This window comes from Triticum urartu, chromosome 5 (genome assembly GCF_003073215.2).
Source record: "Triticum urartu cultivar G1812 chromosome 5, Tu2.1, whole genome shotgun sequence".
In the NCBI taxonomy this organism is placed as follows: domain Eukaryota; kingdom Viridiplantae; phylum Streptophyta; class Magnoliopsida; order Poales; family Poaceae; genus Triticum; species Triticum urartu.
Genome location: NC_053026.1, coordinates 99,249,121 through 99,321,209, shown reverse-complemented (window position 1 = coordinate 99,321,209; position 72,089 = coordinate 99,249,121). Strand labels below are relative to the sequence as shown.

The 72,089-nt window shown below is 45.1% G+C and overlaps 1 protein-coding gene and 1 long non-coding RNA gene across 3 annotated transcripts in view; both read right to left on the bottom strand.

Moving 5' to 3' along the window:
- Nucleotides 1–41,829: 41,829 nt before the first annotated feature.
- Nucleotides 41,830–44,316, bottom strand: LOC125555729. The gene is made up of 4 exons (XM_048718590.1): nt 44,198–44,316; nt 42,682–43,121; nt 42,496–42,559; nt 41,830–42,384 (listed from the first exon to the last, which is right to left on the bottom strand). The coding sequence occupies exons 1-4, from the start codon at nt 44,204–44,206 to the stop codon at nt 41,938–41,940; spliced, it is 960 nt and encodes a 319-aa protein (XP_048574547.1). The 5' UTR covers nt 44,207–44,316; the 3' UTR covers nt 41,830–41,937.
- Nucleotides 44,317–70,204: 25,888 nt separating this feature from the next.
- The window catches only part of LOC125508064, a 4,237-nt gene continuing 2,352 nt past the window's right edge, over nt 70,205–72,089 (bottom strand). For both annotated transcript variants that reach the window (XR_007283210.1, XR_007283209.1), the window contains one exon: nt 70,205–70,556. This is a non-coding gene — a long non-coding RNA (uncharacterized LOC125508064). The remainder of the gene's footprint in view (nt 70,557–72,089) is intronic.

Below are 72,089 nucleotides of genomic sequence, written 5' to 3'. Positions count from 1 at the left end.
AACTGGCACTGGGCTCTGGGTTAATAGGTTAGTCCCAACAATGATATAAAAGTGTATAATAAAGCCCATAAACATTCAAAATAGTTGATAATATAGCATGGAGCAACCAAAAATTATAGATACATTGGAGACGTATCAAGGGAGCGTAAATAAAAGCTAGGGGCTGTTTAGATAAAGAAGCAACAAAGTAAATATAGCTAGTGTGGAAAATTTGTGGTAGGAGTTTGCGAAATTTTCCATAAGCAATTGACTACTTTACTAGACCGATAGCAAGTTTCATGTGGGAGAGGCCACTGCTAGCATGTCATCCCTGACTTGGAATTCTATGCACTTATGATTGGAACTATTAGCAAGCGTCTGCAACTACTAACGTTCATTAAGGTAAAACCCAACCATAGCATTAAGATATATTGGTCCCCTTCAATCCCGTATGCATCAATTTCTATGCTAGGATGAAGCTTCTGTCACTCTTGCCCTCCAATACATAATCCTATCAACATACAACTAACCCTATGGTGTGATCCACGTGCGCTCTCATATGATGGGCACCAAAGGACAACAACATAACCACAAGAAAATTAAATCAATCATAGCAATTCATCAACCACTGATAGGACAACGAAAATCTACTCAGACATCATAGGATGGCAACACATCGTTGGATAATAATATGAAGCATAAAGCACCATGTTCAAGTAGAGGGTACAAAGGGTTGCGGGAGAGTGGACCACTGTAGATACAGGGGGGAAGGTGATGGAGATGTTGGTGAAGATGGCGGGGGTGTTGGTGAAGATCGCGATGATGATGGTGGTGGCCACGGCAACATTCCGGCGCCTCCGGAAGAGAAGGGGAGAGGGGGCCCCTTCTTCTTCTTCCTTGACCTCCTCCCTAGATGGGAGAAGGGTTTCCCCTCTGGTCCTTGGCCTCCATGGCATGGGAGTGGTGAGAGCCCCTCCATGATTGGATCTGCCTCTCTGTCTCTCTCTGTTTGTGCGTTCTCTTCGCCTGCCCTTTCACCGTTTCGTATATATATGGACATCCGTAACTCCGATTGGACTGAAACCTTCGCCGAGATTTTTTCTGAAAATTAGCTTTCTTGCGGCAAAAGAATAGCAGCAACTGCCTTATGAGGGGCCCGGGAGGGTTAGGGGCACGCCCCCCTGCCTCGTGGCCACCTCAGGCACCATCTCGCGTTGATTCTTCTTCCCAAATTCTCCAAATATTCCAAAAATATTCTTCGTCCGTTTTTATCCTGTTTGGATTCCGTTTGATATGGGGTTTCTGCGAAACATAAAACATGCAACAAACAGGAACTGGCACTGGGCACTGGATCAACATATTAGTCCCAAAAATAGTATAAAAAGTTGCCAAAAGTATATGGAAGTTGTATAATATTGGCATGGAACAATCAAAAATTATAGATACGACGGAGACGTATCAGCATCCCCAAGCTTAATTCCTGCTCGTCCTCGAGTAGGTAAATGATAAAAAAGATAATTTTTTATGTGGAATGCTACCTAGCATAATCTTGATCATGTAATCTAATCATGGCATGAATATTAAGACATGAGTGATTCAAAGCAATAGTCTATCATTAGACATAAAAACAATAATACTTCAAGCCTACTAATAAAGCAATCATGTCTTTTCAAAATAACATGGCCAAAGAAAGATATCCCTACAAAATCATATAGTCTGGCTATGCTCCATCTTCACCACACAAAATATTCAAATCATGCACAACACCGATGACAAGCCAAGCAATTATTTTATACTTTTGACGTTCTCAAACCTTTTCAACTTTCACGCAATACATGAGCATGAGCCATGGACATAGCACTATAGGTGGAATAGAATGGTGGTTGTGGAGAAGACAAAAAGTAGAAGATAGTCTCACATCAACTAGGCATATCAACAGGCTATGGAGATGCACATCAGTAGGGATTGCCATGCAACGGATGCACTAAGAGCTATAAGTTTATGAAATCTCAGACGGAAAACTAAGTGGGTGTGCATCCAACTTGCTTGCTCATGAAGACCTCGGGCGTTTGAGGAAGCCCATCATCAGAATATACAAGCCAAGTTCTATAATGAAAATTCCCACTAGCATATGAAAGTGATAACTCAAGAGACTCTCTATATGAAGAACATGGTGCTACTCTGAAGCACAAGTGTGGTAAAAGGATAGTAACATTGCCCCTTCTCTCTTTTTCTCTCATTTTTTTTATTTTTTTGGTGGGCTTCTTTGGCCTCTCTTTTTTATTTGTCTGGGCTTCTTTGGCCTCTTTTATTTTTTGTAAAGTCCGGAGTCTTATCCTGACTTATGGGGGAATCATAGTCTCCATCATCCTTTCCTCACTGGGTCAATGTTGTAATAATGATGATCATCACAATTTTATTTACTTACAACTCAATATTACAACTCAATACTAGAACAAGGACATGACTCTATATGAATGCCTCTGGCAGTGTACCCGGATGTGAAATGATCTAGCATAGCAAAAATATCAAAAAACGGACAAGCCATGAAAATATCATGCTAGCTATCTTACGATCATGCAAAGTAATATGACAATGATGCTCAAGTCATGTATATGATGATGATGGAAGTTGCATGGCAATATATCTCGGAATGGCTATGGAAATGCCATGATAGGTAGGTATGGTGGCGATTTGTAGGAAGATTTATGGTGGGTTTATGGTACCGGCGAAAGTTGCGCGGTACTATAGAGGCTAGCAATGGTGGAAGGGTGAGAGTGCATATAATCCATGGACTCAACATTAGTCATAAAGAACTCACATACTTATTGCAAAAATCTATTAGTCATCGAAAAGAAGTACTACGCGCATGCTCCTAGGGGGATAGATTGGTAGGAAAAGACCATCGCTCGTCCCCGACCGCCACTCATAAGGAAGACAATCAATAAATAAATCATGTTCCGACTTCATCACATAACGGTTCACCATACATGCATGCTACGGGAATCACAAACCTCAACACAAGTATTTCTACTAATCCACCACTACCCACTAGCATGATTCTAATATCACCATATTTATATCGCAAAACTATTGCAAGGAATCAAACATATCATATTCAGAGATCTACAAGTTTTATGTAGGATTTTATGACTAACCATGTGAATGACTAGTTCCTGTCATCTCTCTAAATAGATATAAGTCAAGCAAGAGAGCTTAATTCTTTCTGCAAAAGATATGCCCACGCTCTAACAATTATAAGTGAAGCAAAAGAGCATTCTACAAATGGCGGTTTTTTATATGAAGAGAAACAGGCAATCCAAACTTCAAATGATATAAGTGAAGCACATGAAGCATTCTATAAAGCCATACTCAAAAGATTTAAGTGAAGTGCAAAGAGCATTCTATAAATCAACCAAGGACTATCTCATACCAGCATGGTGCATAAAATAAAAATGAAAACTAAATGCAAAAGATGCTCCAAGATTTGCACATATCGCATGAACGAAACGAATCCAAAAACATACTGATACTTGTTGAAGAAAGATGGGATGCCTTCCGGGGCATCCCCAAGCTTAGACGCTTGAGTCTCCTTGAATATTTACTTGGGGTGCCTTTGGAATCCCCAAGCTTGAGATCTTGCCTCTCCTTCTTATCCTCACATCGAGGCATCCTCGATGTTTGAACACTTCATCCACACAAAACTCAACAGAAAACTCGGTAAGATCTGTTAGTATAATAAAGCAAATCACTACTCTAAGTAATGTTGCAAACCAATTCATATTTTGTTTTTGAATTGTAGCTACTGCAATATAACTTTTTTATGGCCTAATCCACTGATAGAAATTGATAGTTTCATCAAAACAAGCAAACTATGCAACAAAAACAGAATCTGTCTAAAACAGAACAGTCTGTAATAATCTCAACATTAACCATACCTCTGGTACACCAAAAATTCTACCAAACTTAGGATAATTAAACAATTTGTATAGAAATACAGTGCAAAAAGTTTCAGAACCTTTTTACGTTCCAGTAAAAAATGTAAAATCACGCACTACAGCCAAAGTTTATGTTCTGCACCGCACAAACCAACAAGCAAAGTAAACATCCTAAAGGCAAACCTTAGCACATTATTTTTATAATACAATGGAATTGCACAAGGGGGTAATTATTTTTGTTGAAAAGTTTCTGTAATCAAGGGTCACAAAGTTTCCATGGGCATGAACAAAGTTCAAGGCTAGCTCCCATTTTAACAATGCTCGTCTTTCTCACTTTCGCTTTTCTTTTTGAAAAAGTTTTAGGTTCCCCTATTTATTTATTTTGTTTTAAACTTTACAAAAGCACTCAACAGAAATAAATGACTCTCTAAAACTTCCGGGTTGTCTCCCTGGCAGCGCTTTCTTTAAAGCCATTAAGCTAGGCATATAGTGCTCAAGTAATGGATCCACCCGGATCCCAAGGTATATCAAAGCCAATTTGAATTAGCAATGATTTGGGATTTAGTAGTGAGCACAAAGCAGCATATATCATGCAACAAAAAATTCTAACTCTCTTCCTATGCGTCGGCATGTCATACAAGAACAACTTATGCACACATAGTAAAGGCCAATGCATAGTATAAACAGTTTCTTGCAATTTTATCGTGTTGGAAACATAGAGAGGTGGAGATATAGTTCCTCTCTCATAATAATTACAAGTAGGAGCAGCAAGCACATGCATATTATATCTATCAAAATCATCATGTGTAACGGTAAAAGGCAACCCATCAATATAATCCTTAATAAGTGCAAACTTCTCCGATATAGTGTAGTTGGGAGAATTCAAAAAGATAATAGGACTATCATGTGTGGGTGCAATAGCAACAATTTCATGTTTAACATAAGGAACTATAGCAAGTTCATCTCCATAAGCATAATTCATATTGGCATATTGGCCACAAGCATAGCAAGCGTCATGAAAAAGGGATATTTCAAGCGAATCAACGGGATCATGACAATGATCATAGCAATCATCCTTCAGTAAGCACGAAGGGAAATTAAACAATGTATGAGTTGAAGAGTTACTCTCATTAGAAGGTGGGCACGGGTAGCTAATCCGCTCTTCCTCCTTTTGTTCTTCGCTCTCCTCATCATCTTTTTCATCCAATGAGCTCACAGTTTCATCAATTTCTTCTTCCATAGGCTCCTGCAAAATATTAGTCTCTTCTTGGACAGCGGAGGAGCCCTCAATATATGGTTTAACATAGGCATTGGAAGCATAATTATCATAACAATATTCAAGTATGGCAAAATTTTCAGATTTGTAAAGAGTAGCATCATGCGTTTCAATCAAAGAAGCAATTTCATAAGCACCCTTAAAAGCAACAAATTCTTCAATTTGTTGAACATCATAGTAATTATAAACACCCTTAGCATATGGAGATACGATTCCATTATCAATAAACTCACATTGGTAGGGAAGGTGTTTCTTAGGGATTTCAGAACAACAAGTAATATCATATATTTCACATAAATTCCAAGCATAGCATTGCAAACGATGAATTTGATCCAGTAAATGTTTCCCTATTCAGATATACGGTGTCGCACATAACAAGCATGCTCATCTAAGGATTTTCTCTCAACTAAGCTAGTTGGGGTTTCAGCACGAGCACATAGGGATCGAAGATGATCCAAGTAAAAAGCTTCAGGAGTGTGATAGATTTTGAGTGGTTCTTCAACCACTGGTTCAGTAGGTACAACTAATTTTTTTGGTATTTTGCATTTCCTACCCATAACTAAAGATAGAAAACAAGACCACAAAATAAAAACTACTTAGTGATAAAGCAAACAAGCACACACGAGAATATTCACCCATGCTATTGCTCCCCGGCAACGGCGCCGGGAAGAGGTCTTGATAACCCACAAGTGTAGGGGATCGCAACATTTTTCGATAAGTAAGAGTGTCAAACCCAACGAGGAGCTAAAGGTAGAACAAATATTCCCTCAAGTTCTATCGACCACCGATACAACTCTACGCACGCTTGACGTTCGCTTTACCTAGAACAAGTATGAAACTAGAAGTACTTTGTAGGTGTTGTTGGATAGGTTTGCAAGATAATAAAGAGAGCGTAAATAAAAGCTAGGGGCTGTTTAGATAAAGAAGCAATAAAGTACATATAGCGAGTGTGGAAAAGTGGTGGTAGGAGTTTGCGAAATTGTCCCTAAGCAATTGACTAATTTACTAGACCGATAGCAAGTTTCATGTGGGAGAGGCCACTGCTAGCATGTCATCCTTGACATGGAATTCTATGCACTTATGATTGGAACTATTAGCAAGCATCTGCAACTACTAACGTTCATGTCACGTCCGGATAATTATGCTACAGTAAACCTCTATTAATGATGCCACGTCATCGCGGTTACTGTTCCTAATCTCGCGTTAGTTCGAAACCGATTCAAATTCAAAATCAAGTCAAACGTAAAAGGTTTCAAACATTAAAACTAAAATGTTTGGGTTGTGCCGAATAATGCATAGGTATTTATGGTGGAGAAATCACACTTTTATAAAATGTTTAAAACTCTAAGATGAACAAAATAGAAACAAAACATTCTTTAAACGCTTTGAAAATATTAAAAACAAATGAAAACTACTTTATTTAAAGTTCCCAATTTAATGCGGTTGAGGTATAACTAGAACTACCAATTTATGATCTAATGCACTAATTAATAAAACTAAATAAACTTAAGAGATAAGTGAAAACAGAAAAGAAATAAATAAAAAGAAAATTAACACAAAAGTAAAAGAGGAGAAAGACCCCCCAAATGGACCTCGGCCCAGCAAGCCATCGGACCTCCAGGCCGGCCCAGGCCACCCCTACTTACACCCTACCCGGTCCACACGGAAACCCTAGCCCAACCCACTCACCCATTCCACCCTCCACATGATCCTCACTCCCCCTCCTCCCGCCTGATCTGGATTGGGAGCGCCCTAGCGCTCACCGCTCGATCCTGCCGCCGCCGAAGCCCCCGTCGCCATCCACCGCTGCATGAGGTCTCCGCCGACGCCGCCATCGCCCCGCGTGCCTCGGCCACATCCTCGTCCCCTGCCGAGGACGTCGTTCCTGCGCCGCGCCCTCGACCCCATCGCCCCACTGCACTCGTCGCCGACGATCCAGACGCCGACCCTTCCTCGTCCTTCTCCCCGTGCCCCGCTGCCCGTGCCCTACTTCCCCAGTGAGCCCCGCCTCTCTTTCCCCTGCTCACCGCGCACTTGCGCCGCTCGCTCGTCGTCGCTAGCGCCTCTGGCCGCGCCCGGCTACGCCCGCTATGGCTCCCGTCCCGCTCCGGCCGCCCCGCCTCCGCCGCTCCTGCCGCACGCACCCGCTGCCTACCTCCCACTCGCCCCTGCTGCGGGTGCCACATCGTCGTCCTGCGCGCCCGCCTCCGTCCGCCGCGTTCTGCCCGTGCGCACGCGCGCTCGTCTTCCGCCCTGGCCCGCCGTTGCTTCGTCGCGTCCGCCATTCCCCCCTTCCCGCCTGTTGCTGCCCCGCACCTCGGCCATGTCCGGCATGCACGCCCGCCCCGCCGCCAAGTCCAGCTCAGCTGCACCTCCACCTGCCGACGCTGCTCGCCCCTAGCGCATGCCTCACCGCCCGCGTCCGCGTCCACCTGGCCGGCGCCGCGGCCACCGGCCTGCCCTGCTCCGGCGCCCGGTCCGGTACGCCCGCGCCCTGCGCCCGTTTCCCGTTCGCCCGCCCCGGTTGGGCTGGGTCCCTAACCAGTGGGGCCAGCCCCGGATTAGAACGAAGCGGATTATAAAAAATAAAAAATAAAAATATGTTAGAATAAATAAGTTAATTAATTAATTAATTAACAAGTTAATGAAGTTAATCAATCATGTTTAACTAATCTAATTAAAATAAATTAGCCTAATCACTTAGTTAGCCTAATTAACCCGGTTTAGTTAACCTAAGTCTATGATGAGTGGGACCCACGTGTCAGTTTGACCGGTCAACGGTCAGAGTTGACCGCTGACATCATGCTAACATCATGCTGACGTCATAATTGTATTTTCTAAATTAATTAATTCTGTTAATCCTAAAAATGATTAAATCCTTTTAAAATTAATGTAAAATAAACCGTAGCTTGGATGGAAAAACTTTGTACATGAAAGTTGCTCAGAACGACGAGACGAATCCGGATACGCAGCCCGTTCGTCCGCCATGCATCCCTAGCACAGCGAACATGCAACTTTTCCCCTCTGAGTCATCTGTCCGAAAACGCGAAACACCGGGGATATTTTCCCGGATGTCCCCCCCCCCTTCACCGGTACCACCTCATACCGCGTTAGGGCACACCTAGCATCATGCTTTGTCATGTCATGCATCACTATGCTTTTGTTTGCTTAATATTTATTGTTTCTTCCCCCTCTTCTCTTGCTAGACACCGAGACTGACGCCGCTGCTACCCAGTACGACTACGGTGTTGACGACCCCTCTCTCTTGCCAGAGCAACCAGGCAAGCCCCCCCCCCTTGATCACCAGATATCACCCACTCTTCTCTCTACTGCTTGCATTAGAGTAGTGTAGCATGTTACTGCTTTCCGTTAATCCTATTCTGATGCATAGCATGTCATTGTTGCTACAACTGTTGATACCTTACCTGCAATCCTAAATGCTTAGTATAGGATGCTAGATTATCATCAGTGGCCCTACATTCTTGTTAGTCTGCCATGCTATACTATCGGGTCGTGGTCACGTCAGGTGTTGATCACGGGTATATACTATACATACATACTATCCATGTTGTGACTAAAGTTGGGTCGGCTCATTGAGTACCCGCAAGTGATTCCGATGTTGGGGGTTGAAGGGGCAGGTGGTTCCACCCAGGTAGTGGTGGGCCTAGGTTCCCGAAGGCCCCTGACTGTTACTTTGAGGCGGAGCGACAGGGCAGGCGGAGACCACCTAGGAGAGAGGTGGGCCTGGCCCTGGTCGGCATTTGTGGTTACTTCAAAATAACATGCTTAACGAGATCTGGGTATTTGATCTGAGTTTGGATACTGGCCTATACGCACTAACCAACTACGCGGGGACAGTTATGGGCACTCGACGTCGTGGTATCAGCCAAAGCCTTCGTGACGTCAGCGACTGAGCGGCGAGCGCCGGGTTGGACGGGTACGCCTGCTCTTGTATAAGGGATGCTCGGTCTGCTCGCCGGCCGCGTACGCAATGTGTAGGTGTGCAATGGGCGATGGGCCCAGACCCCTGCGCCATAGGATTTAGACCGGCGTGCTGACCTCTCTGTTGTGCCTAGGTAGGGCTGCGACGTGTTGACCTTCCGAGGCCGGGCATGACCCCGGAAAGTGTGTCCGGACAAAGGGGATCGAGCGTGTTGAGAAATGTGGTGCACCCCTGGAGGAAAGTTAATCTATTCGAATAGTCGTGATCTTCGGTAACAGGACGACTTGGAGTTGTACCTTGACCTTATGACAACTAGAACCGGATACTTAATAAAACACACCATTCCAAGTGCCAGATACGACCGGTGATCGCTCTCTCATAGGGCGACGAGGGGAGGATCATCGGTTAGGATTATGCTATGTGATGTTACTTCGTGAACTTACCATCTACTCTCTTCTTCTGCTGCAAGATGGAGGTTACCAGAAGCGTTGTCTTCGATAGGACTAGCTATCCCCCTCTTATTCTGGCATTCTACAGTTCAGTCCACATATGATACCCCTTTTCCATTTGATACCAATGCATACATATGTAGTGTAGCTCCTTGCTTGCGAGTACTTTGGATGAGTACTCACGGTTGCTTTGATCCCCATTTTCCCCTTTTCTATACCCGATTGCTGCGACCAGACGATGGAGTCCAGGAGCCAGACGCCACACTACTACTACTCGGGAGGTGCCTACTACTACGTGCAGGCCGCTGATGACGACCAGGAGTAGTTTAGGAGGATCCCAGGAAGGAGGCCTGCGCCTCTTTCGATCTGTATCCCAGTTTGTGCTAGCCTTCTTAAGTCAAACTTGTTTAACTTATGTCTATACTCAGATATTGTTGCTTCCGCTGATTCGTCTATGATCAAGCTCTTGTATTCGAGCCCTCGAGGCCCTGGCTTGTAATATGATGCTTGTATGACTTATTTTATTTGTAGAGTTGTGTTGTGATATCTTCACGTGAGTCCCTGATCTTGATCGTACACGTTTGCGTGTATGATTAGTGTATGATTGAATCGGGGGCGTCACAGTTCATTAAGGTAAAACCCAACCATAGCATTAAGATATATTGGTCCCCCTTCAATCCCGTATGCATGAATTTCTATGCTAGGTTGAAGCTTCTGTCACTCTTGCCCTCCAATACATAGTCCTATCAACATACAACTAACACTATGGTGTGATCCACGCATGCGCTCATATGATGGGCACCAAAGGACAGCAACATAACCACAAGCAAATTAAATCAATCATAGCAATTCATCAACCACCAATAGGACAACGAAAATCTACTCAGACATCATAGGATGGCAACACATCATTGGATAATAATATGAAGCATAAAGCACCATGTTCAAGTAGAGGGTACAGCGGGTTGCGGGATAGTGGACCACTGTAGATAGAGGGGGGAAGGTGATGGAGATGTTGGTGAAGATGGCGGAGGTGTGGGTGAAGATCGTGATGATGATGATGGTGGCCACGGCAGCGTTTCGGCGCCACCAAAAGAGAAGGGGAGAGGGGGGCCCTTCTTCTTCTTCTTCCTTGACCTCCTCCCTAGATGGGAGAAGGGTTTCCCCTCTGGTCCTTGGCCTCCATGGCATGGGAGGGGCGAGAGCCCCTCCAAGATTGGATCTGTCTCTCTGTCTCTCTCTGCTTCTGCGTTCTCTTCGTCTGCCCTTTCACCGTTTCGTATATATATCGAGATCCGTAACTCCGATTGGACTGAAACCTTTGCCGAGATTTTTTTTCTGAAAATTAGTTTCTTTCGGCAAAAGAATAGCAACAACCGCCTTACGAGGGGCCCACGAGGGTCAGGGACGCGCCTAGGGGGGCAGGCGCGCCCCCTGCCTCGTGGCCACCTCGGGCACCGTCTCGCGTTGATTCTTCTTCACATATTCTCCAATTATTCCACAAATATTCTCCGTCTGTTTTTATCTCGTTTGGATTCCGTTTGATATGGGGTTTCTGCGAAACATAAAACATGCAACAAACAAGAACTGGCACTAGGCACTGGATCAATATGTTAGTCCCAAAAATAGTATAAAACGTTGCCAAAAGTATATGAAAGTTGTATAATATTGGCATGGAACAATCAAAAAATTTAGATACGATGGAGACGTATCAGAGACCTCATATCTCTCAACCCGGGCATTTGCTTGAAATATTTACTTCAACTCTTGGAACATCTCATACGCTCCATGACGTTTAGGACATCTTTGAAGTCCCGATTCTAAGCCGTAAAGCATGGCACACTGAACTATCGAGTAGTCATCATATCGAGCTTGCCAGACGTTCAAAACATCAGCATCTGCTCCTGCAACAGGCCTTTCACCTAGCAGTGCATCAAGGACATAATTTCTCTGTGCAGCAATGAGGATAATCCTCAAGTTACGGACCCAGTCCGAGTAGGTGCTACTGTCTGTGTCAAAACCGGCGGATCTCGGGTAGGGGGTCCCGAACTGTGCGTCTAAGGCGGATGGTAACAGGAGGCAGGGGACACGATGTTTACCCAGGTTCGGGCCCTCTTGATGGAGGTAATACCCTACGTCCTGCTTGATTGTTCTTGATGATATGAGTATTACAAGAGTTGATCTACCACAAGATCATAGAGGCTAAACCCTAGAAGCTAGCCTATGGTTTGATTGTATGTTGTCCTACGGACTAAACCCTCCAGTTTATATAGACAGCGGAGGGGGCTAGGGCTACACAAGGTCGGTTACAAGGGAGGAGATCTACATATCTGTATTGCCTAGCTTGCCTTCCACGCCAAGGAGAGTCCCATCCGGACACGGGACGAAGTCTTCAATATTGTATCTTCATAGTCCAACAGTCCGGCCAAAGGATATAGTCCGGCTGTCCGGAGACCCCCTAATCCAGGACTCCCTGAGTAGCCCCTGAACCCGGCTTCAATGACGATGAGTCCGGCGCGCAGTATTTTCTTCGGCATTGCAAGGCGGGTTCCTCCTCCGAATACTTCATGGAAGATTTTGAACACAAGGATAGTGTCCGGCTCTGCAAAACAAGTTCCACACACCACCGTAGAGAAAATAATATTTCTACAAATCTAATCCGCTGACACGTTTTGACAGCACGACATCATGTCATGGCCCGGTCATCATTTGAACCGTTTTTCTCAACCAGCACCGCACGTATCACGAGGCGGTTTTCTTGACACGTCTTGTCAAAGCAGAGATCGTGTCCCCCTTATTACGGGATTCTCATCAATACGGACGTGGATAACCCAAACGTGCCATCAATTATGGCGTTTGGGGAATAAGCGATTTTACCAGGCAAGTGGGGAGGCGCATCGCCTCTTCCGCCCCTATAAAGGGACAAGGATTCACCCTTTTTTACCCACGCCTTATTCCTGCTTGCTTACCCATTCTCGCACACTCGAGCTCTAGCGCCCAAGTTCGTGTCTTTCTTCTCAAACCGCTCCAAGCATGTCCGGAGCGGGAGGCAAGTGGATGGTCTCCTCTGTCATGGAGGAGAACATCACAAAGTTACGGGAAGCCGGATATCTGGCAGCGGATATCGCGCACCGGCTGCCAGATGCAGGGCAGCTCATCCCTACGCCTGAACCCCATGAGAGGGTATTTTTTTCTTACCCACTTCGTCCGCAGACTGGGATTTCCCCTCCACCCGTTTGTCCGCAGGCTCATGTTCTAATACGGGCTGGATTTTCATGATCTGGCCCCCAATTTCATCCTCAACATCTCGGCGTTTATCGTCGTGTGCGAGGCCTTCCTCCGCATCAGGCCCCACTTCGGCCTGTGGCTGAAGACCTTCAATGTTAAACCGAAGGTGGTGGTCGGCCAACAAGCAGAGTGCGGAGGCACCATGGTGGGAAAAATGCCAAACATCACCTGGCTTGCAGGCTCCTATGTGGATACCATAAAGGGATGGCAATCGGGGTGGTTCTATATCACCGAGCCGCGCGACACCAACTGGGTGGCGGCCCCCAAATTTTGATCCGGAATCCCCACGCGGCTCACTTCCTAGAAAGAGAAGGGCATGTCCTGGGGTTCTTCGATAGAGCTGACCGGACTCCAGACCTGCATCCGGAACATGATGAGCAAGAAAATCAAGCTCGTCAACGTGGTCCAGGTCATGCCCTTCTGCTGGATTCTCCCGTGTCAACGATGGGCATTCAATTTGTGGAAGTTCAACCCGGCCCAACACCAGACGCTGCGAGAGCTCTACGACACGACACACAAGGATGTCTGGAGGGTGCTGTTCAAGGGCGTCGAGGTACCTCCTTCCCTCACCAAGGACCGCGGACTCAGCGCAAAGCGCCATGCCAATCCGGTAAGTTTTTATATCTCACAAGGTATTTATTTGCCCCAGTTAAATGATGTGCAGGATCTAAGCTCCCATGCCATTAACAGGACTGGATAAAGACAGCGGAGCAGCTCGATTGCCCAGCCCCCTGCCTGAAGATCCCGCAGATGCTCTCCTAACGGAGATGCTGGCTCCGGTAGCTTACGAGGTGCCGGCGAAGAAGACCAAGAAGAAGGCCACGGGGACCCGAAAGGGTCTCCGACGCAAGGTTGTCACATCCCTAGTTCTGGTATGACCTAGGCTAGCCTTCATGTTTGCATCATGTTTAAATTCCATTTAAATTTGAAATGGGGATTTGTGAAACCCTCAGAATCATTTCTGGAAATGAACCAAGTAAAAAAAATTGCTCCAAAAGGGTCCAAGAAAATGCTCATGTTGCTCTCTGAAAATATTGGACACACATAAAAATCAAACCAATATTTTTAAGAGCTCATAAGTATTTATTTTGGGCATTTGGAATTAATCCAGTAATTATTTGCTTTGGATATATATTTGCTATATATATATAATATATGTCCAAAAATTCTGAATTTTGGTGAGGGGCTTTGGATTAATCCCCTAGGTCCCTGCAAAATTTGACAGAATTAAATAAAATGATTTAGTATTATTACTAAGTCAAAACAAATGATAGAAAATAGAAAACAGAAACAAAATAGAAAAAAGGGAGAAACTTACCTGTGCACCTCACCTGGGCCTTACCTGGAAGAAGTGGCCCGGCCCACCAGGGGCTCCCCGGTCTTCTTCCTCCTTTGACAGAAGGACAGCGCGCGCGTGGCTGTCGCGCGCAAGCACACGCCGGCCACCTCCTGCTTCCCTGCTCGCCGCTGGAGGCACCTGAGAGCGACACGCACCCCCCCTGAAAACCTCTCACTCTCTCCCCGAATCGATCCCCTTTCCTCTATCTCTCCCCCTCGCTCTTTCTCCCGCGCCCAAGCGCTGCCGCCGCTGCAGCTCATTGCCGTCGTAGCTACCGCCTCCCCCTCGCCCTCTCTCTGTGTCTGCAAGCTCCGCTACGACCTTCTCTTCGTCCCCGATGAGCCATGCACCGCCGGATGCCCTGCTGCCTCGCCATCGACCCGTCTTCTCCGCGCACGGCCGCCGGATCGCCATCGCCGTTACGCCGCCGTCTGGTCCTCCCCGAGCTTGCTAGGCCTCCCTACCGACTCCATGTGAGCCCCTGCTTCGTTTACCCCTAACTCCATGCCTGATTTCGAGCTCTAGCTGCCTCCTCCACCGGAGCCGAGACGCACCGCCGCATGAGCTCGACGCCGGCGACACTTCGGTGATCACTTGGTCCCGGGCATGCGTCCAATATTTTCTCCGCACCGCGTAGAAGCCCTAGGTGCTAACCCTGCATCGCCACGGCCGTTGTAGCCTCGACCTCGAGCTCACCCGAGCTTCGGCCACCGCCAAGCTTGCTGCTGCTGCCACCACAGGCCACCGTAGCCCCCCATGCCTACTCCTTTAGGTGCGCGCGAGCTCCAGCTAGCCGTAGAGGCCAACCGCGTCGCAAACCACCGCCTGTAGCGCAAGCCCGAGCAACTCCGGCGAGCCTCCGCCGCGAGATGTGGTCGCCGGTGCTTAATCCGGTGACGCTAACGTGGCAAGATTAGTTTAGGACTAATCGCCCCCCATTAGTGACACTGACAGTGGGCCCTGGCGCCTTAATCTTTTAGTTAAATTAGAAAATAACCCCCCGTTTAACCTGTGACACTGACGTGTGGACCCCACACGTCAGGTTTGACCTGGTCAGTGCCATTGACCTGCTGACGCAGGCATGACGCAGTGCTGATGCGGTAATGGTTTTCTGGATTTAAAATAAATCAGGAAAATCCAGAAAATGTTATAAACTTCAAAAATTCATAGAAATTCAACCGTAGCTCAGATTGAAATAATTTATATATGAAAAATGATCAGAAAAATTCAATCTATCCATCTGTACCATTTTCATGCATGACAAACCAACCTATACATGCTGTATATATGAAAACATATAAATGGCATACTTAAGAGCTTAATTTGGAGTTGCATTTGAACCCTTGGTTCAAATGGACTTCAACCAAATAAATGCTAGATGCATTAACTCAAACAACATCACATACTCATGCCATGTTCATGCATCATATTGTTGCATATGCTTGTGTTTGATTTTTGACACCGTTCCTTCTCGATAGGTCTTGCTCCAGAGACCGATCCAGAGTACCTGTCAGTGGAGCAGTGCCCCTGTTGATCTACCAAGCAAGCAAAACCCCTTGTCCATTCTGATACAATCCTACTCTCTCACTCCTCCTCTCATTTATTGCATAAGGACAACAACGATTCAACTGCTACTTTATGCTGCGGTAGTTGAACCCATTCCTCTGCATGACCTGTCATTGCCACAGTAAATAGTTAAAACCCACTAGCATGTGTAGGAGTTGATTGAGACATGTTGTGTTCCTACCATGCTTTGCCTGCTATTGCTTAGAGTATGTCAGGTCTGATTCATTGGAAATGAATTGGAGTACAGTGTTATGTTCTGATGTTGAGAGTTAAGTGTGTGAACACGATTTGGTAAAGGTAGCGATGAGAGGCCATGTAGGAGTACATGGTGGGTTGTCTCACTGGAACCGTCCCTAAGAACTGAGTTCTGTGTATGTTTTCCAAGGACTAGCTACTACCACACATTGGGTTCCGGTAACTCGACCCCTCTCGACTTATTAGCCAACTTGATCTCTGTCCAGGAGTTGCCAATAGTTTCTGGTGTTTATAGGTAGTGCTATTTTTCTACCGAGTGGCACCCGGCAGGGTGGACTTGGGGCAGACTAGGCACACGTGGCCCGGTGTACCGAGTGGCACCCGGATGGTGGGCTCGGGAACCCTGTACACATCGTTTGGGGCCGTGAGCGAAACCCCGGCCGGATCTCCTTGCGGATGGAACCCGAATAGGTGATAAACCTGGACTAGAGTCTTGTGTGGTTAGTCAGGTTGTGGCCGACACCCTCGCCAGGCTTCTGCTTGAAGGTTGCCGAGATACATGACGTGTATATGGTGATAAGTGGTGAGAGCGTGTGTGAAGAAGTACACCCCTGCGGGGTTTTCATGATCTATTCGAATAGTCGTGTCCTCGGTTATGGACTTCTTGGATGCTTACGTGGTACATAAACAACTTAAAGTGGATACTCTAAAATGCTCAAGACAAGTGTGAGTGCTATGGATGGCCTTCTCGTAAGGAGACGGGGATGAATCCATAGTAGTGTATTGATGTGGTGATTAGTGGACTCGTGTGTGTTGCCTCATCTCAAAGAAGTTTCTCGTTGTCGTAGAACAGGATAGCCACTGAGTCAAAGCTGGCTTGCTGCAACTAAACCCCACATTACCTTCTTGATACAAATGCATGTATGATAGAATCTGATGCAAGTCTTGCTGAGTACCTTTGTACTCATGTTTGCTTTATTTATGTTTTGCAGGTGAGACATCTGTCTCACTAGTAGTACCGCTTGGACTTCGATGAGTAGCTTGTTACCTCAGCTACGATCTTGTACCCTTGGGAGGGACTTGTAGACATTCAGGCTTCTCAGCCTTTTTCTTTTGTAGTTGTCTGTACTCAGACATGTAATGCTTCCGTTGCTTGTATGCTCTGAATGATGGGTCATGTGACCCCTGTTTGTATTTAATGCTATGTGGCTCTTCTGGGCCTTTATCTATATGAGTTTGAGTTATGTTGTGTTGCCATGTTGTACAACACATACTTGCATGTTATGCGTACGTGTGACGTGTATTGCTATGTGTGGGATCCGACAACCTAGTTGTTTATCCTTGGTAGCCTCTCTTATGGGGAAATGTAGTCTAGTGCTTCCACTGAACCATGGTAGTCTGCTATAGCCCGGTTCACCAGAGTCCTGCTAGCCCAGCACTACTGCTCCGGAACACTTAGACTGGCCGGCATGTGATTCACTTCGTTCATGTGTCTGTCCCTTCGGGGTAATGTCACGCGGTGACATCCGGAGTCCTTCCTAGCCTACTACAGCCCGGTTCATCGGAGTCCTGTTAGCCCAGTGCTACAGCCCGGATTCGCACGCTGCTGACCGACATGCTCGATGTTGATTCATGTATGCCTGTCCCCATAAGTTAGTGCCACTTTGGGTTCACGACTAGTCATGTCGGCCCGGGTTCTCTATCATATGGATGCTAGCGATACTATCATATACGTGAGCCAAAAGGCGCAAACGGTCCCGGGCCGTGGTAAGGCGACACCCGTGGGAATACCGTGCGTGAGACCGCAAAGTGATATGAGGTGTTACATGCTAGATCGGTGTGACTTAGAATCGGGGTCCTGACAAAGGTTGTATCGGACTCATCGTCCGATGACTCCGACGCACCCTCCTCCCACGAAAAGGAGGAGGAGGAGGAAAGTTCTCTCCCCCCAGCAGGGGGAGACAAGAAAAGGAAGGCCGACCCAACCGGGGAGGCCGAAGGGTCCAAGAAGGGACGGACCCTCCCTCCGGACTGCTCCACGATGGCCGCCTACAGCGGCGACGAGTGGCTACCCAGGGTCAAGCCCCTGGCGAAGTCGTAAGTATCCGGACTCCATAGTAATTCATGGTATGTTTTATTGCACTACTTCTCCTCATGCCGAACATGATTGTGCAGTCCGTCTTGAGCTCATCTCGACGTATCTTCGTCGAGCGGCTCATTGGACTCGTCGGATATGAACAGCGGTTCTCTTTTGACCGCCTCCACCCCTCGCCCTATGGACAATGTTGAGGTGTTGTCTCGAAAGGCACCGAGACGAGGGGAGGTGGTCTTGGGGGCACCTCAAGGCGACCTCCCGGACCCTGGGTGCAAAGGGAGCGAAACTCCCACGGGCTCCGAGTTTGGCCCTCAGCCGAACACTGCGCCGAAACCTTCGATGGTCCCGGACTCCGGCACGCAATCCCCCATGTATGTGTTCGATATTTTGATAGTATGTATGTTGTGATTCTCTTAGTGGTGTCATGTGAACGTAGACTACATGACACTTCACAAAATTTGGGCCTAAGGGAATGCATTGTGGAGTAGTAATTAGATGACGGGTTGCGAGAGTGACAGAAGCTTAAACCCTAGTTATGCGCTATTCCATAAGGGACCGATTGGATCCAAAATTTTAATGCTATGGTTAGAATTTATTCTTAATACTTTTCTCGTAGTTGCGGATACTTGCGAGGGGGTTAATCATAAGTAGGAGGTTTGTTCAAGTAAGAACAACACCTAAGCACCGGTCCACCCACATATCAAATTATCAAAGTAGCGAACACAAATCGAATCAACATGATGAAAGTGACTAGATGAAATTCCCGTGTACCCTCAAGAATGCTTTGCTTATTATAAGAGACCGTTTGCCTGTCCTTTGCCTCAAAAGGATTGGGCTACCTTGCTTCACTTTTGCTACTACTATCATTACTTGCTCGTTACAAAATATCTTGCTATCAAACTACTCTGTTACTTACAATTTTAGCACTTGCAGACATTATCTTGTTGAAAACCACTTGTCATTTCCTTCTGCTCCTCATTGGGTTCAACACTCTTACTTATCAAAAAGATCTACAATTGATCTCCTATACTTGTGGGTCATCAATGTCTTGACCATATCACATCACAACATGCCCTGCAAAAACAAGTTAGACGTCCTCTACTTTGTTGTTGCAAGTTTTATGTGGCTGCTACGGCCTTCTAGCAAGAACCATTCTTACCTACGCATCAAACCACAACGATGTTTCATCAAGTTTTTTGTTTTAACCTTCTTCAAGGACCGGCTGCAGTCAAATTCGATTCAACTAAAGTAGGAGAAACAGACACCCGCCAGCCACCTTTATGCAAAACTAGTTGCATGTCTGTCGGTGGAACCGCTCTCTTGTGCGTGGACATGTAAGGTTGGTCCAGGCCACCTCATCCCACAATACCGCCGAATCAAAATAAGACGTTGGTGGTAAGCAGTATGACTATCACTGCCCACAACTCTTTGTATTCTACTCGTGCATATCATCTACGCATAGACCTGGCTCATGATGCCACTATTGGGAAACGTAGCATGGAAAACAAAAAAATTATATGCGCACGCAATGATCTATCCATGGAGATGCATGGCAACGAGGGTGAGAGTGTGTCTACGTACCCTTGTAGATCGTAAGAAGAAGCGTTTCTCAACGTGGTTGATGTAGTCGAACTTCTTCATGCTTCAACCGATCAAGTACCGAACGCACGGCACCTCCATGTTCTACACACGTTCAGCTCGATGACGTCCCTTGCCTTCTTGATCCAGCAAGACGTTGAGGTAGTAGATGAGTTCCGTCAGCACGACGGCGTGCTGACAGTGATGGTGAAGTGATCCTCGCAGGGCTTCGCCTAAGCACTACGAAAATATGACCGAGGGTGTAAAAGGTGGAGGGGCGCCGCACACGGCTAGGAAATCGTCTGGTGTGTGCTAGGGCCCCCCCACATATATATAGGTGGGAGGGAGGGGAGATGCAAGGAGGCTTCCCAAGTAGGACCGAGTCCTACTTGGGTTCCTCCTAGGCCGGTGCCCCCCTTCCTTATTTACCGGAGGGGGAAGGAAAGAGGAGGGAGTAGGGAAGGAAGGGGAGGTTGAATCCCCCCTTTCCTTCTCCCTTGGTTTGGCCCATATGGGGGGTGCACCAGCCCCATGTGGCTCGTGCATTTCGCCTCTTGGTCCATAAGGCCCATATCTTTTGTCGGGGGTGCCCGGAACCCCTTCGGGTGACCCGATATGTACCCGATACCCCCCAGAACACTTCTGGTGTCCGAATACCATCGTCCTATATATCAATCTTTACCTCTCGACCATTTTGAGACTCCTCGTCATGTCCATGATCTCATTTGGGACTCCGAAAAACATTCGGTCAACAAATCACATAACTCATATAATATAATATCATCATCAAACGTTAAGCGTGCGGACCCTACGGGTTCGAGAACTATGTAGACATGAATAAGACACCTCTCCGGACAGTAATGAATAACGGAACCTGGATGCCCATATTGGCTCATACATATTCTACGAAGATCTTTATCGGTCGAACCGTTATGACAACATACATTATTCCCTTTGTCTATCGGTATGTTACTTGCCCGAGATTCGATCGCCGGTATCTTCATACCTACTTCAATCTTGTTACTGGCAAGTCTCTTTATTCGTTCCATAATACATCACCTCGTGACTAACTCCTTAGTCATTTGCTTGAAAGCTTATGATGTGCATTACCGAGAGTGCCCAGAGATACCTCTTCGATACTCGGAGTGACAAATCCTAATCTCGATCTATGCCAACTCAACAAACACCTTCGGATATACCTGTAGAGCATCTTTATAATCACCTAGTTACGTTGCGAAATTTGACAGCACACAAGGCATTCCTCTGCTATCTAGGAGTTGCATAATCTCATAGTCAAATGAACATGTATTTGACATGAAGAAAGCAATAGCAATAAAACTAAAGGATCATAATGCCAAGCTAACGGATGGGTCTTGTCCATCACATCATTCTCTTAATGATGTGATCCCATTATCAAATGACAACTCATGTCTATGGTTAGGAAACCTTAACCATCTTTGATCAACGAGCTAGTCAAGTAGATAGGCTCACTAGGGACATGATGTATGTTTATATATTCACACATGTATTTAGGTTTCCGATCAATACAATTCTAGCATGAATAATAAACCTTTATCATGAATAAGGAAATATAAAATAACAACTTTATTATTGCCTCTAGGGCATCTTTCCTTCAGATTGAACCCATCACAAAGCACCTCTCTCATTGCAAGAAAAATCAATCTAGTTGGCCAAACCAAATCAATAGATCGGATAGAAATACAAAGCTGTCTTAATCATGCATAAAAGAGTTCAGAGAACACTCAAATAATATTCATAGATAATCTAATCATAAACCCACAATTCATCGGTTCTCAACAAACACACCGCAAAAGAAGATTACATCGAATAGATCTCCAAAACATCGAGGAGAACATTGTATTGAAGATCAAAGAGAGAGAAGAAGCCATCTAGCTACTAGCTATGGACCCGTAGGTCTATGGTAAACTACTCACACATCATCGGAAAGGCAGCAAGATTGATGTAGGGGCCCTCTGTGATCTAATCCCCCTCCGGAAGAGTGCCAGAAAAGGCCCCTAGATGGGATCTCACAAGAACAGAAGCTTGCGGTGGCGAAAAAATATTTTTGGTGTGCCCTCTGGTGTAGGGGGGTAATTGGGTATTTATAGAGCTGAGATTAGGGTTAGGAGAGTCTCGAAGGGCCCACAAGCCCTGAGCCCCCCTAGGGTGCGTCCAGCAAGCTTGTGGCCCTCTCGTGACTCTTCTGGTCTCCTCCCGAAGCTTTGTGAGTGTCTTCTGGTCCAAGAAAAATCCTCAAAAAAAATTGTAATGGTGTTCATATCCTACTCATGCTAGTGCCCAATGTTACTTATGCATAATGCATGTTCATGACCGTTGTTGCTCTCTAGTTGGCTGCTTCTCAATCTAATTGCTAGCCTTCGCCTGTACTAAGTGGGAATTATGCCTGTGCATCAAAAACCTTGAACCCAAAGTTATTCCAGATGAGTCCACCATACCTACCTATATGCGGTATTACCCTGCTGTCCGAAGTAAATTTGCATGTGCCACCTCTAAAAACTTCTAATAAATATCTTTTTTGTGTGCCTGGATCATTCATGGAACGATGGGAGGTGGTCGGTATCTTCCATGCTAAGCAGGTTATTCTCAGGTCGAGTGCGCCATCGCACGAGAAAAGGGCGGCAATAGGGATGCCCAGTCCCAAACTGCAAACAGAAAAAGCTTACAAATAATCAAACAAAAACTCCCAATGGAGTAAAAACCTTTACTTTTATCGCTTGGGAACCACCACTAGCGTGCTTAGCATGGAAGATATTGATAACAGATGGTCGTGAAGTAAATGAGAAGGGTTCATGTCTCAAAATATCATTTACCTCTATTTTAAAAACTTGAGCTCTGGCACCTCTGCAAATCACTGCTTCCCTCTGCAAAGGGACTATCTATTTACTTTTATGTTGTGTCATCACCTTCTAAAACAAGCACTAGAACCTGAGAGCACTGCTGTGATGACTTATGCATTGTGTGTAGCTAATGTTGGGTGCATCATGACTAGATCTTTTCTACCATGAATTACAATGTTTAGTCGCTGCTTGAACTTTGGAGGTGCTCTGCATTTATGTTTTGCGGTCTCAGAAAGGGCAAGCGAGATACCACTATTGTCATATTATATCATGGTTGTTTTGACAACATGTTGCCATTTGAGATACCTTATTATTGCTCGCTAGTTGATTATGTCATTGGTATGAGTTAATATAATATTTAAGAGTTATTGTCGGCATGGTTAGTTATAATGTTGGCTGAAAACCTGGGTCTTGTTTAAGCTTATTTATGCAAACAAGAGCAAAAGAGTTTGTAAAAGTTTTCTTTTTCACTTTCAGTTTATCGACTAAATTGCTTGGGGACAAGCAAGGGTTTAAGCTTGGGGGAGTTGATACGTCTTCATCATATCTACTTTTCCTAACGCTTTTCCTCTTATTTTGGACTCTAATTTGCATGATTTGAATGAAACTAACCCCAGACTGACGTTGTTTTCAGCAGAACTACCATGGTGTTGTTTTTGTGCAGAAATAAAAGTTCCCAGAATGGAACGAAACTTTGCGAGGAATTTTTATACAATAAACAAGAATTTTTGGAGCCAAGACCTACCGGAGAGGGGCACCTTGGTGGCACAACCCACCAGGGCGCGCCCCCCTCTCCTGGCCCGCCCGGGTGGGTTGTCCCCACCTGGTGGCCCCGCAGACCCTGAAACCGACGCAATAAAATCCTATTTTTCCAAAAAAAAATAAGGGAGAAAGAATTATCGCGATCCATGTAGCGACCAGACCTCAAACGGTCCAATCTCTATGCTCAGGTGTCATCCCTGGATCAGTAATGCTGACACCACATAGTACTTGAAGGATTTATAACAGAGTAGCAATCACACACTTATTACATCGAGTGTCTCAAAAGAGAACTTATTACAATAAAAATGGCTTAAGGCCATCTAATAACGATAACAACGGAAGGCTTGAAAGATAAGTGAGTCCATCAACTCCAACGACATCACTGAGTATAGAACCACGACCTAAAAGCACCTTACTCGTCGTCTGAAAATTCTGCAACATGAACGTTGCAGCCCGAAAATGGGCCAGCACATGGAATATGCTGGCAATGTAACACATAGAGAGCAATGAAAGAAATAGGCTATACTATATGCATATTTGGCTGGTGGAAAGCTCTATGGTTACAGTTTTGCATAAAGCCAATTTTTCCCTATTGCAAAGGAATAAATTTTATTTAACTATCATGGTAGTTGTTAAACATTGAGAATGGTTGACAGCATTCTCAATCCCAATTAAGCATCATCATTAAAACCCAACAATATTAATTTAGAGTAACATGATGAGAATCACATGATAATCCAAGTACTAGATACTCAAGATGTCCATAACCGGGGACACGGCTAACCATGATTAGTTTATACACTCTGCAGAGGTTTGCGCACTTTTCGCCACAAGACTCGATCTCCTCCATTAGGATTCTCGCACTACATGGTGTTTGAGAAACGGCTGACCGAGACATAGTCATTCAGAAGCGCTAGCACCTTACGAACGGGTAGGCCGTACCACCTACATCCCCTACATCTTCTAGTCTACCACTGTAAGAGTTCGCACAACTTAGTCAACTATGCTAGAGCCCATAGTAGCTTGTGGTTGTGCACAGAAGTTTCTAGTATGAAAAATCTCATGATCCCTTTGAGCCGGGGTGGCGGTCCAAAAGAAAAACAGGCAATCGCTGGAATACCCAGGTGCCTCAATCCACCCAGATGTGTATTTAAGTTGCCACCTTAAATAAACCATTAAATTATCCATCTCACATCTGTCATGGATTTCACTCACCCAATCCACGTCTACTAGCATAGCATGGCATAAAAGCAAACGTAGAAGTAACTCCCAAAGGTTTGATAATAAACAGGTAATAGGTGCTACCTCAACTACTTCCCAAACCCATAATTTAATTAGATCCTAATCATGCAATGTGTGAGGATTGATCTAATGCAATAAAAACTGGGTAATAGGAAGTATGATCAAAGTGTTACTTGCCTTGCTGATGATCCGTGAAACCTAGCGATTCAAATTAGCAAGCGGCGCAATACAGGTACTCTATCGCAAACCAACAAGCATACAATAAGCACTCATCTAATGCACAGGTAAAACTCAAATAAGAGATCTAACTAGATAGTTCAACTTAAGAACTCCGGTTGGCAAAAAGAATCAAATCGAACGAAGCAACGAAAGACAAACGACAAAAGAAACAACTCTGTTTACTAATCTGAATCTAGGTCAAATTTTAATGAGGTAAAAACTTGTTTGAGTTGGTTAAACGAGAAGAGGGTTTCGAGATGAAACTCCAGGCGCTTGAATCGCCTGATTCCGATAAACGAGCGAAAAGTTAAACTAAAACGAACATCGGATCAGGAATCGGGATCCGAAAAATCACGGATTTAATCCGAGAAAAAGAAAAACGACGAACATGTTAACGAACGAACGTTCGTTAACTGGAACTAAACGATGAACGCGTTCGGTAAAATGAACGAACGAGCGAACGCTCGCTAAATAAATAAACCGGAGGAAAACCGATCTATTTAAAAAAATGAAAACTAGGGTTTTCTAAAAAAACCGAAACGGTTTTTCTCAGAAAATCGGCGGCAGCGACTACCTCGGCTCGGGCTCCGGCGAAGCTCCGGCAGGGCTCCGGGCGGCGGCAGGTGGTGCCGGGCGGCGGCGGGGCGGCACGGGCGGCGGGGCGGCGCGGGCGGCGGTTGCGGTGTGCGGCGGCGGCGGGTGGCGTGGGGAGGCGGCGACGGTGTGGGGCTCCAGGGGGGCTTCGACGGGTTATAAAGTGGGGGCAACTTGGGGAAGGGGGCGGCCTCAGGAGGCGTGTCCTTCCCGGACACGGCGGCGGCGGCGATCGGGACTCCGGTCCCGATCCGGTCTTGCGGGAGGCGGCGGCCAGGCCGACTCGGCTGGCCCTTCGGCCCAGTCGGGCGCGCGGGGATCTTTTTAAAAAAAAATATCACTGCGACTAAAAAAATTCTAAAGAAATAAAAATCGAAAAATGCCAAAACAAATTTTCACCGTCTAAATAAAATATTTAGAACAGGATGAACATTTTCTTGGCCCTAAATGCAATTTTTGAAAACGTGCAATTTTTCCTAAATTCAAATAAAATAGCAAATAAAATCAAAATAAAATCTTATTTGATTTTTTTATTAAATCCTCAATATTTCTTTATTTCGGGAAAGACATTTTATTCCCTCTCTCAAAAATTTTATGATAGAAATAATTGAAGATAAAATAAATAAAATCAAATGATCCTATTTTCAACATTTGAGAAAACTCAAATATGAAAATAACGAAATCCCCAACTCTCTCTGAGGGTCCTTGAGTTGCGTGAAATTTCTAGGATCAACCAAAATGCGATAAAATATGATATGCAATGATGATCTATTGTATAACATTCCAAATTGAAAATTTTGGGATGTTACAATCCACGAGACGGAGCCGCCGTCACCTCTTGTTCTTCATCGGGAGGCCAGATCTAGAGTCCGTCTGGGGCTCCGAAGAGGGGGATCTTCGTTCTTCATCACAACCAACCCTTCTCCATCGCCAATTCCATGATGCTCCCCACCGGGAGTGAGTAATTTCTTCGTAGGCTCGCTGGTCGGTGAGGAGTTGGATGAGATTCATCATGTAATCGAGTTAGTTTTGTTAGGTCTTGATCCCTAGTATCCACTATGTTCTAAGATTGATGTTGCTATGACTTTGGCATGCTTAATGCTTGTGACTTGGGCCTAGGTACCCTAATTTCATATCTGAACCATTTATGTTATCACCATTATACCCATGTTCTAATCCGATCTTGCAAGTTATAGTCACCTACTACGTGTTATGATCTGGCAACCGCGGAGTGACAATAGTCGAGACCACTCCCGGTGATGACCGTAGTTTGAGGAGTTCATGTATTCACCGTGTGTTAATGCTTTGTTCTGGTTCTCTATTAAAAGGAGGCCTTGATATCCCTTAGTTTCCAATAGGACCCCGCTGCCACGGGAGGGTAGGATAAAAGATGTCATGCAAGTTGTTTCCATAAGCATGAATGACTATTTACGGAATACATGCCTACATTATATTGATGAACTGGAGCTAGTGTCGTATCACCCTAGGTTATAAATGTCTCATGATGAATATCATCCAATAAGTCACCGATCCAATGCCTACGAATTTATCTTATATTGTTCTTGCTAAGTTACTACTACTATCGTTACTGTTGCACTTGTTACAAAACTACTGCTATCACTGTTACCGTTACCATTGCTCCTGCTACTATTATCAAAACTATCATATTACTTTGCTACTGATCACTTTGTTGCAGATAATTAATCTCCAGGTGTGGTTGAATTGACAACTCCATTGATAATACCTTCAAATGTTCTTTGGCTCCCCTTGTGTCGAATCTATAAATTCTGGTTGAATACTCTACCCTCGAAAATGGTTGCGATCCCCTATACTAGTGGGTTATCAATGGACAAGACCCATTCATTAGCTTAGCACATTGATCGTTAAGTTTTATTGCTATTGATTTCTTCATGTCATATACATATTCCTTTGACTATGAGATTATGCAACTCCCGGATACCGGAGGAATACCTTGTGTGCTATCAAACGTCACAACTGGGTGATTATAAAGATGCTCTATAGGTATCTCCAAAGGTGTTTGTTGGGTTGGCATAGATCGAGATTAGGATTTGTCACTTCGAGTATCGGAGAGGTACCTCTAGGCACTCTTGGTAATACACATCATAAGAAGCCTTGCAAGCAATGTGACTAATGAGTTAGTTGCAGGATGATGTATTACGAAACAAGTAAAGAGACTTTCCGGTAACGAGATTGAACTAGGTATGAAGATACCGACAATCGAATCTCGGGCAAGTAACATACCGATGACAAAGGGAATAACGTATGTTGTCATTACGGTACGACTGATAAAAATCTTTGCAGAATATGTGGGAACCAATATGAGCATCCAGGTTCCGCTGTTGGTTATTGACCGGAGAGGTTTCTCGGTCATGTCTACATAGTTCTCGAACCCGTAGAGTCCGCACGCTTAACGTTCGATGACGATTTTGTATTATATGAGTTATGTGATTTGGTGACTGAATGTTGTTTGGAGTTCCAGATGAGATCACGGACATGACGAGGAGTCTCGAAATGGTCAAGAGGTAAAGATTTGTATATAGGACGATGATATTCGGATATCGAAAGTGTTTCAGGGTGTACCGGGTACATATCGGCGTACCGGAGGGTTACCGGAACCCCCCGGGGGATTAATGGGCCTTATGAACCATAGGAGGGGAGCAAACCAGCCCGCAAGGGATGGCGCCCCCACCCCCCACCTAAGGAAGGAGGCCGAATAGGAGAAGGAGGAGGGGGTTCGCCCCCCCCCCCTTTCCTTCCTCCCCCCTCTCTTCCCTTTCCCCCCTTCCGATAATAAGGAAAGGGGGGCGAATTGGACTAGGGGCCCAAGTAGGATTCCTCCTACTTGGGCGCCCCATGGAAGCTCCCCTCCCCCTCCGACCTATATATACGTGGGGAGGGGCCGCTTAGGACACACACCAACAATTGTTAGCCATGTGCGGCGTCCCCCTCCACAGTTTACGCCTCCGGTCATATCTTTGTAGTGCTTAGGCGAAGCCCTGCGCGGATCACTTCACCTTCACCGCCACCACGCTGTCATGCTGAGGGAACTCTCCCTCGACACTTTGCTAGATCAAGAGTTCGAGGGACGTCATCGAGCTGAATTTGTGCAGAACTCGGAGGTGTCGTACATTCGGTGCTTGATCGGTCGGAACAAGAAGAAGTTCGATTACATCAATCGCGTTATCAAACGCTTCCTCTTTCAGTCTACGAGGGTACGTGGACACACTCTTCCCCTCTCGTTGTTATGCATCTCCTAGATAGATCTTGCGTGAGCGTAGAATTTTTTTCGAAATTGCATGCTATGTTTCCCAACATGAAGAGCTTCTTAAAAAACTGGAAGTTGTACCCCGGATTCTAGATTTTCTGCGGAGCGGCATTATCGTCCTACGCTATGCATCAAATAACATGTCTTTCTCTATAGGAAGTGAGATGTAGATTTTCCTATCCCTATACTATTCCTATCCTATGAACCAAAGGGGGCCTTAGAATCACGATTAGTACTACCTCCGTTTGAAAAAACTTGTCCCTCAAATGAATGTATCTAGCATCAAGTTAGTGCTAAATATATCCATTTGATGAACAAGTTTGGGACAAGCTTTTTCGGACGAAGGGAGTACGTAACAAAAAATTTCTCTGTTGTGTACAAAGCATATTTGTTTTGTGAAATTGTTTAAACAAATGCTTATTCATCGCATCAAAAAAAATGCTTATTCATCCGTGTTTTGTGTATGAAGCATTAGCCAGTAACGTAGGAAGCATGTTTATATTGGTTCTGCAAAACTTGCATCGTTTGGTTGTTGTGTGACAGAAATATTGGAGATCTGTTACAAGCCAGTGAGTACAGGATGAGATCTGTTACAATTTACTCCACGGAGAATCCATCACGACATCTTATCACGAAATTAAACTAAACTCAAACAAGTTGAGCCGAATTCCCTCAAAATGAAAAACAAATTAAACAGAATTAACAGCATTTTTAGCAAGCTAATCTCTTTCCATCGGACAGGCTCCCTCGCGCTGAGCTCCCTCCGTTCACGCGCCTGTCGTGCAGCTGCTCTTCCAGCTCGGCACCGCTCCGTTCAGCCGCTGCCCCGGCTCGCGGCCCGGTTGCTCGACGTCCCCGGGGATTACAGGCACAGCAGAGCTTGGGGAGTTTCATTCCAGTGGGCATGAAAAACACAATAGAGAGATGCGCAGCCGGAATGTGCACGGCCCTACTATCATAATAACCAGTGCTAACACAAGAGAGAATAGGAGGACGAGGAATAAACCAACGAAAAGCCACTTAAAGAGGCGGTCCTCTTTGGTGTCCCTCGACACGATAACCCCGGCTACAGGCGACGGCAGCACCACCGCTGTCCCGGCTGGAGGCGCCGGCACCACCACGGCGGCTCTTGCTGGAGGCGCCGACGACTCGACCATAGTCGCTGGTGGAGGTGGGGGGATGCCGGCCCCGGCTGGAGGCGGCGGCGGTGGCACCTCAAGATTTGCTGCAGGTGGAGGTGGAGCCTCGAGACCAGCTTCTGGTGGAGGCGGCGGCAGCTCGCCGGTAGTTGTTGGTGGAGGAGGGGGCTCTAGGCGTGCCGCTGGTGGTGAAGACGGTTGCTCACATGTCGCAGATGCTTGCGAGGAAGACAGCAGCAGAAGTAGCAGAAAAATTGCTGCCAGTCTGCAGTAGGTCAAGGAAGAGGCCAACTTCCTGGAGATATCCCCTGCCCAAAGGAGAAGGCCGCTGTCGTCCTCCATGACGGTGCAGGGGACGTTGTTGTCTTTACTCATCTCGTTCGTCCAACCCGTCTCTTCACTTGAACTCTGCACAAACCAAGTAGCAATTCCGATCAAAAGAAATCCAACTATTTGCAGCTGTAACTAACAAACTTCATGCTTTGACAGTTGACAACAGAGAAGCCCTGCAAGACTTCCCCCGGAAAATGAGACAAAACAATGTGCAGAAGGACTGTGCAGAGCCATAATGCTACAAAATCTGTCTCATTTGCAACCCATCGAAAACATCATGGTGGAGATGGAAACAAGACAAAAGAAAAGCCAATGAAGCATAACTCGAACTCAACAGATCCGTCGATCGCCTTGGCTAAAGAGCCTTGTAATTATTAAGCACTTGAAAAGGAAGTAAAAAAGGCTACCTGAACAGCCTTGTAATTCATCTTAGCTGCATCGATGTGCACTGGTGTGAGATCTAGTTTGTTCCCCTGGAAAACTCTGGCACCATTCTTCAGCAGGAGCCACTCAGTCCTGCACAAAGACACAAGACAACTAAGGACATTTGGAAATAGCGAGAACAACCATCTTACTGTTTAGCTGTTAATGGAGCAGAATTTTGAAGAAGAGCACCTTGGCTCTTGTGTGCTTGAGCTACTACTGAGGCAGCAGTGAAGTGCTGTGTTCCCTTCAATGTCACAACGGCGGTACACACCACCGTGTGACTGCCAGTTGGCATGGCCAAGTGTAGGTGTGTGTGGGTTCCACCTGTAAGCGTGTGTAAGGCCGTGGCGTGCGGGAGTACAAATACCTTGAGAGAGGGATGTAGCGGTAGGCTGATGAAAGTAATATGAAATTCCTCACCTCATCTTTCCCCTCGCTCATCCCCTTCTCCAAGTCTCCTCTCCCCCTGCCAGATCCCCCTCGCAGCCTACTCGGATCGCCTGCGATCTAGATCGGGGCGTTACAATTGGTAATCAGAGCCTCAATCCTGGCCAAATTGTTTTTTCTCTGCTGCCTCCTGATTCAGATTGGTAACACCCACCGCCTCGGGTGTGACTTGCTCCGGCGAGCTCACGCAAAATCCCCGGCGGGGTTCGATCTAGCAGGGGTGCGAGACGGCACCATCCAAGCCCTCCATCCAGACCCGGCAGCTGCTGGCGGCCATGGACGACAACACCACCAGCCTCAAGGCCATGATAGAGACGATCCTCACGCGCCTCGACGAACAGAAGGTCGACAGCGACAAGCGGCTCAAGGCCCAGATCGCCTTCAACACGCAGGTCTCTCAGGATCTGCGCTCCCTCGCCAAGCAGGTCGACCTCACGCAGGCGGATGTCGACGAAACCCGCAAGGCGCTGGAGCGATCCCCTTCACCTCAGGATTCGGGATCTCCGACGGTGATCCATCCACAACAGCCTCCACCACGACCTCAGGACCCTGCTCCGCCGCAACAACACGGGCCGCCGCCATCCCCACGCCTCTCGGACCAGCGTCCGCCTCTGTTGGAAACGGCGCCGCAAACCGGCGTCCACTTTCAGCACCAGCCGTACAGCCCGACCAACGAGGCGCACCACCACCAGCATCACCATCAGGACACCTACATCAAGCCGCCGAAGCACGACTTCCCGCGGTTCGACGGCAGCTCGCCGTACCTCTGGCTCGACCGCTGTCGGGCATACTTCGACCTCTACCACGTGCCACCGACAAGCTGGGTGACTACGGCGACACTCTACATCGAAGGGCAAGCGGCACACTAGCTTCAGGCATTTCGTCAAACGCATGGTGGCCTAGCGTGGGATGCATTTTGCGCCGCGATTAAAGAGTAGTTCGGCGTCGATGAGTTCGAGATGGAGATGCACAAACTTCTGCAACTCCGTCAGACGGGCACCGTCAGCGAGTACCGCAAGGAGTTCGATACACACATGTATCACCTCTTGGCGCTCGATCCCTCACTTAGCAACAAATTCTTCATCACCCAGTTCCTGTTGGGCCTCAAGGACGAGCTTCGCGCAGCAGTTCAACTACAAGCGCCCAACAGCATCACGCGCGCGTCGATTCTGGCCCGAATCCAAGAGGAGGAGCTGAACACTCCCAGAGCGCGCCCGCGACCGCAGCCGCAAGGCCGTCCACCGCCTGTGCCCGCGCGGCTGCCAGCCGCACCACGCCAACAGCCTGACGACTACGCGCGCGAACGCCAACTCAAAGAGTTCCAGCGTGCCAACAGTCTCTGCTTCAAGTGTGGAGATCGGTACACTCGTGATCACCGTTGCAACACGCAGGCGCAGTTGCTCACCATCCAAGTGGGCGCCTACGGCGAGCTGCTCACCGACGACATTGTTCACGCGCTCGACCTGCTAGATGCCCCAGAACAAGAGGTGCCCCCTCCGGAGTGCTGCATAATTTCCGCGCACGCGTTGGATGGCTCTGAAGCGCCCAGCACTATTCGCCTCCGCGCTCTCGTGGGCAACCAGGTCATGTTGCTCCTCCTGGACTCAGGGAGCACACACAGCTTCGTCAACAAAACATTCGTCGAATGCGTCGGTGCGACGACAAAAGAGATTGCCACACTGGACGTGCGCGTGGCAAACGGCGACCGGCTCACCTGTTCGCGCCAAGTCCCCGAGCTCAAGTGGTGGATGTAGGGCCACACGTTCTCGACGCCGATGTACGAGCTCGACACCAGCGCCTACGAAGGCATCCTCAGCATGGATTGGTTGGAGAAGAATAGCCCGATGACTTGTCACTGGCAAGAGAAGTTCATTTCCTTCGACCACGATGGCGAGACGGTCACCCTGCAAGGTGTTCGACCCAAGACGACGCCCACTCTCGCTGCCGTGCAGCCAGCGGAACTCTGCAAACTGATTGCCGGCAATGACATCTGGGCAATGGCTATGGTGGAAATGCAACCCCCAAGACCCAAGCCACACAAGCCGTCTCAGACGCCCATAAGTGACTTACTGGAAGAATTTGCAGATGTCTTCGTGGCACCTACTGGCCTGCCCCCACACTGGCAATATTACCATGCCGTCATCCTGGAAGACGGAGCCCGGCCAACAAACACTCGTCCTTACCACTACTCTCCTCTGCAAAAGGACGAGATCGAGCGGCAGGTGAAGGAAATGCTCGACGCCGGTGTGATCACCCACTCGGTCAGTCCATACGCCGCGCCGGTGCTTCTGGTGAAGAAAAAGGGTGGCACCTGGCGATTCTGCATGGACTACCGACGCCTCAATGAAGTGACAGTGAAGAACAAGTTTCCGCTGCCCATCGTCGATGAGCTACTCGATGAGCTGGCCGGCGCGGCATACTTCTCCAAGCTCGATTTGCGTGCGGGCTACCATCAAATCCGGATGCGTGAGGACGACGAGCACAAGACGGCGTTCAAAACACACCACGGCCATTTTCAGTTCCGGGTTATGCCGTTCGGATTGACAAACGCTCCGGCGACATTCCAGTGCCTGATGAGTGCCATCTTCGCCAAATACACCCGTAAGTTCGTCATCATTTTCCTTGACGACATACTTGTTTTCAGCGTGACCCTGGAGGAACACATCGAGCACCTACGGCTCGTTCTCGATCTGCTCCGCAAGCACCAGCTCTACGCCAAGATGTCCAAGTGCTCGTTCGCTCAAGACCACATCGACTACTTGGGTCACGTCATCTCCAAGCATGGCGTCGCGACCGATACAGAGAAGACGAACGCCATGGCGCAGTGGCCAACCCCAACCAATGCCACTGAACTCCGCGGCTTTCTTGGACTCACCGGCTACTACCGCAAATTTGTGCCACATTATGGGATCATCGCCAAGCCCCTCATGCAGCAGCTCACCAAGAAAGGCTTCGAGTGGCCCGAGTCGGCGCAGCACGCGTTCGACACGCTCAAGAAAGCAATGGTGACCACGCCGGTGCTCGCCCTCCCTGACTTCGACAAGCCTTTCTCCATTGAGACCGACGCGTGCGACACCGGCATCGGCGCGGTCCTCGTCCAGGAGGGCCATCCAATCGCCTACTACAGCAAGGCCTTGGGCGTGAAGAATCAAAAGCTGTCCACCTACGAGAAGGAGTTATTGGCGGTGATGATGGCCGTTGACAAATGGCGCTCCTACCTGCAGCGCGGGCCGTTCACCATCGTCACCGACCACAAGAGTTTGTGTACACTCGGCGATCAGCACCTGGTGACCGACGTCCAGCGCCGCGCCATGTCCAAGCTCGTCGGCCTTCAATTCAAGTTCCAGTACAAGCGCGGGGTCGACAACGGTGCCGCGGACGCACTCTCGCGCGTGGGCAGCCACTTCAGCGCGAATGCGCTGTCCCTGTGTCAGCCCGCGTGGATCCAGGAGGTGGCCAACTCGTACGCTATGGACCCCGACGCCCAAGAACGACTGCAGCAGCTCTCTGTGCACAGCCCTGACGACGAGTACGAGCTGTATCGCGGGGTCATCCGTCGCCACGGGCGGCTGTGGATAGGCGCCAACACCGCCCTGCGCACAAAACTGATCAGCGCCATGCATGACAGTGCTGTCGGAGGTCACTCCGGCTCGACAGCCACTTATCAGCGCATCAAGAAGCTTTTCGAGTGGAAGGGCCTGAAGCAGGACGTCGGTGACTACGTGCGGCGGTGTCAAGTTTTCCAGCAGGCAAAGCACGAGCTGCGCAAACCAGCAGGCAAGTTGGCACCCTTACCCATCCCCACGGCTCCGTGGCAAGATCTGACGATGGATTTCGTCGAGGGCCTGTCCAAGTCCGAAGGGTACGACACCATCATGGTGGTGGTCGACCGCTTCACCAAGTTCGCGCATTTCGTGCCCTTACGACATCCGTTCACGGCGACTCAAGTGGCAAAGGTGTTCTTGGACAACATCGTCAAATTGCACGGAATCCCTTCCTCCATCGTGTCAGATCGCGACAAGGTGTTCACGAGTGTGCTCTGGCGCGAGCTGCTCTCCGGCGCAGGCACCAAGCTCCTCTACTCGATGGCGTACCACCCGCAGACTGATGGACAGAGTGAGCGCGTGAATCAATGCATGGAAATGTACTTGCACTGCACTGTTCACGACACTCCGCATCAATGGCGTCGTTGGCTGCCCTCTGCTGAATTCTGGTACAATTCTTCTTTCCATTCGTCATTGGGTTGCTCTCCATTCAAGGCGCTGTACGGGGTCGAAGCAAATGCAGGAAGCATGGCCACTTGGCCAGCAACACAAGCAGCATTGCCGGATGGTGAACAGTGGGATTGGGCAGCGCATAAAGAGCAGTTGCAAGCACAGTTGGCTCGGGCGCAGACTAAGTACAAGAAGTTTGCAGACCGGAATCGCTCCGAGCGCGTCTTTCAGGTGGGGGAACAAGTACTGCTGAAACTCCAACCCTATGTTCAGAAATCAGTGGCCAGTCGCCCGTGCGCCAAGTTGGCGTTCAAATTCTTTGGACCATTCTCAGTCACCGCAAGGATCGGTCCCTCAGCTTACAAACTGGATCTACCGCCCGACAGCCGCATCCATCCAGTGTTCCATGTTTCCCAGCTGAAGCCCTTTACACCCAACTATACACCGGTGTTCTCTGAACTGCCTGCAACTACAGACCTGTCAGCAGTCGATTCCCAGCCAGTTGAGATTCGGGACCGACGCATGATGAAGAAGGGAGACGCGCCAGTGGTTCAGATTCAAGTCGAATGGAACACCACACCCCCATCAACAACCTGGGAAGACTATGAGGTTCTTCGACGGCGCTACCCGCAAGCAGTCATCTGGAACGACGGCAGTTCCGACGAGGAGTCCATTCCTCAAGGAGGGGAGAATGTCACAGCGGTGGTACACACCACCGTGTGACTGCCAGTTGGCATGGCCAAGTGTAGGTGTGTGTGGGTTCCACCTGTAAGCGTGTGTAAGGCCGTGGCGTGCGGGAGTACAAATACCCTGAGAGAGGGATGTAGCGGTAGGCTGATGAAAGTACTATGAAATTCCTCACCTCATCTTTCCCCTCGCTCATCCCCTTCTCCAAGTCTCCTCTCCCCCTGCCAGATCCCCCTCGCAGCCTACTCGGATCGCCTGCGATCTAGATCGGGGCGTTACATTCAGGTTCGGTTTCATTGACATCAACATCCCCCATCAGAAGCATCTTTCTGACATTCATATCTCCGGCCTACACAAGGAATCAATCATTACAAGTTTTTCATATGTATGTTGCAGCTTTATATACTGTAGCTTGTTAGGCGTAGCATGATTACAGTAATATTGCATGAACCGAACATAAGAAAATGTAGAGCTGCTTCTTGATGATATAGACAAAGCATGTAGATCATAATCATAGTAACTCATTTCAAGCATTATTTTAAGAGTCTTTTCAAAAATAAGGTGTGGACCTCAATTACACACACTGCTTGACTCACTTTAACTTCATAGCAGTCATAGCAACTAATTTCATGTGCAATGAAAATCTAGAGGTGTTTAAAAGGGAAAAGGTCTGTGTAGACCACAAAGAGAAGACACTGAACACTCAATCATTGTACGTTTTTTTCATATACGAGTTGCAGCTGCATGAATACAGCAATATTGCATCAACCAGACATAAGAAAATGCAGAGCTGCTTCTTGCTAATACAAACAATGTGTGTAGATCATAATGATGGTAACTCATTTCATGTAAAATTTAAGAGTATTTTCGAAAATTAAGGTATACACCTGAATTACACACTGATTACTTGAATGAACTTCATAACAGCCATAGCAATTAATTTCATGTGCAATGCAAACCTAGGGGTGTTTAAAAGAGAAAAAGTCACTTTGGGCGATTAATTTCATTATGCTATAAATAAAATGCGTTGTAAGGAGGCCATGTAAACAAAACAAAGTCACTTGGTAATACAGATAGAGGATATCTAGATTACCTGAGATAATTTGGGACCTTCTTTCGGGGCACTGTGGCTCTTACTTTTAGCCCCTTGGGCAGATAAATTGCTGGAACGAAAATCCCCGTGACCTACTGACGCCTTTGGCACAACATAGCTGCAATGATATTCAAAGTAATATCTTAATTTTTAACTTTCACATGAGCAGCATTTTCTCTACATTGCAGGTAATCGTGTACAGATATAAGAAATACCTTCCATAATAATCGCCGTTGTCATAATCGTCAAAATCATCATCCAGCAGCTCTTTATGCCTTTCTTTTTTCATCGCATGGTTCTTTTCCGTTGAGCCATGGTTCACTAAAAAGGAACAAAAATCAGTTGAGAATGCAGTTTGCTTGATGTCCATGAACATAAGTACAACCAAAAGTATCTAACCAATCTTTATATAGTTCAAATAATAAAATTCCTTCCAGTGAAATGAAACAGATCAGACAAGAGAACATAACAGAATGTGATCTTATAGCAGAACATGTGCTTTGGTTGAAGAATCAAACACAAAACTAAGGACAAGTGAAGTGCTTTTATTTACATATAAGAGATACACAAAACTAACGACAGCTGTAGTGCTTTTATTTACATAAGAGATGTTCTCTTTGTGAACTCAGTCAAATGTTTTAATATCCCAGAAAATCATCTTACTTGGTACCACATTTGCAGAGTTGAGAAAGAACTGCATGTCCTAGGATGTCGCCACGTCTATTGGTCTTTGTTTTCTGTTCAACGCCAAAGAATCACGTCACAATAAGTCAACCAAGTCATTGAATACAAGAATTCTTCAGAAATACTGCTCACCGTAGGTTCTGGGTTTTGGGGTTAGCCCCATAGCGCAAAGGAAGTCGTACACAATTCAAAGAACCATTTGTCACTGCAAGGAAGAATGGGGTTTCTTTGGTCTTGGAAGGTATATCAACGCAATCTTGTTCATGAAGCAGAAGTGACTTGCAGAGCAAAGAAACACAACAATGCCAATTAGCCACAGTGGTATTATTAAGAACTTGAAAAGGAAGTAACAAGGCTACCTGAAGAGCCTTGTAATTGTCCTTAGCTGCAGTACTGTTCACTGGTGTGAGACCTAGTTTATTCCCTGGGAAAACTCCGGCACCATTCTTCAGCAGGAGCATCCTGCACAAAGACAGAAGACAACTAAGGACACCATCTTATAATTTAGCTGTTAATGGAGCAGAATTTTGAAAAGACCACCTTGGCTCCTGTGTGCTTGAGCTACTACTGAGGCACCAGTGAAGTGTCGTGTTTCCTTCGGGGTCGGTTTCATTGACATCAACATCCCCCATCAGAAGCATCTTTGTGACATTCATATCTCCGGCCTACACAAGGAACCAATCATTGCAAGTTTTTCATGTGTATAAGATGCAGCTTTATAAATTGCAGCTTGTTAGGCGTAGCACGATTCACAGCAATATTGCATCAACTGAACATATGAAAATGCAGAGCTGCTTCTAGATAATACCTAAAAACAAAGTGTATAGATCATAATCATAGTAACTCATTTCATGTACGATTTTAGGAGTCTTCCATAAAATAAGGTGTGGACCTCAATTACACACACTGATTACTCACTAAACTTCATGGCAGTCCTAGCAACTAATTTCATGTGCAATGCAAATCCAGAAGTGTTTAAAAGGAAAAAAGTTTGTGTAGACCACAAAGTAAAGACACTGAACACTCAATCATTGTAAATTTTTCTATATATAAGTTGCAGTTGCACGATTACAGCACTACTGCATCAACTGAACATAAGAAAATGCAGAGCTGCTTCTAGTTAATACGTAAAAACAAAGCGTGTAGATTATAATCATGGTAACTCATTTCATGTATTATTTTAGGATTCTTTCCTAAAATAAGGCATGGACCTCAATTACACACAATGATTACTCACTTAACTTCATGTCAGTCGTAGTAACTAATTTCATGTGCAATGCAAATCTAAAAGGGAAAAAGCCTGTTTAGACCATAGAGCTGCTTCTTGATAATACAAACAAAGGGTGTCGATCATAATCATAATACTCATTTCATGTATAATTTAAAGTCTTTTCGAAAAATAAGGCGTAGACCTCAGTTACACACACTGATTACAGCAATATTGCATCAACCACAGAGCAGTCCTAGCAACTAATTTCATGTGCAATGCAAATCTAGAAGTGTTTCAAAGGGTAAAAAGTCTGTGTAGACCACAAAGTAAAGACATTGAACACTCAGTCATTGTAATTTTTTCCATATATATAAGTTGCAGTTGCATGATTACAGCAATATTGCATCAACCAAACATAAGAAAGTGCAGAGCTGCTTCTTGATTATACAAACAAAGGGTGTCGATCATAATCATAATACTCACTTCATGTATAATCTAAAAATCTTTTCAAAAAATAAGGCGTAGGCCTCAGTTAGACACACTGATTACTCAATTAAACTTCATAAGAGTCATAGCAACTCATTTCATGTGCAATGCAAATCTAGCGGTGTTGAAAAGGGAAAAATAATCGGTGTAGACCTCAAACTAAAGACAATGAATACTCAGGGCATCTCCAGCCGCGCCCCCAACAGGCCCTCCCCAGGCGATTTTGCCACGCCGGCGCCAAAAAAACGGCCCAGTCGCACCCCCAGAAGCCTGTTTTTCGCCGGCTCGGGCCAAAACTGGTGCCGGCGGACCCAGGCCAAACCCGGCGCCCTAGGGGGCGCTTGGGGAGCCGGCACAAGCGAAAAAGGCACGTGGGCCCGCCCTGGCGGCGACCCGAGGACCTTTTCCCGCCGCTTCTTGACGCTTTTCCCTCGCATCTCCTCCGCTCGCTCGCCTTCCTCCCGCCATTCCCTCCCTTTCTCCCGCCAAACCCCCTCCAGCTCGCCTTCCAGTCGCCGCCATGCTGCCGAAGAAGTACGCCATGCCGCGCGCGGCGGCAACCACGACTGGCAACGTGGCCCAACCGAAGCAGAGGAAGCTGAGGGCGCCGCCATCAAAGCCACCGGGCATGTCGAACGCCGAGTGGAGGGTGGAAGTTCAGCGACGCGACGCAGTCACCGCCGACCGGCAGAACAGGGCCATTGCCAAGAAGGCCCGCGACAACGCGGCGCATGCGGCGGCGTCTTCCTCATCGGTCGACCACGCGGGGATGATGAATCCACCCGTCGTCAGCCACGCCCAGTACGCGCCCTGGGGACAGCAAGGCGTCGGATCTCCATGGGGATCGTCGTCGCCCGGCTACGCCGACGGCGACGTGCACGGGGGGTTCAACCCAAACGTGACCTTCCCCCATGGCCACCCCGCGACGCGCACACCCTCGCCCGCCTTCGTCGGCGTGCAGTACCCTCCATACAACTACTCGCTGCCCGCCGCCTACGCGTCCACACCGACGCCCCATCTCCGCCGTGGGCCGCTGCCCTTCTCGCACCTCGGCGACACGGACGACATAGGAGCCGACATGGATGACATCATCGCGACAGGATCGACCGCGGCCGCCGCGTCTCCCGGGTTCGCCACCCAGGATGAGGGAGTGGATCTCAGCGGCGACATGGAGGCCAAGCTCGGCTACGTCTACGGCGAGGACGCGCACGAAGCGCAGGAACCCGAGGGAGGAAGGCGAGGACGAGGACGAGGACGAGGAGGAGCCAGCTCCTGATCCGACGAAGGGGCGCCAGAAGAAGAAGCGGGCGGTTAGGACAGGCGAAGCGCGCATCAAGTGGACATCCAAGGAGGAGGAATGCCTCGCCGAAGCATGGAAAGTCGTCTGCCTCGACCCGACCACCGGCACGAACCAGAGCTTCGAGACGTACTAGGAGCGCATCAAGGCCGAGTTCGACGAGCGGAAGCTCGTCGACCCATACTTCAAAGGCGTCTACATGCAGCGCGGCTCCAAGGCGATGGCGAACCATTGGGGCGTATCCAGTTGGCGTGCAACAAATGGCATGGAATCGTCGAGGAGGTCGCGGCTCGCCCGGAGAGCGGCGCCAGCGTTGAGGATCAGGTACGCACGCCGTTCGCCCGCATCTCTTCGTCGTCAACGCCCGCCAACTGTTCGTTCCTCCGCGCAGCTGCTGCGTATGTTCACCATGTATCGGCGCGACAACCAGGACGCCGACTTCAAGCACCTCCACGTCTACAAACGCATTGACAAGTGCGAGAAGTGGGCGGAAGTCTGACGTACCCTCGACAAGGCCAAGGAGACATACAAGCCGGACGCGACGACTCTGGGCGCGTCAAAGGGGCGGCCGGACGGTCACAAATTGGCAAAGAAGGGGAAAAACGCCGACGCGGCAACCGCGCGAGTGCAGGAGTCCATCGAGCATTGCCTCGCCGACGCCCAGGCCCGGGCCGTCCTACGTGAAGAGAAGACCGAGGCGCGGTGGTCGTCGCTGATGAAGAACAACGCCATCAAGCTCGACCTGCTCCGGACGAACGTCGCCGCGAAGAAGAGGAACACCGACATGGCTTTTCTGATGGGCGGGGCGGACATGCTCCAGAGCAACGACGAGCAGCTCAGGGCGTGATACATGGCGGAGCGCGGCCTCATCCTGAAACAGATGCAGACGGCAACGCCGACGACGCCGACGACGCAAGCTCCCACGCCCACGACCACACGGACGCCAAGCCCGAACGACGCCTCTACATCGCCGCCCAGCAGTGCCGAAGCCGCGCCGACACAGCCCAGCACCAAAGCAGCTCCGACACCGCCGAGCCCGCGCACGCCGACTCCGCCAACGCCTGGAGCCGACCCCGCCGAGTGAATCATTGCGCACGCGAACTTGCGGCGTGCGGCGCTCTGTTTTTTGTAACGCTAGACTACGTCCGATCGCCGGATTTGTGGCGTCTTTTAAGAGCAGGAACGACCAAGTTTAAATTTCCCGCATCCTGGGGCCGGCGCTTGGGGGCGTGACTAGGAGCTAGGTCGCCCTCAGGGGCCGAACTAGCGCCGGCACGCCCCAGGCCGCTCTATTTAGGCGCCCTGGGGGACCGAACGGCTGGAGATGCCCTCAATGCATTGCAAAGTTTGGGAATAGTGACAATTTAAGTGTAACATGAAACTAACAGCAATCGGTAGTAGAGGGGGCAAGCTTCTCCTGTCAACTTTCCGGTCCCTCCACGACGTGGCCCCAAATTGGTTAAGCAGCTGAATCTCACAGAGCAAGGCTTTCCTCCTCATTTCATTGCCCACTCTAGCTGAAGCCTCTCCAATCGACAGAACCTCATCCACAACAGAGTTGTAGATTGATCTCTTTGTCCTGACGCCATCAATCACCACGCTCACCATCACCCATATCCTTTCCTCAGCCACCAGGAGCAGCATTGCGAGTGCAGAGACACGCCCCTCCATGGCGTATCTGTAAGCCACCTCCCCAACCTCCCTGGTCTTCTCTGCCAGAAGCCTCACCGCGTTCAGATCCTGCACACACATTCAGGCAAGTTGCAGTTTGGCATGAGAAATTGATCCTGTCTAGTATCAACTATGTAACAGAAGTTTGGAGCTGTGTGTGAGTTTAGTGATGGGACAAACCTTTTGTTGCAGATAAGCCAGAAGATCCTCGACCGAGTTGTCCTGTGACCAATCAACTTGAACCCTGAACAGAAAGCACGCAGGGAATTGCTGTCAGTTTGATCTCAAATGGCATCGACCAAATGAACAATCATCAGTACTAGCGAATACTAGTAGCACGCAGTTGGTGCCATGCCATTGACGCACCTTCTGCTCATGAGCGCGACCTCGAGCGCGACGAGGCGTGTGCCGTCGAGCAGCCTGACGTCCGTCCGGGCGTTCCTGGAGAGGAGCAGCTGGATGCACCTCTTGGAGTGCACGTCGGCGGCGACGTGGAGCGGCGTCCGCGTGAGCTGGTCCCTGGCGTCGACGGAGGCCGGCGTGATCCCGTACTCCCCGTCGAGGAGGAGCCTGGCACACTCGACGGCGTCGTGCCTGCAGGCGAGGTGGAGGAGCCTGTTGGACATCTCCTGATCGAGGATCCTGGCGGCGTCGGAGCCGTTGCGCAGCCGGCCCAGCGCCGCCTTCTTGATGCTGTCCACCGCCGCGAGGAGGAGCGCGGTGTCGTCCTCCACGACGGCGCGGGAGACGTCGTCATCCTGCTTGCCCATCTTGTCCGTCGTCCCGTCACCCTCTTCGCTCAAGCTCTGCACAATCCAAGCACCAAATCGGATCAAAATTTCGGAAGTGACAAATCAATCGCGCTTGATTCAAATTCAACACAGCGCAAACCAAGACGAAAACCGATCGAAAACAACGTGGTAATGAGGAAAAAACAGGCCCAAAAAATGAAGAGGCTGACGCGTAAATACATGGAGTGGCGGATTATTTGGACAATGCAGCCAACGTAGCATAACCAGTCTGCAGCCCCTCTCTTATTATTATCTCTCCCTGCACCGGCGCCTCGTCAAACCAAATCGCCCAAGAAGAAGAAAAAAGAAAAAGCAAAGCCGGAAGGGAATAAACATGACCTCATCTCAAACGGCACAAAGAAGAAGAAGACCACGCCCCTCTGCGTTTGTTAATCTGATGTAAAAACTTCAAAAACTAGGGGGGAAAACCCCCAAATTAAGCAACACCCGGATGCTGCAGGAGCACGCGCATGCGGAGGAATCGGACAAAATAGCGCGGTATGGAGAAGACATGAACAGCTCTGAGAAGGAAATCGGCTTCTAATTAACCTCCAGCGTTTGCAACGACGGAGCAAAAGCAACAACCCACCACCAATGGACGGAAACCAGATATATATTTTGTAAAGGAAAAACAAGCACAAGCAAGACGAACTCGGGAGAATCTCGGTTGAGAAGACAGCAGCCGGTGGATCTCCAAAAACTGGAACGGGGGAGCGTGATGAAACCGCGAGAAACCCGGACCAGGTCGCGCAAAACATTCACGGGGACAAAACCTCTGCAAAACCCCACCGGAAAAAAGGTACGTAGGTAGGGGAAAACCCCAACCCCATGCCCCGAAACCAACGAACCAACCCGGCAGCAGAAGCACCAAAAACAAGAGGGACCATGTTAAAATTTGCCCCAAAAACAAACCACGCGAAACCACAGCACCGCCGCACTCGCGAGAGCTCATATCGGGAAGCCACGCCCGAAACCGCAAGGCCATAATCATGTCGTACCCCGAAGAAATCGATGGAATCGAACGCGCGCAAACAAATCAGCAACACGCAGCAATGCTGGCGACGCAAGGCCTCGCTCGCTCGCGTGCTCACCTCTCCCATGCGCGCGGCCGACCTCCCGGAAACCCTCGCCGGGCCTGCTGCTCCCGTAAAAATGCCTCTCCGCCCTCCCGCTCGCTCACACAAACACCCCTGCCGTGCGCACCGCTCGATCGCTTTTATGTACACTACTACCCGCCCTCTCCGGTGCCCACCCATCTGGATGGGCCAACCCAAACTAGAAAAGCAAAACTTATCCTGCGCCAGGGCTTTCTCCGTCTGCACTGGTGTGATTTTCTGGTCTTTTTTTTGGGTGGGGGGTGGGGGGTGGGGGTCAATATTATGACTGCCGGATGCCACAGTTTGGCTGCGAATAGTACTGCCAAATTGAAAAGAGAGGTAAACCGTGTACATTCATTCATTTTGCTCCGTATGTAGTCCATAGTGAAATCTCTAAAAATATTTATATTTAGGAACAGAGGGAGTATCAAATGTCCACGGATACACTCAGAATGTGTCAAATGTGTTGGCGGACAGTTATATAAGAGTCGGTTATGTAAGCTCGTGCACCAAACGTTCGCGCTAATGCAAACCGACAATTCAAAAGGAATGGCCAAATTCAAAAAGACCGCGCTGATCAATCTGGTGCCTGCAGCGGGGTGGATTTGCCCGATGATCCTGGACCGATCCTTGGTTGAGGCCAAGGTGAGGTCCGGGGCGGCGCGGACCCAGTCCGACGACAAATTGGACGTACCGAATGCCATTCGGCTTGTCGCACCTCCTCCACTGTTACCTTGTGGGTCGTCGTCATGGTGCGAGAAGAGGAGGCGGCTGCGCGCGTTGGCGATCATCCGATCGGGATCCTCATCCTCCTTCTTCACCGGGTGCCACTCACAATCGGACTGGCAACGGGACACGATGGCACCACCTCCTTGTCATGTCGAAAACGGCACGGCAAGGACGTCTGTCCAACAAAGCGGTTGGCCTGGCTGCGGTGGCGACCCCAGCTCCTCCTTGACGCGGCCTCTGATTTGGACGTCATAGTTACGCGACGCCGAGGGCAGCTCCTCCTTGACGCAATGTCTAATTTGGATGTCGTGGTTGCGCGGCAGCGAGGGCAACGCCCGATCGCGATCGCTCGAGCAACAGCTCTCTGTGCCCCGCGAAATCATCGTCCGTGTGTGTGGGCCTCAGCAGAGAGGGGTGACTGCTGCTACTACTCATCGTCATCGTAGAGCTCCACCTCCTCCTTGATCATTAGAGTGGTGGATGCCAACGAGCCAAGAGACCCTGGGTGGTGGCGCCATGATCAAGAGCTTCCTATGGATCAACCCACTCGCGCCGAGAACCAGTAGCCGGGCTTGCCCATCGCTGGGTGTGCGACTAAGAGGAGAGGAGAGGAGGATGGCAATGGTGTGCGTAGGAGAGGAGAAACGGTTTCTGGCAAACATGCATGCTTTAAATAGCCGGGGAAGCGAACCAGCCGCTTTAATGCAGGTTCATTTGCTGGAGTAGGCTTCTCGATCGCTGCATCATCATTGAAGCGGTGTTGATAAATCGTCTGGTCACGTCGGTCGGACCGACATGAATATGGTAGGAGGCCACGCAATTGCATTGATACGTCTCCATCGTATATACTTTTTCAAACACTTTTGCCCTTATTTTGGACTCTAACTTGCATGATTAGAATGGAACTAACACGGACTGGCGCTGTTTTCAGCAGAGTTGCCATGGTGTTGTTTTTGTGCAGAAATAAAAGTTCTCGGAATGACCCGAAAATCAATGGAGATTATTTTTGGAATATATAAAATATACCGGCGAAAGAATCAACATCAGGGGGACCCACACCCTGTCCACGAGGGTGGGGCACGTGCCTACCCCCCTGGGCGCGCCCCCTGCCTCATGGGCCCCCTGATGCTCCACCGACGTCCATCCTGACTCCGTATATTCACGTTCGGGGAGAAAAAAAATTAAAGAGAAGGATTCATCGTGTTTTACGATACGGAGCCGCCGCCAAGCCCTAAACTCTCTCGGGAGGGCTGATCTGGAGTTCGTTCGGAGCTCCGGAGAGGGGAATCCGTCGCCATCGTCATCATCAACCTTCCTCCATCACCAATTTCATGATGCTCACCGCCGTGCGTGAGTAATTCCATCATAGGTTTGTTGGAGGGTGATGGGTTGGATGAGATTTATCATATAATCGAGTTAGTTTTGTTAGGGTTTGATCCCTGGTATCCATTATGTTCTGAGATTGATGTTGCTATGACTTTGCTATGCTTAATGCTTGTCACTAGGGCCCGAGTGCCATGATTTCAGCTCTGAACCTATTATGTTTTCATGAATATATGTGAGTTCTTGATCCTATCTTGCAAGTCTATAGTCACATATTATGTGTTATGATCCGTTAACCCCGAAGTGATAATAATCGGGATACTTACCAGTGATGACTGTAGTTTGAGGAGTTCATGTATTCACTATGTGTTAATGCTTTGGTCCGGTACTCTATTAAAAGGAGGCCTTAATATCTCTTAGTTTCCAATAGGACCCCGCTTCCATGGGAGGGTAGGACTAAAGATGTCATGCAAGTTCTTTTCCATAAGCATGTATGACTATATTGGGAATACATGCCTATATTACATTGATGAACTAGAGTTAGCTCTGTGTCAGCCTATGTTATAACTATTGCATGATTGATCGCATCCGACATAATTATCCATCACTGATCCATTGCCTACGAGATTTTCATATATTGTTCTTTGCTTATTTACTTTTCTGTTGCTACTATTACAATCATTATAAAACCAAAACTGTTACCGTTACTTTTGCCACCGTTACCACTATTATCATATTACTTTGCTACTAAATACCTTGCTACAAATATTAAGTTTCCAGGTGCGGTTGAATTGACAACTCAGCTGGTAATACTTGAGAATATTTTTTGGCTCCCTTGTGTCGAATCAATAAATTTGGGTTGAATACTCTACCCTCGAAAACTGTTGCGATCCCCTATACTTCTGGGTTAACATGCATCTGCTCTGGAGTGTCATGAATGTGCGGCGAGGGTTTTGGAGCGGAACGTGCAACAGTGACCTTGGTTCGGACACTATAGTCAGACGCCAACGTAGCACACGTCTAGATGTCCCAAACTTCCCTAGTTTACTTCCTAGGAATTCAGGCCGGCCGTCAACATTTGATGCATGGTGTTGGATGGCAAAAGGCGTCTGAACAAGGTTGTTCGGACGTTTCAGGGCCTTTCAATGCGCGGCATTGAAATAACCCTAACATCATTAAATTTACAATGGTTGGAGGCATATACACATATAAGTTTTCTTTTTCTACAACTAGAAGTCCAATATGTATATTCAACTTACACCACCAAGCAAGAAGCAAACCTACAACCCATGAGTTACACACACATATTGAACAACAATTCCATCTTCTGATCCACAAAATACAAGCAACAATGAGTAAGAGCATCTACAGCTAAAGCCCCCATATTCGCCTCAAACGTACGGGTAGCCTGTGTTGGAGATATGCTCTAGAGGCAATTATGTATGATGGTATTTTCTGTGTTTATGAATAAGTATAGTTCTTGGGCATTATCAATGATGTGTATCAATAGGTTCTACTTCCAAGTTGTGTTGGGATTTAATCGAAGAGGGAAGAATGAATCAGTACAGTAGAGATAAGTATTTTCCTTAGTTAAGAACCAAGATTATCAATCCAGTAGGAGAACCACACAAAACCTTGTTAGCAGCACGTGAACACACAAAAATAAATACTTACACCCAATGCAAACAAGGGGTTTGTCAATCCCCTTGTCGGTTATTTACAAGGATCAAATCTCGTAGTGGCACGTAAAGAGATAAATTGCAAAACAAAATAAAATAAATAGAAGTGCAGTGCTACCTCTTGAGCACTGCGTTGGTTTTCCCCGAAGAGGAAGAGATGATGCAGCAAAGTAGCGTAAGTATTTCCCTCAGTTTTTTAGAACCAAGGTATCAATCCAGTAGGAGGCTACGCGCGAGTCCCTCGTACCTGTACAAAACAAATAAATCCTCGCAACCAACGCGATAAGGGGTTGTTGATACGTCTTCCTCGTATCTACTTTTCCAAACACTTTTGCCCTTGTTTTGGACTCTAACTTGCATGATTTGAATGGAACTAACCCGGACTGATGCTATTTTCAGCAGAATTACCATGGTGTTATTTGTGTGCAGAAACAAACGTTCTCGGAATGACCTAAAGCTTCACGGAGCAACTTTTTGGAAAATATAAAAAATACCTACAAAAGATGAAGCCCAGGGGGCCCACCACCTGTCCACGAGGGTGGGGGCGTGCCTGCCCCCCTAGGGCGCGCCCCCTACCTCATGGGCCCCCTGGAGCTCCTCCGACTCCAACTCCAACTCTATATATTGTGTTTCGGGGAGAAAAAAATCAGAGAGAAAGATTCATCGCGTTTTATGATACGGAGCCGCCGCCAAGCCCTAAAACCTCTCGGGAGGGCTGATCTGGAGTCCGTTCTGGGCTCCGGAGAGGGGAATCCGTCGCCATCGTCATCATCAACCATCCTCCATCACCAATGTCATGATGCTCACCGCCGTGCATGAGTAATTCCATCGTAGGCTTGCTGGACGGTGATGGGTTGGATGAGATTTATCATGTAATCGAGTTAGTTTTGTTAGGGTTTGATCCCTAGTATCCACTATGTTCTGAGATTGATGTTGCTATGACTTTGCTATGCTTAATGCTTGTCACTATGGCCCGAGTGCCATGATTTTAGATCTGAACCTATTATGTTTTCATCAATATATGAGAGTTCTTGATCCTATCTTGCAAGTCTATGGTCACATATTACATGTTATGATCCGTTAACCCCGAAGTGACAATAATCGGGATACTTACCGGTGATGACCGTAGTTTGAGGAGTTCATGTATTCACTATGTGTTAATGCTTTGTTCCGGTAATCTATTAAAATGAGGCCTTAATATCCCTTAGTTTCCGTAAGGACCCCGCTGCCACGGGAGGGTAGGACAAAAGATGTCATGCAAGTTCTTTTCCGTAAGCATGTATGACTATGTTCGGAATACATGCCTACATTATATCAATGAACTGGAGCTAGTTCTGTGTCACCCTAGGTTATGACTGTTACATGATGAACCGCATCCGGCATAATTCTCTATCACCAATCCATTGCCTATGAGCTTTCCATATATTGTTCTTCGCTTATTTACTTTCCCGTTGCTATTGCTATCATCACTACAAAATACCAAAAACATTACTTTTACTACTGTTACCTTTTGCTACCGTTACCACTACTATCATATTACTTTGCTACTAAACACTTTGCTGCAGATATTAAGTTTCCAGGTGTGGTTGAATTGACAACTCAGCTGCTAATACTTGAGAATATTCTTTGGCTCCCCTTGTGTCGAATCAATAAATTTGGGTTGAATACTCTACCCTCGGAAACTGTTGCGATCCCCTATACTTGTGGGTTATCAAGACTATTTTCTGGCGCCGTTGCCGAGGAGCATAGCTCTATTCTTTGAGTCACTTGGGATATATATATCTGCTTATCATTATGAAGAACTTGAATGATCCAAGAACCAAGATTTATCCCTCAACTACGAGGGGAGGTAAGGAACTACCATCTAGCTCTGCACTTGATTCACCTTCTATTTTGAGTAAGCTTGCGACACCTAAACCTACTTCTGTCTATTCGTTCTGATATGTCGCATGTTATTGATGATGCCACTTCTGCTATGCATGATACTTATGATGAAACTACTTCTATGCTTGATACTACTGTGCCACTTGGTGATTTTCTTGATGAACAACTTGCTAGGGCTAGAGAGATTGAAAATATTGAATCTGATAATACTGATGAAAGTGATGATGAAGAATCACTTGTTATTCCTAAGGGTTATGTTTTTGATCAAGAAGCTTCTTTAGCTATTTTAGCTTGCAAAGATAGATATGAACTCAAAAGGTTATTAGCTAAATGGAATAAGCAATCTCTAAATGCTAGAATGAAACCTGACCCTGCTTTTGCTACTTCACCTATCTGTGTTACTGATAAGGATTATGAATTCTCTGTTGTTCCTGATATAATTACTTTGGTTGAATCGGATCCTTTTCATGGTTATGAATCTGAAACTGGTGTGGCACATCTTACTAAACTTAATGATATAGCCACCCTATTCACTAAAGATGAGAGAACTCGTTACTTTTACATCCTTAAAATATTTCCGTTCTCATTAAAGGGTGATGCTAAGATATGGTTTAATTCTCTTGATCCTGGTTGTGTGCGTAGTCCCCAGGATATGATTTATTACTTCTCTGCTAAATATTTCCCTGCTCATAAGAAACAAACTGCTTTAAGGGGTATATATAATTTTGCGCAAATTGAAGAAGATAGTCTCCCACAAGCTTGGGGAGGCTTCTCCAATTACTTAATGCTTTGCCTAATCATCCTCTTAAGAAAAATGAAATACTTGATATCTTTTATAATGGACTAACCGATGCCTCCAGAGAATACCTGGATAGTTGTGCTGGTTCTGTTTTCAGGGAAAGAACACCGGATGAAGCTGAAATTCTATTGAATAATATGTTGGCAAATGAAAATAATTGGACACCTCCGGAGCCAGTTCCTGAACCTACTCCTAAACCAACTCCGAAGAAGAGGGGTATTCTATTTCTCAGTCCTGAAGATATGCAAGAGGCAAAGAAATCTATGAAAGAAAAAGGTATTAAAGCTAAAGATGTTAAGAATTTACCTCCTATTGAAGAAATACACGGTCTTAATTTACCGCCTGTTGAAGAAACATATGATCTTAATCCTCTACCTATTGAAGAAAACTCATGGTCTTGATAAACCGACACAGGTAGTAAAGGTAAATTCTCTCTATAGATATGATAAAGCTGAAATCCCATTTACTAAGTTTGCTAGCCCATGCTTAGATGAGTTTGATAAATTTATGGCTAAGCAAGAAGATTTTAATGCTTATTTTGGTAGACAATTGAAATACAATTCAAATATGCTTGAACACTTGGGTGATTATATGGCTAATGTCAAAGGTGAACTTAAACTTATTAGTAAACATGCTTCTATGGTTACCACTCAAGTAGAACAAGTACTTAAGGCTCAAAATGATTTGCTCAATGAATTGAATAGTAAGAATAATGATCATGCTGTTAGAGTTATGACTAGAGGTGGTAGAATGACTCAGGAACCTTTATATCCTGAAGGCCATCCTAAGAGAATTAAGCAAGATTCTTAGAGAAATAATATAGATGCACCTAGTTCTTCTAAAAAGAAGAAAAGGAAAAAATGATAGGACTTTGCTTGCTTCTAGTGAACCTATTACTGAAACACCTGAGAATCCAAATGATATTTCTATCTCTGATGCTGAAACACAATCTGGTAATGAACCTGAAACTAGTGATAATATTAATGATAATGTTCATGATGATGCTCAACCTAGTAATGATAATGATGTAGAAATTGAACCTGCCGTTGATCTTGATAACCCACAATCAAAGAATCAACGTTATGATAAGAAAGACTTTGTTGCTAGGAAACATGGTAAAGAAAGAGAGCCTTGGGTTCAGAAACCCATGCCTTTTCCTCCCAAACCATCCAAGAAAAAGGATGATGAGGATTTTGAGCGCTTTGCTGAAATGATTAGACCTATCTTTTTGCGTATGCGATTAACTGATATGCTCAAAACCAATCCTTATGCTAAATAACATGAAAGATATTATTACAAATAAAAGAAAGATACCGGAAGCTGAAATTTCCACCATGCTTGCTAATTATACTTTTAAGGGTGGAATACCAAAGAAACTTGGAGATCCAGGAGTACCCACTATACCATGCTCCATTAAAATAAACTATGTTAAAACTGCTTTATGTGATCTTGGAGCCGGTGTTAGTGTTATGCCTCTCTCTTTATATCATAGACTTGATTTGAATAAGTTGACACCTACTGAAATATCTTTGCAAATGGCTGATAAATCAACTTCTATACCTGTCGGTATTTGTGAGGATGTGCCTATTGTAGTTGCAAACGTTACTCTTTTAACAGACTTTGTTATCTTGATATTCCCCAGGACGATAGTATGTCTATTATTATTGGAAGACCTTTTTTGAATACTGCAGGGGCTATTATTGATTGCACTAAAGGCAATGTCACTTTTCATGTTAATGGTAATGAGCATATGATACACTTTTCGAGGAAACAACCTCAAGTTCATAGTATTAACTCTATTGGAAAAATTCCATCGGTTATATTTGGAGGTTTTGAATTTCCTCTTCCTACTGTCAAGAAGAAATATGATATTCTTATTATTCGGGATGTGCATATCCCCGTTGAGGTAACATAGTGTTATTCGAAATTACTCCGGTTTCATGTTATTCGGAATGAGTTCGTTAACAAGACTTGATCAACCTTGTTAGTGGATTCCTTTTGATGATCATGAGATGGATGAAACTAGAAGGCACAACCTTCTGTACCCCACTTTTACTTTCTGTTATTTATATTAAATAAAATAAAAATAATATTTTTCCGTCTGTTATCTGATTATCCGTGCAATATAAAAATACCTCGAAAATAAAAGTTCTCCAAATGCCCTGAAATTAAAATATGATTTTTTTCCATAATATTTGAGAATATTTGGCACTGAGAACACAGCAGGGGGGTCAACCACCTGCCCACGAGGGTGGAGGGCGCGCCCTACCCCCTGGGTGCGCCCCCGGCCTCGTGGGCCCACGGTGGCCCTCCTCCACTTATCCTTTCACCCATACACTTCTTCTTCCTCCCACAAACACGAATAACCAGCTCAAACCCGAGTCCAAGCTCGTTTTTCTGCCATTTTCGATTTCCTTGCTCAAAGCACCTCTCACAAAACTGGTTGGGAAGATTGTTCCTTGGTATGTGACTCCTCCATTAGTCCAATTAGTTTTTGTTCTAGTGCTTTATTCATTGCAAATTTTTGCTGCTTAGGTGACCCTGTTCTTGAGCTTGCATGTCAAATTTATATGGTCAAAAGTAGTTTTGATGCATGATATAGGCTCTAGGCACCTGTAGGAGTAGTTGCTATCAATATTATTGAGTTTGGTTTACTTTTATTTTGAAGTTACTAAAAATTTCTGAATTTTTCAGAAAATGATAAAGAGATTTTTGAGGGGCTCATCGAGCCGAAGCTCAAGGGAAAAGAAAAATGAAGAGGCACAGAAGCCTAAATATAATTTGCCTCGCATCGCGGAGGTTAGGCCGTGTGAATGGCCCTCCGATGAATTCTTGAGAGCAACTGGGATTTATGAGGATTTTTATGAATTGGCAAAGAATGCAGGCCTCACCGACTTCCTCCACGACCAACGTGAACAGTATCTCTTACTCACCAATACTTTTGTGCAAAACTTCTACTATTATCCTAGGGAATCACCTCCTTCAGTAGAGTTTCATTTATATGATGTGGTTAAGAAGATGTCACTTTATGGTTTTTGTCGGGTTTGTTTGGTCCCTTCTGAGGGTAGTTTAGAGGAACCACATCGCAAGGATGTGGAAGCTTTTATTGATACTATCACTGTAGGGGAAACTAGGAAGGCTTCCGATGCAAGAATCACTAGCATACATTTTCCTGTTTTACACTACTTTGCAATATTTGCTAGTCGTTGCTTAATTGGTCGCGGAAACTGTGGAAACCTTAGTGTTCCTGATATTTTTATTCTGTTCCATGGCTTATTCCGTGATAACTCTGTTAGTATGGGCCGTATTATTGCTAAACGGTTAAGTCTTAACCGTACAAAAGGACCCATCTTTGATGGTATTTATGCTTCACGCCTTGCTACACATTATGATATACCTATTAGGCACTATGAAAAAGAAGAAAAATTGCTGCCTCGTGTTTATTTAGATTATAAGAGTATGGTAGCACATTATTTTATTATAAAGAATAGGGAAGGGGAGCTGAAATACAAACTGTTCTTTGATCAACATCATCATGAGACTATCACCTTGCCTGCTCCTTCCTTATTTGATTTATCTTCAGGCAAGTACCTCGTCTCGCCGAAGGACATTCACACTCACCAGAACCCTACATCAGCCACAGAGCCAGAGTCGGAACCACAAGTTGATCCTCCACGACAGTCTAATTACCTATGGGATCCAGAGATGATTGCCAACTAGTGGCAATCAGAGTCTTCTTCATCTCAGTACGACCCCAACTTCTACTACGGATATCAGCCAGGCCAACCGTGGCAATAGACCAACTTAGGCCAAAATCCTAAGCTTGGGGGAGTACGTATTTCTCACCGACAATACATTTATGTTCACACACTCATTGCTAGATGTCGGTGCTCATACTTTTTCATTGTATCATCCATGCTAGTTTATTTTCCTTTTTATGCCTTCTTCTTGTGTGTTTAATAAACCTTAAGAAAAACAAAAAAATAGTTGTAGCTTTTAATTAGTTTACTTTCCATGCTTGTAGTAGTAATTAAAAAGAAAACCCAAAAAGATTTCATGTTCTTCTTTTGCTTGTTGGGAGCTTTCCCATGTAAATAGTTGTATGTCTTTTCTTTTCTTTGGGGTCGATAGGAGAAGACCATAATTAAATTGTTGAAGTGGCTCTTATATGCATTATTGATAATCTGATAAAAGAGCCCATATTGCCTTGTCTTCTCCTATTTATTGAATGCTTGCAGATTCCAGCTTAATCCAATGCACGTGCACTATTATTATTATTCACATCATTCGATCATGCAAGTGAAAGGCAATTATGATGTTATATGATGGACTGACTGAGATGAGAAAAGCTGGTATGAACTCGACCTCTTTTGTTTTTGTAAATATGATTAGTTCATCGTTCCTGATTCAGCCTATTATGGATAAACATGTTTGCAATGACAACTAGAGATCATAGTTTCTTGTGCCATGCTTGATTAGCTATGAGTTATAATGGTTTACCTTGCATGCCAACATGCTATTAAAATGGTTATGATGTGGTATGATAGGGTGGTATCCTCCTCTGAATGATTTAAGTGACTTGACTTGGCACATGTTCACGCATGTAGTTGAAACAAAATCAACATAGCCTTCACGATATTTATGTTCATGGTGGATTATATCCTACTCATGCTTGCATTCGGTGTCAATTAATTTTAATGCATGTTCATGACCGTTGTCGCTCTCTAGCTGGTCGCTTCCTAGTCTTTTGCTAGCCTTCACCTATACTAAGCAGGAATACTACTTGTGCATCCAACTCCATAAACCCCAAAGTTATTCCAAATGAGTCCACTATACCTACCTATATACGGTATCTACCTGTCGTTCCAAGTAAATTTGTATGTGCTAAACTCTAAACCTTCAAATAAATATCCTGTTTTGTGTGCTCGAATAGTTCATGTATCAACTAGGGATGTCCGTATCTTCCATGTTAAGCGGGTTATTATCAAGAGGAGTGGACTCCGCTCCTCACTCACGAGATAAATGGCTGGTCACCGGGATGCCCAGTCCCATGCTTTATGCAAACTAAATCAAAATAATTGCAAACAAAACTCCCCCTGGGACTCTTGTTAGTTGGAGGCACTCGTTGTTTCGAGCAAGTCGTGGATTGATGCTTGTTGGTGGAAGGGGAGTATAAACTTTACCATTCTGTTTGGGAACCGCCTATAATGTGTGTAGCATGGAAGATATTGCCATCTCTAGGTTGTTATGTTGACAATGAAAGTATACCGCTCAAAATATTATTCACCTCTGTTTCAAAAACGAGCTCTGTCACCTCTACAAATCCCTGCTTCCCTCTGCGAAGGGCCTATCTATTTACTTTTATGTTGAGTCATCACCCTCTAATTAAAAAGCACCAGTTAGAGAGCACCGCTGTCATTTGCATTCATTATTGTTAGTTTACATTGGGTATGACTTGACTGGATCTTTTTTACCATAAATTACAATGTCTAGCCAGTCCTTGGTCTTTAAAGGTGCTCTGCATTTATGTTTTGCGGTCTCAGAAAAGGGCTAGCGAGATACCATCTTGTTATATCATATTATGATTGTTTTGAGAAAGTGTTGTCATCCGAGATTTATTATTATGGCTCGCTAGTTGATTATGCCATTGATATGAGTAAACTTGAGACCTATGTGTTTTTGTGAATGTGGTTAGTTATAATCTTTGCTGAAAACTTGAATGTTGGCTTTACATATTTACAACAACAAGAGCAAATAGAGTTTGTAAAAGTTTTTCTTTATCACTTTCAGTTTGTCAACTGAATTGTTTGAGGACAACCAAAGGTTTAATCTTGGGGGAGTTGATACGTCTCCGTCGTATCTACTTTTCCAAACACTTTTGCCCTTGTTTTGGACTCTAACTTGCCTGATTTGAATGGAACTAACCCGAACTGACGTTGTTTTCAGCAGAATTATCATGGTGTTATTTATGTGCAGAAACAAACGTTCTCGGAATGACCTGAAACTTCACGGAGCAACTTTTTGGAAAATATGAAAAATACCTGCAAAAGATGAAGGCCAGGGGGCCCACCACCTGTCCACGAGGGTGGGGGCGCGCCCCCTACCTCGTGGCCCCCCTGGAGCTCCTCCGACTCCAACTCCAACTCTATATATTGTGTTTCAGGGAGAAAAAATCAGAGAGAAAGATTCATCACGTTTTACGATACGGAGCCACCGTCAAGCCCTAAAACCTCTCGGGAGGGCTGATCTGGAGTCCGTTCGAGGCTCCGGAGAGGGGAATCCGTTGCCATCGTCATCATCAACCATCCTCCATCACCAATCTCATGATGCTCACCACCATGCATGAGTAATTCCATCGTAGGCTTGCTGGACGGTGATGGGTTGGATGAGATTTATCATGTAATCGAGTTAGTTTTGTTAGGGTTTGATCCCTAGTATCCACTATGTTCTGAGATTGATGTTGCTATGACTTTGCTATGCTTAATGCTTGTCACTATGGCCCGAGTGCCATGATTTTAGATCTGAACCTATTATGTTTTCATCAATATATGAGAGTTCTTGATCCTATCTTGCAAGTCTATGGTCACATATTACATGTTATGATCCGTTAACCCCGAAGTGACAATAATCGGGATACTTACCGGTGATGACCGTAGTTTGAGGAGTTCATGTATTCACTATGTGTTAATGCTTTGTTCCGGTAATCTATTAAAATGAGGCCTTAATATCCCTTAGTTTCCGTAAGGACCCCGCTGCCACGGGAGGGTAGGACAAAAGATGTCATGCAAGTTCTTTTCCGTAAGCATGTATGACTATGTTCGGAATACATGCCTACATTATATCAATGAACTGGAGCTAGTTCTGTGTCACCCTAGGTTATGACTGTTACATGATGAACCGCATCCGGCATAATTCTCTATCACCAATCCATTGCCTATGAGCTTTCCATATATTGTTCTTCGCTTATTTACTTTCCCGTTGCTATTGCTATCATCACTACAAAATACCAAAAACATTACTTTTACTACTGTTACCTTTTGCTACCGTTACCACTACTATCATATTACTTTGCTACTAAACACTTTGCTGCAGATATTAAGTTTCCAGGTGTGGTTGAATTGACAACTCAGCTGCTAATACTTGAGAATATTCTTTGGCTCCCCTTGTGTCGAATCAATAAATTTGGGTTGAATACTCTACCCTCGAAATGTTGCGATCCCCTATACTTGTGGGTATCATTGTCAATCCCTACACGGCCACTTACGAGAGTGAGATCTGATAGATATGATAAGATAATATTTTTGGTATTTTTGATGATAAAGATGCAAAGTAAAATAAAGCAAAGGAAATAACTAAGTATTGGAGATTAATATGATGAAGATAGACCCGGGGGCCATAGGTTTCACTAGTGGCTTCTCTCGAGAGCATAAGTATTCTACGGTGGTGAACAAATTACTGTTGAGCAATTGACAGAATTGAGCATAGTTATGAGAATATCTAGGTATGATCATGTATATAGGCATCACGTCCGAGACAAGTAGACCGACTCCTGCCTGCATCTACTACTATTACTCCACTCATCGACCGCTATCCAGCATGCATCTAGAGTATTAAGTTAAAAAACAGAGTAACGCCTTAAGCAAGATGACATGATGTAGAGGGATAAACTCATGCAATATGAATGAAAACCCCATCTTGTTATCCTCGATGGCAACAATACAATACGTGCCTTGCTGCCCCTACTGTCACTGGGAAAGGACACCGCAAGATTGAACCCAAAGCTAAGCACTTCCTCCCATTGCAAGAAAGATCAATCTAGTAGGCCAAACCAAACTGATAATTCGAAGAGACTTGCAAAGATAACCAATCATACATAAAGAATTTAGATAAGATTCAAATATTGTTCATAGATAGACTTGATCTTAAACCCACAATTTATTGGTCTCAACAAACACACCGCAAAAAGAAGATTACATCGAATAGATCTCCACAAGAGAGGGGGAGAACATTGTATTGAGATCCAAAAAGAGAGAAGAAGCCATCTAGCTACTAACTATGGACCCGTAGGTCTGAGGTAAACTACTCACACTTCGTCGGAGGGGCTATGGTGTTGATGTAGAAGCCCTCCGTGATCGATGCCCCCTCCGGCGGAGCTCCGGAACAGGCCCCAAGATGGGATCTCGTGGATACAGAAAGTTGCGGCGGTGGAATTAGGGTTTTGGCTCTGTATCTGATCGTTTGGGGTATGTAGGTATATATAGGAGGAAGGAGTGCGTCTGTGGAGCAACATGGGGCCCACGAGGGTGGAGGGCGCGCCTGGGGGGGTAGGCGCACCCCCTACCTCGTGGCCTCCTCTTTTGTGTCTTGACGTAGGGTCCAAGTCTCCTGGGTATTGTTCGTTGAGAAAATCACGTTCCCGAAGGTTTCATTCTGTTTGGACTCCGTTTGATATTCCTTTTCTTCGAAAAGCTGAAATAGGCAAAAAAAACAACAATTCTGGGCTGGGCCTCCGGTTAATAGGTTAGTCCCAAAAATAATATAAAAGTGGATAATAAAGCCCAATAATGTCCAAAACAGTAGATAATATAACATGGAACAATCAAAAATTATAGATACGTTGGAGACGTATCAAGCATCCCCAAGCTTAATTCCTGCTCGTCCTCGAGTAGGTAAATGATAAAAGCAGAATTTTTGATGTGGAGTGCTACTTGGCATAATTTTAATGTAATTCTTCTTAATTGTGGCATGAATATTCAGATCTGAAAGATTCAAGATAAAAGTTCATATTGACATAAAAATAATAATACTTCACGCATACTAACAAAGCAATTATGTCTTCTCAAAATAACATGGCCAAAGAAAGCTCATCCCTACAAAATCATATAGTTTAGTCATGTTTCATTTTCGTCACACAAGAATGCTCTCATCATGCACAACCCCGATGACAAGCCAAGCAATTGTTTCATACTTTAGTAATCTCAAACCTATAAACTTTCACACAATATATGAGCGCGAGCCATGGACATAGCACTATGGGTGGAATAGAATATAATGAGGCGCGTTATGTGGAGAAGAAAAAAAAGGAGAAAGTCTCACATCAACGAGGCTAATCAATGGGCTATGGAGATGCTCATCGATTGATGTTAATGCAAGGAGTAGGGATTGCCATGCAACGGATGCACTAGAGCTATAAATGTATGAAAGCTCAACAAAAGAAACTAAGTGGGTGTGCATCCAACTTGCTTTCTCACGAAGACCTAGGGCACTTGAGGAGGCCCATTGTTGGAATATACAAGCCAAGTTCTATAATGAAGAATTCCCACTAGTGTATGAAAGTGACAAAACAAGAGACTCTCTATCATGAATATTACGGTGCTACTTTGAAGCACAAGTGTGGCGAAGGATAGTAACACTGTCCCTTCTCTCTTTTTCTCTCATTTTTTTATTTGGCCTTTCTCCTTTTTTTATATGGCCTTTCTCTCTTTTTTTTATAATTCCTCACTTGGGACAATGCTCTAGAAAATGATGATCATCACAGTTCTATTTATTTACAACTCAATGATTACAACTCGATACTAGAACAAAAGATGACTCTATATGAATGCCTCCGGCGGTGTACCGGGATATGCAATGGACCAAGAGTGACATGTATGAAAGAATTATGAACGGTGGCTTTGCCACAAATACTATGTCAACAACATGATCATGCTAAGCAATATGACAATGATGAATGTGTCATGATAAACGGAATGGTGGAAAGTTGCATGGCAATATATCTCGGAATGGCTATGGAAATGCAATAATAGGTAGGTATGGTGGCTGTTTTGAGGAAGATATAAGGAGGTTTATGTGTGAAAGAGCGTATCATATCACGGGGTTTGGATGCACCGGCGAAGTTTGCGCCAACTCTCAATGTGAGAAAGGGCAATGCACGGTACCGAAGAGGCTACCAAGGATGGAAGGGTGAGAGTGCGTATAATCCATGGACTCAACATTAGTCATAAAGAACTCACATACTTATTGCAAAAATCTACAAGTCATCAAAAACCTCGGCACTACGCGCATGCTCCTAGGGGGATAGATTGGTAGGAAAAGACCATCGCTCGTCCCCGACCGCCACTCATAAGGAAGACAATCAAATAACACCTCATGTTTCAAATTTGTTACATAACGTTTACCATACGTGCATGCTACGGGACTTGCAAACTTCAACACAAGTATTGCTCAATTTCACAACTACTCAACTAGCACGACTTTGATATTAGTACCTCCATATCTCAAAACAATCATCAAGCATCAAATTTCTCTTAGTATTCAAAACACTCATAAGAAAATTTTACTAATCTTGAATACCTAGCATATTAGGATATTAAGAAAATTACCATGCTATTAAGACTCTCAAAATAATCTAAGTGAAGAATGAGAGATCAATAGTTTCTATAAAACAAATCCACCATCGTGCTCTAAAAGATATAAGTGAAGTACTAGAGCAAAACTATATAACTCAAAAGATATAAGCGAAGCACATAGAGTATACTAACAAATTCCAAAACATGTATGGCTCTCTCAAAAGGTGTGTACAGCAAGGATGATTGTGGTAAAATAAAAAGCAAAGACTCAAATCATACAAGACGCTCCAAGCAAAACACATATCATGTGGTGAATAAAAATATAGCTCCAAGTAAAGTTACCGATAGAAGTAGACAAAAGAGGGGATGCCTTCCGGGGCATCCCCAAGCTTTGGATTTTAGGTGTCCTTAGATTATATTGGGGGTGACATGGGCATCCTCAAGCTTAGACTCTTGCCATTCCTTGTTCCATAATCCATCAAATCTTTACCCAAAACTTGAAAACTTCACAACACAAAACTCAAAGTAGAAAATCTCGTGAGCTCCGTTAGCGAAAGAAAACAAAAGACCACTTCAAGGTACTTTAGTGAACTCATTATTTATTTATATTGGTGTTAAACCTACTGTATTCCAACGTCTCTATGGTTTATAAACTATTTTACTAGCCATAGATTCATCAAAATAAGCAAACAACACACGAAAAACAGAATCTGTCAAAAACAGAACAGTCTGTAGTAATCTGTATCTAGAGCAATATCTGGAACCCAAAAAATTCTAAAATAAATTGCTGGACGTGAGGAATTTATCTATTAATAATCTTCAAAAATAATTAACTAAATAGCACTTTCCAAATAAAAATGACAGCAGTTCTTGTGAGCGCTAAAGTTTCTGTTTTTTACAACAAGTTTAACAAGACTTTCCCCAAGTCTTCCCAACGGTTCTACTTGGCACAAACACTAATTAAACACAAAAAACACAACCTAAATAGAGGCTAGATAAATTATTTATTACTAAACAGGAGCAAAAAGCAAGGAATAAAAATAAAATTGGGTTGCCTCCCAACAAGCGCTATCGTTTAACGGCCCTAGCTAGGCATAACAAGCAATGATAGATCTAGGTATTGCCATCTTTGGTTTTAAACTTTTTAGTGGAATCAAGCTCGAATCCAGGAGGTTCTTTATGTTTCCCTTCATATTCTGAAATTTTTAGATCTAACGAATCCAACCGCTTATTGCAAAGGGTAATCAACATATTCATGTGGTGAATATTTCCACTAACGTTCTTAAGAGGTTCAAGAGACTTCTGCAAGATTTTAGTAACTTCACAATTTTTTCCAAAACTTGTGTCTCTTCCTGAGTAGGACGAGGCTCCTTTTGTTGAGGTATTGTTCCCACTATACCTTCTACAATTTCAAGCGCAATATGGGGTCGATTTCAATAAAATTGCCTTTGGCAATGCAATCCAAGAGTTGTCTATGAGACATATTTAATCCAACATAAAAATTGCGAAGCAAAATTCTTAGGTTTATATCAGAGGTACAATTTCGTTAAGACTCCATTATTCTCAACCAGACATCTTTTAAGTTTTCTCCTAGTCTTTGTTTGAAGTGAAAGATTTCGAACTCAGGGGACAACGGAGAAGATAAGGGACTAGCCATAACGACAAGCAAACGAACTAACGCACAAGCAAACAAAAAGCAAGCGGGCAAAAAGAGGCAAATGGGAAAGAGAAGGAGGATAGAGAGAGCGCGAATAAAACGGCAAGGGCGAAGTGGGGGAGAGGAAACCCAGAGGCAAATGGCAAATAATGTAATGCGGGAGATAAGGGTATGTGATGGGTACTTGGTACATTGACTTTTGCGTAGACCTCCCCGGCAACGGCGCCAGAAATCCTTATTGCTACCTCTTGAGCACTGCATTGGTTTTCCTCGAAGAGGAAGGGATGATGCAGCAAAGTAGCGTAAGTATTTCCCTCAGTTTTTGAGATCCAAGGTATCAATCCAGTAGGAGGCTACGCGGGAGTCCCTTGTACCTGCACAAAACAAATAAATCCTCGCAACCAACGCGATAAGGGGTTGTCAATCCCTACACGACCACTTACGAGAGTGAGATCTGATAGATATGATAAGATAATATTTTTGGTATTTTTATGATAAAGATGCAAAGTAAAATAAAAGCAAAATAAAAGCAAAAGGAAATAACTAAGTATTGGTAGATTAATATGATGAAGATAGACCCGGGGGCCATAGGTTTCACTAGTGGCTTCTCTCGAGAGCATAAGTATTCTACGGTGGGCGAACAAATTACTGTTGAGCAATTGACAGAATTGAGCATAGTTATGAGAATATCTAGGTATGATCATGTATATAGGCATCATGTCCGAGACAAGTAGACCGACTCCTGCCTGCATCTACTACTATTACTCCACTCATTGACCGCTATCCAGCATGCATCTAGAGTATTAAGTTAATGAAAACAGAGTAACGCCTTAAGAAAGATGACATGATGTAGAGGGATAAACTCATGCAATATGATGAAAACCCCATCTTGTTATCCTCGATGGCAACAATACAATACGTGCCTTGCTGCCCCTACTGTCACTGGGAAAGGACACCGCAAGATTGAACCCAAAGCTAAGCACTTCTCCCATTGCAAGAAAGATCAATCTAGTAGGCCAAACCAAACTGATAATTCGAAGAGACTTGCAAAGATAACCAATCATACATAAAAGAATTCAGAGAAGATTCAAATATTGTTCATAGATAGACTTGATCATAAACCCACAATTCATTGGTCTCAACAAACACACCGCAAAAAGAAGATTACATCGAATAGATCTCCACAAGAGAGGGGGAGAACATTGTATTGAGATCCAAAAAGAGAGAAGAAGTCATCTAGCTACTAACTATGGACCCGTAGGTCTGAGGTAAACTACTCACACTTCATCGGAGGGGCTATGGTGTTGATGTAGAAGCCCTCCGTGATCGATGCCCCCTCCGGCGGAGCTCCGGAACAGGCCCCAAGATGGGATCTCGTGGATACAGAAAGTTGCGGCGGTGGAATTAGGGTTTTGGCTCCGTATCTGATCGTTTGGGGGTACGTAGGTATATATAGGAGGAAGGAGTACGTCAGTGGAGCAACAGGGGGCCCACGAGGGTGGAGGGCGCGCCTGGGGGGGTAGGCGCGCCCCCTACCTCGTGGCCTCCTCTTTTGTGTCTTGACATAGGGTCCAAGTCTCCTGGGTCTTGTTCGTTGAGAAAATCACGTTCCCGAAGGTTTCATTTCGTTTGGACCCCGTTTGATATTCCTTTTCTTTGAAACCCTGAAATAGGCAAAAAACAATAATTCTGGGCTCGGCCTCCGGTTAATAGGTTAGTCCCAAAAATAATATAAAAGTGGATAATAAAGCCCAATAATGTCCAAAACAGTAGATAATATAGCATGGAGCAATCAAAAATTATAGATACGTTGGAGACGTATCATGCAGCAAGGTATTTTTGTGCTTTTATATATGATAAAAGTATAAGGAAAGAGAACCATGGGTTCAGAAACCCATGACTTTTCCTCCTAAACCATCCAAGAAAAAGGATGACGAGGATTTTGAGCGCTTTGCTGAAATGATTAGACCTATCTTTTTGTGTATGCGTTTGATGATATGCTTAAAATGAATCCTTATGCTAAGTACATGAAAGATATTGTTACAAATAAAATAAAGATACCGGAAGCTGAAATTTCCACCATGCTTGCTAATTATACTTTTAAGGGTGGAATACCAAAGAAACTTGGAGATCCAGGAGTACCAACTATACCATGCTCCATTAAAAGAAACTATGTTAAAACTGCTTTATGTGATCTTGGAGCCGGTGTTAGTGTTATGCCACTCTCTTTATATCATAGACTTGATTTGAATAAGTTGACACGTACTAAAGTATATTTGCAAATGGTTGATAAATCAACTGCTATACCTGTCGGTATTTGTGAGGATGTGCGTGTTGTGGTTGCAAACGTTACTATTTTAACGGCCTTTGTTATTCTTGATTCCATTATTCTTGGAAGACCCTTTTTGAATACTGCAGGGGCTGTTATTAATTGCAACAAAGGCAATGTCACTTTTCATGTTAATGGTAATGAGCATACAGTACACTTTCCGAGGAAACAACCTCAAGTCCACAGTATCAATTCTATTGGAAAAATTCCATCTATTACTATTGGAGGTTTTGAATTTCCTCTTCCTACTGTCAAGAAGAAGTATGATATTCTTATTATTGGGGACATGCACATCCCCGTTGAGGTAACCTAGTGTTATTCGAAAATTCTCCGACTTCATGTTATTCGAAAAGAGTTTGTTAACAAGACTTGATCAACCTTGTTAGTGGATTCCTTTTGATGAGCATGAGATGGATGAATTTAGAAAGTACGACCTTCTGTACCCTCTTTTTACTTTCTATTATTTAGTTTAAATAAAGTAAAAATAGTATTTTCTGTCTGTTTTCTGAATTAACCTTGCAATAAAAAATACCCCGAAAATAAAAGTTCTCCAAATGCCTTGAAAATTTAATATGATTTTTTCTAGAATATTTGAGAATATCTGGCACTGAGAACACACCAGGGCGACCCACCACGTGCCCATGAGGGTGGAGGGTGTGCCCTACCCCCCTGGGCGCGCCCCCCTGCCTCATGGACCCCACGTGGGTCCCCTCCACTTATCCTTGCACCCACACACTTCGTCTTGCTCCAGAAAAAATCACTCACCAGCTCAAACCCGAGTTCTAGCTCATCTTGTTGCCATTTTCGATCTCCTTGCTCAAAGCTCCATTCACAAAACTGCTTTGGGGGATTGTTCTTCGGTATGTGACTCCTCTAATGGTCCAATTAGTTTTTGTTCTACTGCTTTATTTATTGCAAATTTTTGCTGCTTAGGTGACCCTGTTCTTGAGCTTGCATGTCAAATTTATGTGGTCAAAAGTAGTTTTAATGCATGATATGGCCTCTAGGCACTTGTAGGCATAGTTGCTATCAATCTTATTGAGTTTGGTTCACTTTTATTTTAAGTTACTAAAAATTTCAGAAATTTTCAGAAAAAGATGAAGAGATTTTTGAGGGGCTCATCGAGCTGAAGCTCGAAGGATAAGCAAAGTGAAGAGAACAAGAAGCCCAAGTATAATCTCCTTCGTATTGTGGAAGTTCGACCGTGTGAATAGCCTTGTGATGAGTTCTTGAGAGAAGTCGGTTTTATGAAGATTTTTATTATTTGGCTGAGAATGCAGGCCTCACCGACTTCCTCCACGACCAACGTGAACAGTATCTCTTACTCACCAATATTTTTGTGCAAAATTTTCATTTCCATGCTAGAAGATCGCCACCTTCGGTGGATTTTTATTTATATGATGAGTTTAAGGAGATGTCACAATTTGATTTCTGCCGGGTCTGTATGATACCCTTTGCGGGCAGCGTAGAGGAACCACATCGTAACGATGTGGAAGGGTTTATTGATATCATTGTTGTAGGAGAAACGAGGAAAGTTTCTGATGTAAGAATCACTAGCATACATTTTCCTGTTCTGTGTTACTTTGCAATATTTGCTAGTAGATGCTTAATTGGTCGTGTGAACTATGAAAACCTTAGTGCTCCTGATATTGTTATTTTGCGCCATGCCTTGTTTCGTGATACTACCTTCAGTTTAGGCGCTATTGTTGCTAAACGGTTAAATCTAAACCATACAAAGGGCCCCATCCTCAGAGGCATCTTTGCCTCGCGCCTTGCTTCACACTTTAACATACCTATCAGGCATTATGAAAAAGAGAAAAAGTTGCTGCCTCCTATTGTTTTAGATTATAAGATTATGGTAGCACATGAATTTATTGTTAAGGATAAGAAGAAGATACTTAAATATAAATTGACTTTCGATAAAAATTATTGTGAGATTATTACCTTGCATGCGCCCTCTTTGTTTAACATATTTTCAGGCACGCACCTCATTTTGCCTGAGGCCATTCATGCGTACCGAGGCCAGATGTCAGTTGCAAAGCCTGAGCCGGAGCCACCACTTGATCCTTACCGTCAGTTTGTTTATCAGTGGGATCTGGAGGAGATCACCAACCAGTGGCACCCAGAGGACACTCCTCCATATACCGGAGAGGGCCACTTTGATCCTTGGGCATAGACCAACTTAGGCCAAAAGCCTAAGCTTGGGGGAGTACGTATTTCTCACCGACATTACATTCATGTTCACACACTCATGCCAATTGTCGGTGCTCATACTTTTTCATTCTATCATCCATGCTAGTCTAATTTCCTTTTAAGCTTTCTTCTTGTGCATTTGAAAAACCTTAAGAAAAATCAAAAACAATTAGTTGTAGCTTTTAGCTAGTTTACTTTCCATGCCTGTAGCAGTAGTAATTAAAAAGAAAACCCAAAAAGATTTCTCGTTCTTATTTTGCTTGTTGGGAGCTTTCCCGTGTAAATAGTTTATTTCTTTCCTTTGGGGGGTCAAGAGGAGAAGACCATGATGAAAATGTTGAGTGGCTCTCATATGCATTATTATTGATCTAACAAAGAGCCCATATTACCTTGCCTTCTCCTATGTATTGAATGCTTGCAGATTCCAGCTTAGTCCAATGCACGTGCACTATTATTATTATCCACACTATTTGGTTGTGCAAGTGAAAGGCAATAATGACGATATATGATGAAGTGGTTGAGATGAGAAAAGCTGGTATGAACTCGACCTCTTTTGTTTTTGTAAATATGATTAGTCTATCGTTCCTGATTCAGCCTATTATGAATGAAACATGTTTGCAATAAAAAATAGAGATTATAGTTGCTTATGTCATTCTTAATTAGCTAGGAGTTTATAATGATTTACCTTGCGTGCCAACATGCTATTAAAATGGTTGTGATGTGGTATGATGGGGCGGTATCCTCCTTTGAACGATTCGAATGGCTTGACTTGGCAAATATTCATGCATGTAGTTGAAACAAAATCTACATAGCCTCCACGATATTTATGTTCATGGTGAATTATATCCTACTCATGCTTGCATTCAGTGTTGATTAATTTTAATGCATGTTCATGACTGTTGTCGCTTTCTAGCTGGTCGCTTCCCAATATCTTTCTAGCCTTCACTTGTACTAAGCGGGAATATTGCTTTTGCATCCAATTCCATAAACCCCAAAAGTTATTCCATATGAGTCAACTATACCTTCCTATATACAGTATCTACCCGCCGTTCCAAGTAAATTTGTATGTGCCAAACTCTAAACCTTCAAACAAAAATTCGGTTTTGTATGCTCGAATAGCTCATGTATCAACTAGGGTTGTCTGTATCTTCCATGCTAGGTGGGTTATTCTCAAGAGGAGTGGACTCCGCTGCTCACTCACGAGAAAATGGCTAGTCACTGGGATGCCCAGTCCCATGCTCAAATCAAATCAAAATAATTGCAAACAAAACTCCCCCAGGATTGTTGTTAGTTGGAGGCACCCGTTGTTTCGGGCAAGCCATGGATTGATGCTTGTTGGTGGTGGGGGAGTATAAACTTTACCATTCCGCTTGGGAACCGCCTATAATGTGTGTAGCATGGAAGATATCGAGATCTCTCGGTTGTTATGTTGACAATGAAAGTATACCGCTCAAAATATTATTCATCTCTATTTCAAATCCGAGCTCTAGCACCTCTACAAATCCCTTCTTCCCTCTACGAAGGGCCTATCTATTTACTTTTATGCTGGGTCATCATCCTCTTATTAAAAAGCACCAGTTGGAGAGCACCGCTATCATTTGCATGTATTATTGTTAGTTTACATTGAGTATGACTTGACTGGATATCTTTTACCATGAATTACAATTTCCAGTCAGCCCTTGATTTTTAAAGGTGCTCTGTATTTATGTTTTGTGGTCTCAGAAAGGGCTAGCGAGATACCATCTTGTTATATCATATTATAATTGTTTTGAGAAAGTGTTGTCATCCAAGATTTATTATTATTGCTCGCTAGTTGATTATGTCATTGATATGAGTAACATGAGACCTAAATGTTATTGTGAATATGGTTAGTTCATAATCTTTGCTAAAACTTGAATGCTGGCTTTACATATTTACAACAACAAGAGCAAACAGAGTTTGTAAAAGTTTTTCTTTATCACTTTCAGTTTGTCTACTGAATTGCTTGAGGACAAGCAAAGGTTTAAGCTTGGGGGAGTTGATACGTCTCCGTCGTATCTAGTTTTCCAAACACTTTTGCCCTTGTTTTGGACTCTAACTTGCATGATTTGAATGGAACTAACCCGGACTGACGTTGTTTTCAGCAAAATTGCCATGGTGTTGTTTTTGTGGAGAAATAAAAGTTCTAGGAATGACCTAAAAATCAACGAAGATTATTTTTGGAATATATAAAAAATACTGGCAAAAGAATCAACGTCAGGGGGCCCACACCCTATCCACGAGGGTGGGGGCACACCTACCCCCCTGGGCACGCCCCTGCCTCGTGGGCCCCCTGATGCTCCACCGACGTCCATCCTGACTCCATATATTCACGTTCGGGGAGAAAAAAATCAGAGAGAAGGATTCATCGCGTTTTACGATACGGAGCCGCTGCCAAGCCCTAAACTCTCTCAGGAGGGCTGATCTGGAGTTCGTTCGGGGCTCCGGAGAGGGGAATCCGTCGCCATCGTCATCATCAACCTTCCTCCATCACCAATTTCATGATGCTCACCGCCGTGCGTGAGTAATTCCATCGTAGGCTTGCTGGACGGTGATGGGTTGGATGAGATTTATCATGTAATCGAGTTAGTTTTGTTAGGGTTTGATCTCTAGTATCCATTATGTTCTGAGATTGATGTTGCTATGAATTTCACTACACCACGACACTCAAAGAAGCGTCAAACATTCTGTCGGTATATGTCACCTAAGGTGACACATTTTGTGTCGGCAAAGACCTTTCCGGACAGAAAGGTGTTGTCGCCTATAGTCCTGCCGGGAAAGGTCTTCGCCGACAGACAAATCTACTCCGACAAAAAATATGATGGGATAGGTTAGGTCTATGCCGACAGACATTCTACACCGACAAACAATTCTATACCGATGGTCCATCTGACATTATGCTACGCCAACACACAATGCAACGTCCAAACTTTTGGCGACAGACTTGCTCTCATGGTCTACATTTCAGCACAATTACGAATTTACCATATCAACATGAAATTAAATTCATAATATTCATCTCATGTTCAGTACCCAATACATATACAAACAATTGCATTCTTATACTCATCACAAGATACCATTAATCAATGCATTTATTCAACATACATAGAAGATTCTAGTTTCTTCACTCAAGTTAAAACCAGTAAGGAGATACATAAGTCAACATTTAGGCAGTGGTCTGTTGCACAATATGATGGCCAAGTTCCTAACACACCAGATGTTTGAACACTACTACAATATATTATGGAAGAGACAAAGTCTTCAATCCCAAGCTGACATCAACTTCCATATGAACAAAATGTGTCAACCATGTTATGAACAAGAGCGATCACCACCTCACTGGAACATCTTAGATCAACTGGTTGACTTGGTACTTTCTTCACTTTGTCCCTACAAAAGAACTTGCACGTTTGAGCAATCTTAGAAAATGAGAATTTGTCCAAATTTGTGAGTTGCGCTTGATTCTAATGATCTGAAAAGTAGAGGATGTACCGCAAACAGGTTACAAAAGATATCATCAAAACATCAACAGAATTTGGGTAGCACCTATCATATCATATGGCCAACTATAGAAATCTATGCACTCACCGATAACAAATCAAATCTGTTGTAAGGCATCATGAATAAGGTTCTTATTGTTTTATGGATTTGCATAATAGAACTGTTGACTTCGACGGTATAAAAGAAGGAATGAACTACAGCAGCAGAACCTCCTGTGCAATTGAATTAGGCAGTCGTTCTATAGGCAGTTCAATTATATGTGGGCCATTATTTCTATCTTGAAATGGTTGAAGTCATCAGTCATCACTACCAAATAAATACACTAGGCATTGTTGCCGTCATTAAGTAGACATTTTTCTGAAGAGAAATCTACACCAAAAGTGACAACCGTTTGGATCGAAAAAAGAATGGCGAAGTCAGAAACTATTAAAGCACTCAAGGTGGGCATTTTTCTAGATTTACATACTTTAGAATGACATAGTTCTATTAAACCAACACTAATTTAAGAAAGCTTCCATTATACTCCCTCCATCCCAAAATAAGTGTCTTAACCTTGGTACAACTTTGTACTAACGCTAGTACAAAGTTGATACACTTATTTTGGGACGGGGGGAGTATGTATTATTCCTTGTTTTATGCCACCATTAAAAACAAACTGGAAGGTAGAGCCATCGCGAGCAAACAGACAAATTTGACTCTATTTTGCAAAACACTAAATCAGGAAAGGTGAAGCAACCTCGGAACTAAGATGATACTAATGTTTATGGGAAGGAAGATGTAGCTCCAGGGAGTAGCATAAAAACTTCAACTAGATGTGCAAATTAAACTTGCTCTGCATGTTATGGAGATAATCTCTTGGAGATAATCTCTCTATCATTTTCAAATTTCTTATGTCACATATTTTATGATTCTACACTAACTTAGTACTATCCTTCCGTTAGTTACTTTAAGCCACGCATAAATATAAAATCTCTCTTTCCTTCCGTTTTCATTATGCCTTCTTTTCCAGGACAAATGAGAATACAAGCTTTCTATCTTAATTGGAAAAACATCTGAGTCCTCCCCCGTGCAAGGACCAGCTTACACCATATCGCAGTACTAAATTGCGTGATTTGAAAGTGTTCATTCAGAAGTCTGCCAAGGTAGTGATGTCAAGTACCATGTGCCTTCGAGGGTTATTGGTCTTTTCTCTGAAGTTGCAAAAAATCGACTTCTTTTTAATTTTGCTGTAGGATTCAAAGTCACCATATCATCAACTCAATATACTAAAGCACCTATGCTTCTGTAAACAATGAGTCAAAGTGTAATCCTATTTTGTGGTACTGAATGAATTAAGCTTCTCTCAAGAACAAACAGATACTAGCAGCTAGCCATCGTGCTGGAATAATTTCTAAAAGGAATGTGCTTACGTACTATAGCATA

Bases quoted from the DNA above. Each gene is read 5' to 3' on its own strand.
- LOC125555729 (XM_048718590.1), bottom strand. The intron at 42,560-42,681 runs GTGCGTCAATGG...CTTTCTGTTCAG, and splicing joins GTCGCGCTCATGAGCAGAAG to GGTTCAAGTTGATTGGTCAC. The intron at 42,385-42,495 runs GTTTGTCCCATC...ATGTGTGTGCAG, and splicing joins TGGCTTATCTGCAACAAAAG to GATCTGAACGCGGTGAGGCT.